The 72,089-nt window shown below is 36.1% G+C and overlaps 3 protein-coding genes and 1 pseudogene across 3 annotated transcripts; all 4 read right to left on the bottom strand.

The window, feature by feature from the left end:
- Positions 1-13,431: 13,431 nt before the first annotated feature.
- On the bottom strand, positions 13,432-14,448 carry LOC130845573 (olfactory receptor 4K15). Its single transcript, XM_057723019.1, has one exon. The coding sequence runs from the start codon at positions 14,446-14,448 to the stop codon at positions 13,432-13,434; it is 1,017 nt and encodes a 338-aa protein (XP_057579002.1).
- Positions 14,449-31,240: 16,792 nt separating this feature from the next.
- LOC130846207 (olfactory receptor 4K17-like) lies at positions 31,241-32,240 on the bottom strand (annotated as a pseudogene).
- A 10,764-nt stretch (positions 32,241-43,004) lies between these two features.
- Positions 43,005-43,946, bottom strand: LOC130845666 (olfactory receptor 4K13-like). Its single transcript, XM_057723219.1, has one exon. It carries the CDS (start codon positions 43,944-43,946, stop codon positions 43,005-43,007), a length of 942 nt encoding a protein of 313 aa, XP_057579202.1.
- A 14,845-nt stretch (positions 43,947-58,791) lies between these two features.
- Positions 58,792-66,123, bottom strand: LOC130844669 (olfactory receptor 4K1-like). The gene is made up of 2 exons (XM_057720785.1): positions 66,075-66,123; positions 58,792-59,756 (listed from the first exon to the last, which is right to left on the bottom strand). Exons 1-2 carry the CDS (start codon positions 66,121-66,123, stop codon positions 58,792-58,794), a joined length of 1,014 nt encoding a protein of 337 aa, XP_057576768.1.
- Between the last annotated feature and the right edge of the window lie 5,966 nt (positions 66,124-72,089).

The raw sequence follows: 72,089 nt of genomic DNA, 5'->3' as shown, positions 1-72,089 counted from the left end.
TTTTAGGGTGAATTAATGCAATCATACAAGATTTTGCTAGGTGGCTTGCAGGTTTCTCTTTTTCCTAAATCTTATGAAATCAGCCTCTCTCCAGTACTATTATCTCTCAAATAGCATGTATAGTGGGTAAAATAAAGTAGGTATGAGTATAATTTACAGATGTCATCAAACACTACCAGTTCAAAGTTAGAGTTAGAAAGAAAGCCAGAAGCTTTCTTAACTGGTCTTTCCATCCTCTCCTCCCCTCCTAGTCCCTCATAGTCCTAGTGCACTAGCAACCTGTGCTGTTGCATGGTCCTCAGAAAGATACCAACAAAATACTGTCACTTATCTAAGATAAAATGAAGAGTGTGGACACGTCCTTTAGTCTATGATTGTTAAGTCATGGAAAGGGTTTAATTGCCAGTACAAGGTACCAAGAAAAACTGACATGGCCCTGAGAAGATGAGCTGTAAAACAGCTTTACTTCTAAAGAAGGAAATAGGCACAGGGTGTCTGCACCTGGGATGGGCTGGTTTTCAAGGACATGTCGCTGGATGCTGTATCCTAATGGAAGCCCTTGGTAGCTGGGGGAGCACTTGGAGCTCTCAAGAATCTGAGAGTGGTAAAAGAGGTAGTAAAAAGAAAGAGGCAAAGAAGCACTGAAAATAAGTTTGCAAATGTTGCATAGAATTTAACCTAATTGTTGCTACACTGCTTCTCTTTATGATAAGCAGTAAACAAGGAAATATGCTAGCAATCACAGTAATTTGTGGATACATCTAGAAATTAAAGTCAATCATACCTCACTAAAGGTCACATAAAGAGGACTGATTCCTGACCTATATTCCAGCCACATATCCTAGTAATACGTGACCTTCCAACTTAGCCTCCAGAGGTATCAATGGAAATAACCAAATAGTTAAAGCATTGATCTCAAGGGACAACTCAAGACATTCCAGCTGCAATTTTTCATATAAGCCTTTTGTTTTCTGATCAGGGAAAGTTTTAGTCAGAAAGATTAACCAAAAGCACTCCAAAAAAAATTTTTATAAGCACAATCAATGATAGTCATTGCCATGTAATTTAGGTTCTGTAAAGTTCCTGAAGTATCACGAAATGTAGTCATTTTCTCAAAATAATACTTAGAAAAATTTTAGGCTTTTTCCTTCCTTTCTTACTTTCCCTTAATTTTAAAGTACAGATTAATTTTTCCCTCCTCCTCAGAGATATGTTATATATGATCTTCATATGAGTCAGACATTTTATCCTGTAACAATATAATGGATTTAAACATGTTAGTGATAATATTCTCAAACACAGGAATATAGGTGGTCCACTTTTTTCACAATTAAGAGCACAGCAGGCGATTCTTACTTTCATTAGTTATTTTATATCTAATAACCATATCTAATAGTTATAACTGTATTTTATATTTAATAACTAATATTGACTTGAATAAACAGACCATTCTAAATTATAAGCTTAAAAATATTCTGAAATGCAGATCAAGAAAAGATGTCCGAAGGTATCATACAATATAGAGAGAGCATTAGTCTAGTAGAAAATCTTTTCTACTTCTCTTTTCCACTAAATACCTTAGCAAACTTTAGGTAAATTACACACCCTCTCAGGTACCCAGTTTCTCTTTCGAAAAAAGGAGGCAGTTAAGAATTATCCTTCTTAAACTATAATATTCTATGATTGTCTGGCATTTGAAAATATCCCCAAAGAACACATCACTTAAATGTAAAAATAATGTAACTGGTTACACTGATGGAAACATATATATAATCAAAAAGGTAAAACCATGATGGTTTATCAAAGAAATTCAGGCATTAATCACTCTTCAGAGTCAGGTATTTAGACAATTTTTAATAGATAAAATGGGCACAGAACCTGAGAAGATCAAGGTTCTTGAAGAGGTAGAGAATAACTGGCTCTCTCTGCTCTTCTGACTGAATCAAGAGCCTGGGGAAGCACAGCTCCCTCCTATGCCTTGTGATATCTACACTTGCCAAGTGAAACAAAATTTTGCAGCAGCCTTTGCATGAAGGCCAAAAGTAGAGAACCCAAGTCTTTCAAGGTTTCAGCCTCACCCTCTACACTGTCTGAAGCATTATTGCCCTCAGCATACAGATAGAAGGAAAACCTTGACAATGATTAGAAGCTAATTGGGGATTTGACTTTAGGAGATAGTAGTGATGGGTGATGAGATATGTGTGTGCTGAACATAATAAACATGTGGAGGGAAGGTTTGGCGAGAGGGACAAGGACAGGGATGGGAAGAGGAAAAGAGAAGAAAATCTGAGGTTTCATAATTTTACACAAAGTGATGTTATCACTCATTATTCTATTGTGCAGATTGTCATCTCTAAAAACAGTTCTTGAAAATTTCCTAATTTCATATCCATCTTTCCAAATTCTAGTAAAAAAATTGCATTGTCAATTTTCATTTTTCAAAATAAAAGAAACAACTAAAATATACCCCCACAAGTACTTTACTTTTTATTAACACAAGCGTTTCATATTATTTTTAATAATTAAGATGGGCACATATTAGTATAGACAAATAATCTTCTTCCACTAATTAGCTTAGAAAATAAGACTAGGTAATCTCCAAGCCTATTTTTATTTTTAAAATTAGAAATGTAGAAGTTATATAGTGAGAACATATGGAGTTCAGAAAAGTAACTCAGAATTCCTTAGATGTTCCTTATAATGTTCAGAAGCTTCTTAGTTAATGAATTATATACTTTCTCATTACCAATATGCCTCGAGCATAAAAATATTTTCAGATCAAAAATCCATAATAAAAGAATTTCCCCCCCCAGTTTAAGATGAAGTTTGATAGCTGGGAAATTAATCTTACATTAATATCTATCCTAAAATATATCAGTAGGACTCTGAAACCATAAGCATGCATAATTTCTCTTGTCCATAATTTATCTTATAGATAAATTTTCTTTTAAGACTAAAAGCAAAAAGCAATAAAGGATAGCAGTTCCTGTCTTCATTCCAGCCAAATTTTGATAGGTAATAAATATAGACTTAACTAGTATCAAAATATCCTCTGAATGGAAAGCATAAAAGGGACAAAGAAGGGGCAGATGATGGTTGTAACACACTTCCCTCAGTTAGTCAGATTTTAATCCCATTCCTATCAGGACTGCCCCTAAAGCCAGTGCAGTGGGAGAGTCATATATAGAGTGAAGAGAACGGGAATTTACTTCTTCTAGATGGAGTATCCAGTTTGAGACAACAGTGACCTTTCTTTTGCTAAAGTCTAGTTGTCAATTTTGCATCTAGAAAACAGCTTACTACTTCTTTCTTTCTTCCAAGCAAATATATTCAAAATGCACTTACAATACTTACATGTTCTAATAATTCCCCCAGTCCTTGTTTCTCTGACTCTTCTGAACTTCCTTTCACCTGTGCATTTTCATATTGAATACATTTTCAATATACTCTTGATGTAATTTTAGTTTGGTCCCTGCACTGAAATGTGTTAAGCCTCTCAGGTTCTGTGCTAACGTAGTGAGGGCTCCACTCCTCTTTCTCTCAACCATACAATTGTGGTATCCTAAGATAAGACATTATAAAGCCTTCTACCTTGATGCCAAGAAACTAATCTCATTGGAGAAGTGAAATACCACCTTTTATAGATCTATGAAGTCACCCTGCAATGGGAGTAATTACGCTTTACCTAATTTTTACAGAGGTTGGAAAAGAAAACTAACTTTTACCAAGTAAATGGTGCATATGAAAGCAAAATATTATTTGACTACCACTGAGACTCCTAGTAAGTAATTTTTCGACCCCCAACTTTCTGTCATTAAAGCCATCATACAACCTTATAAATGATCCCCAACTTTTGAGAAGCTTTTGTCCAGTCACAAGGAGCCCACTATTTCACAAGACAGTTCAGTTTGTTGTTATAATTTTCTACAGGTTCTACCATATGTAGTTGAAGGAAAAAATCTACACCTTTTTATTTTTTTATAAATTTATTTATTTATTTATTGGCTACATTGGGTCTTCATTGCTGCGTGCGGTGTTTCTCTAGTTGCAGCAAATGAGGGATACTCTTTGTTGCCGTGCACTGGCTTTTCATTGCGGCGCCTTCTCTTGTTGTGGAGCATGGGCTTCTAGGTGCACAGGCTTCAGTAGTTGTGGCTCGCAGGCTTAGTTGCTCCACAGCATGTGGGATCCTCCTGGACCAGGGCTTGAACCTGTGTTCCCTGCTTTGGCAGGCAGATTCTTAACCATTGTGCCACTAGGGATGTCCCCTAGTCCTTCTTCAGCATGTCAGTTCTTCAAATATTTGAAGATGCCTTTATTTCTTCTCCATAACAAATCTTGTATTTCCTTGACTAATACACCTACAGTCTTTTAGACCATATTTTATACATTTTGTATGTGCTGCATACCTGACTGTCCTCAGTGGTTCTGGTATAATCTATAACTGGTCATTTTTAAAGAACTGAAGATGGGATTCTGTACCACTAAACAAACTCAATTTTCTGAATACTCATGTAAAAGTTTTATATATACAAGGATACATGCACAATGGCTTTTGTTGAAATATTTTTAAATAAGAAAAACAATGTAAGTGTTTATAAACTGGGAAATGAAGAAATAAATTATAACATTTTAACACAATTGCATTCTATCAACAATTAAAATTGAATTTTATATATGAACATTTAGAAGTTTAAAAATGTAGTATTGAGGGGAAAAGTAGATTGAAGAATGACACAATTAATATCATATTTTCCTAAGTTGAAATAATCATGGATACATATTTATTAAATAAAATTTCAGAAACATCCAGGGGAGTAATAAACACCAAATTCTGAGTAGTATTTGAATGGAAGATAAGAGAAGTAGTCAAGAAGTAAGAAGTAAGATGAAGATTATTTCAACTGGATCAGTGACATTATATATATTTTTAAAGGTCTGAAGCAGCTTTGGTATAATACCAATATTTGGTATCTATGGGAGGAAACGTAAATGTAATTAAAATTTTTTCCCTATATTTTTTCTTTATGCCTTGAATGTTTCACATTAAAAGTGGGCCTCATACTGTTCTGTATGGTACACAACTGATGGATAAATGACTTCATGTATTTTTCAAAACCCATAGACATATAAATCATAAATATTTAATTTTAGTGGCAAACATAAACAAATAAGCCAATAAGCAAAACATCAAACAGATTGTAAGAGCACTCCTTCTGGAATGCAGAATCTGACAAACAAATCTAACTGTATTAGAAATATATGACTTAACTGCACTGAATGAGGAGGAGGAAAAAGGAGCTGCCCTATATAACTGGAGCACTCCAATTTTAACCTGAAAATTTAAGGTTAAAGATAAAAATAATTGTACATTAGCACTGTACTATAGTTGGTAAAATTGTTTCTCAGGGGGAATATATTAATAATTCTAAAACTGATTTGCATGTATGCTGAGGTTGAATAAGTAAGTAAATATGGGATGGAGTGACATCAGCAAGATGGTCAGATAGAAGGTCCTCTGCTTGTGTTCTTTCACAAAAACACATAGTTGCCAGCCATTCATAGACAAAAATGCCTTTGTGGGAAATTTGGGATTCAGATAGGAGGTTGTAAAACTCCAGTGGAGCCCAAGACTGAGGAGGGCTGATTGAGAAGCCAAGCCCATATACCAGTGGCACATTCACTGGCTGTGGCCCTGGGTGTGGACTGGAAGCAGCCCCTTTCCACGTGCATTCAGCTCCAGCATCACTTGACCATAGTTCTGCCATCAGCCCCTTCCACCAAGGGATCTGAGAAGAGGCACATATGTTTATGTCCTTAGTAATGGGTCTGCCAACCTCAGACCCAATTGAGGTTCCTGAGGAGTCCAGGAAACAGCTTAAGCCCCTGTCTGCTGTGGGCTAAGGAAATCTTGCCCAACTAGGTAACCAACCAAGGGACCCAACTGAAGCCACACCTGTGCGTGCCCTTGGAAACAGGACCACTGACCTCAGACCCAACTTTAGTCCTTGAAGCAGTCTCATGACACAACTCCAGTCTTGTTCTATCACATACCAGAAGCACTCTTGTCTGCCCAGCAACCACCCCTGCAACCCCATGGGAGCATGCTGAGGGACCCAGTGGAAGCCACACTTGACTGCAGCCCTGATAACACACCTGCCAATTCCAGACTCAATTGTAGACCCAACAACAGCCATAATATTCAGTTCCTGCCCTGCTTGACTGCAATCATGGAGGAGTTCCATCAGTCTAGGAATATTATAATCAATTTGTCAAAAGTCAAAGACAAAGAGAGAATTTTGAGATTGGCAAGAGAAAAGATACTCATGACATACAAGGGTACACTCATAAGTCTATAAGCAGATTTCTCTGCAGAAACTTTGCAGACCTGGAAATAGTGAGATAATACATTCAAAATACTGAAAGAGAAAAACTTCCAATCAAGAATACTATACCCAGCAAAACTGTCTTTCAGAAATGGAGAGATACAGACTTTCCCAGCAAATAAAAGCTAAGGGAGTTCATCAACACTAGACCTATCTTACAAAAAATACCAAAGGGAGTTCTTCAAGTTGAAAAAAAAGACACTAATTAGCAACATGAAAACATAAGAAAGTTAAAAACTAAAGATAAGTGTATAGTCAAATTCAGAACACTCTAATTCAGTTATAGTGGTCATAATCACTTTTAACTCTAGCAGAAAAGTTAAGACAAAAGTGTTAAAATAGATATAGCTACAATGACTTGTTGATGCACAATGTAAAAACAGGTAAACTGAAATCAGTCACAAAAAATGGGGAGGAGAAGAAGTAAAAGTATAGAGTTTTTGCATGTTATCAAAGTTAAGTTGTTATCAGCTTAAAATAGATTGTTATAACTATATGATATTTTATGTAACTCTCATGGTAACAATTAAGAAAAAAGCCTACAGTGGACACACAAAAGAAAAAGAGAAAGAAATCAAAGTATTTCACTACCAAAAATAGCCATCAAATCAAAAAGGAAAGAACAAGAGAGGAAGAAAGGAACAAAATAACTGTAAAACAGTTAGAAAAATTAAGAAAATGTCAAGAAAGTCCTTAACTATAAATAATTATTTTTATGTAAATAGATTAAATTCTTCAATCAAAAGACAGTGAGTAGCTGAATGGATAAAGTAAAAAAAAGATCCATTGAAACATTCACTTTAGGTTTAAGGACACACATAGGTTAAATGTCAAGGAATGGAAAAAAGATATTCCATGCAAATGGTAACCAAAAGAGAGCAAGAGTAGCTATACTTACATCAGAAAAAAATAGACTAACTCCAAAACTGTCACAACATACAAACAAGGTCATTATATAATGATAAAGTGTCAGTTCATCAAGAGGATATACATGCACCCAATGTTGAAGCACCTAAATATATTAATAGGTTATTAATAGACATTAATGGATCTGAATGTGTCAACAGACAACAATGCAATAATGGGGGACTCAATACTCTACTTTCAACAATGAATAGATCAACCAAACATAAAATCAATAAGGAAATAATTGACTTGAGCTACACTTTATTTTTCTTATTTATTTATTTTGTCTGCATTGGGTCTTCATTGCTATGTGCGGGCTTTCTCTAGTTGTGGCAAGCAGGGGATACTCTTCATTGTGGTGCACAGGCTTCTCAGTGTGGTGGTTTCTCTTGTTGTGGAGCATGGGCTCTAAGCACCACAGGCTTCAGTAGTTGCAGTACATGGGCTCAGGAGTTGTGGCGCACAGGCTTAGGAGTTGTGGCTTGTGGGCTCTAAAGCACAGATTCAGTAGTTGTAGCACATGGGCTTAGTTGCTCTGTGGCTTGTGGGGTCTTCCTGGACCAGGGCTTGAACCCATGTCCCCTGCATTGGCAGGCAGATTCTTAACCACTGTGCCACCAGGGAAGTCCCTGAACTACACTTTAGACTAAGTGGACCTAAGAGACACATACTTACATTTGATTCAGCATCAGCAGAATACACATTCTTCTCAAATACCCTCAGAACATTTTCCTGGTTAGAGTATATATTAAGTCACAAAACAAATCAACAAATGTAAGAAGACTGAAATTATATCAAGTATCTTTTCTGACCACAATGTTATGAAACTAGATATGAATAACAGGAGAAAGTTGGAAAAGTCACAAATATGTGGAAAATAATTAAATAATACACTTGTGGGCAACCATAAGGCCAAAGAAGAAATCAAAAAGAAAACAAAATTATATCTTGAGAGATGTATTAACATGGAAACACAACATCCCCAAACTTATGAGATGCTACAAAAGTTCTAGAGGCAAGTTTATAGTGATAAATGCCTACATTAAGGAAAAAGAAACATCTCAAGTAAATAAAACCCCTTCAAACCAGAAAAAAAATAAGCCCAAAGTTAATGGAAAGAAGGAAATAATAAAGATCAAAGCAGAAATAAATGAAATAAAGATCAGAAAAACATTACAAAAAATCAACAAAACTAAGAACTGGTTTTCTGAAAAGATAAAATTGATAAACCTTTAGCTTTAAGAAAAAAAGGAAACATACACATGCACAAGAAACACAAAAACCAAACACAATAGAACATAAATCACTAGAACAACCTGACAGAAAAACCCCAGAACGCAATTGGACAAAGAGAAAACCAACAAAAATTCAAAACCAAAACAAAAAAAACCCCACAAAAACACAAAACCAGGGAAACTATGAAAACGAGGATCAAATATAACAAAGAGCAAGAGAATAACCAGACAGACTGAAGATCCCCAAAATGAGATCAAACAATTATAATTAGAACTAAGATAAAGACAAAACCTAACAACAAAAACCAAAGCAGTGTGTCATCTGAATAAAGCAAGGAAATAGAACAGACCAGTAATATTGATTAAACCAATCTACAGATGGATGGAAGACCTAAACAGACATTTCTTCAAAGAAGACATACAGATGGCTAACAAACACATGAAAAGATCCTCAACATCACTAATCATTAGAGAAATGCAACTCAAAGCCACAATGAGGTATTACCTCACACCAGCCAGAATGGCTATCATCAAAAAATCTAGAAACAATAAATGCTGGAGAGGGTGTGGAGAAAAGGGAACCCTCCTGCACTGTTGGTCAGAATGTAAATTGGTACAGCCAGTATAGAGGTTCCTTAAAAAACTAAAAATGGAACTACCATATGATCCAGCAATCCTCCTACTAGGCATAAACCCTGAGAAAACCATAATCCAAAAAGAAACATGTATCACAATGTTCATTGCAGTACTATTTACAATAGCCAGAACAAGGAAGCAACCTAAGTGCTCATCAACAGATGAATGGATAAAGAAGATGTGGCACATATATGCAATGGAATATTACTCAGCCATAAAAAAGGAATGAAACTGAGTTATTTGTAGTGAAGTGGATGGACCTAGAGTCTGTCATAGAGAATGAAGTAAGCCAGAAAGAGAAAAACAAATACCATATGCTAACTCATATATACGGAATCTAAAATATGGTACTGATGAACCCAGTGACAGAGCAAGAATAAAGATGCAGATGTAGAGAGCAGACTTGAGGACATGGGGTGGGGGAGGGCGAAGGGGAAGCTGGAATGAAGTGAGAGAGTAGCATTGACATATATATACTACCAAATGTAAAATAGATAGCTAGTGGGAAGTTGCTGCATAACATAGGGAGATCAACTCAATGATGGGTGATGACTGGGATGGGGGGGTGGGAGGGAGTCACAGGAGGGAGGGGATATGGGGATATATGTATAAATACAGCTGATTCACTTTGGTTTACAGCAAAAACTGGCACAACAGTGTAAAGCAATTATATTCCAATAAAGAGCTTAAAACAAACAAACAAAAAAAGAAAAAAAGCAGAAAATGCAAAGAAAAAAATCAGAAATAAAAGAAGAGACATTACAATGGATACCACAGAAATACAAAGGCTCATAAGAGACTATTGTGAACAATTCTATGCCAACAAAATGAATAACCTGGAAGTAATGAATAAATTCCTAAGAACATACAGCCTGCCATGACTAAATCTTGAAGAAATAGAAAATCTGAATAGACCTATAAAGAGTAAAAATTGAATCATTAATTATGAATCAAATAACTCCAAAGAAAGAAAACCCCAGGACCAGATGGCTTCACCAGTTAATTCTACCAAACTTTTAAAGAAGAATTAATATCAATATTTCTCAAACTCATCTAAAAAACTGAAGAGGAAGTAACACTTCAAAGTTTATTTGATGAGGCCAGCATTACCCTGATACCAAAATACAACAAGGACACCAGAAGAAAATAAAATTGTAGACCAAACTCTTAGATGGACATAAATGCAAATATCTTCAACAAAATACTAGCAAACATATTTCATAGCACATTACAAGTTCATACATATACCACAATCAAGTAGGACTTTATCCTGGATTTGAGGATGGTTTGACATACACAAATCAATAAATATGATATACTACCCTAACAGAATAAAGGATAAAAATTATATGATCATCTCAATAGATGCAGAAAAAGCATTTGACAAAATTCAACATGCTTTGTGATAAAACTTCCGAAAATTAGGTGTAGAAGGGATATACCTCAATGTAATAAAGGCTGTATATGACAAACCCACAGCTAACATCATACTCAATGGTGAAAACCTAAAAGCTTTTCCTTTAAGATCAGGAACAAGATAAGGATGTCCACTTTCACCACTTCTTCAACATTGTCCTGGAAGTCCTAGCCAGAGCAATTAGAAAAAAAAAAAAAAGAAAAGAAAAAAAAAGAAAGAAATAAAAGTCATTCAAATTGGAAAGGAAGAAGTGAAATTGTCTGTTTATAAATGCCATGATATTATATATAGAAAACCCTGAAAACTCTACCAAAATACTTTTAGAACTAATAAATTCAGTAAAATGTCAGAATGCAAAAACAATATACAAAAACCAGTTGTGTTTCTATAATCTAACAACAAATTATCTGAAAGAGAAATTAAAAAAGCAATCCTATTTACAGTAGCATCAAAACAATAAAATACTTAGGAATATATTTAACCAACGAGGTAAAAGATCTGTATACTGGATACCGTAAGACACTGATTTAAAAAAAACTGTAAGATACACAGTAAATCAATAAATGGAAAGATATCTCATATTCATGGATTAGAAGAATTACATTTTTAAAATGTTCATAATACCCAAAGTGATCCACAAATTCAATGTGGTTCCTATCAAAACTCCAATAGCATTTTTCACAGAAACAGAAAAAACAATTCTAAAACTCACATGGAATCACAAAAGACCTCAAACAGCCAAAGCAATCTTGGGCAAGAAGAGCACAGCTGAAAGCACCATACTTTCTGATTGCACACAATATTACAAAGCTATAGTAATCAAAACAGCATGGTACTGGCATATGTGGTTCACCAGAGGCTTCTAGGGACATCAAGGCTCAGTTCTGATACTGGTAACCTTCTCACTAATTAACTCTTTATAGGTTTTCTTCTTCCATGTTTTACTTTTATATGTTTTTGCAGTCTGCATTGTTAGCATTACTTTAGCTCCTCATTTTAACTATGTCATCTGTCTAGTCAAAGTAGTGACTCCTTTTTTTTTTTTGGCTACTTATCTATTAACATGAAAATTCCAATGTGGTCTGGTGGTTGGCAAAGATTTGGCTCAGTGGGAATCATAGTGTATTTCCTGATGAAAGTGTTGTTCTTTTGGCAATCAAAATCTTCAGTCCAGCAAAGCCTGGAACTGCAGTTACAAGAAGCAAAAACTTCACAGGTAGATCACTAAGAATGATGGAAAAAGGTACAATCTTAATTCTACTCCATATTTTCCAGAACTGTATATTAACAGTTGATAACACAGCATCTGTTAGCTCAGTGCATAGATCATATCTTGGGGTTCCTTGTTTCCAAGTAGGTATAATCATAATGCTAGCCTCTTTTCTAAGCCTTTAATTGGGCATTCAATTGTTCTTTGAGGCTGGAACATTCAGGAAAATTGATCTCGTGGTCTTGTGTCTACTGCCACAATATTTTCACAGTAAAAAGTGTTCCACACCACAGGTAATCTTTGTGGAATCCTAAATCTATAAATCAGACACTTTCTGAGTTCTAGCATAGTGATCATGGAAGAAGAACTGCAGGCAGAGAGGGAAAACTCATATGTACAAGAGAATTCCATTCCTGTAAAGACAAATCACTACACATGTGGAGGAAGTGATCTAATGTAATTGACTTGCCACTAAGTGACAAGTTCTCAATATCAATCTCTTCTGCTTACAGGTAAAGCTTTAAGATTGGTTGTGATGGTAGTCAGAAAAACCTTAATAAAAGGGACTCCAATGCTATAGGGCACATTCACAGCCTAAATACCAGCTTTCATAGCTATTTTATTCATGTGTCCACTATGTAAGCACTGAGGTGATACATAAAAGTTGGCTGATAGATTATCCTTTCCCCAGATCTTGATTGCCTTCTCTGTGGAGAATGGTGTACGGTGAACACTGATGTAAGAACTGTAAATGATAGGAATTGTGATTTGTTAAATGGTGGGAAATCATAGTCACATAGTCACCTGTTAACTCACGGTCAGGAACCCAATTCTGAATAAGGCCCCATAGGGTCTTAGGATCTGCTTTTCAAATAATGGGTGGTGCTCTGCTGCAGAGTACAGAACTTTTCTCCAGAACCTTAAGAATTAGCATTGCTACTTATCTATTTGGCCTTGCTAGCAAATCCCCATAATGAACTTATTTCTTGTGAATACCTCCACTTAATTGGATTTCACTTTTCATATGACTCAGGGAAGCTTGCAGAGAAGAATGGACTTGGTGGAGGAACCTCTTACAAACTAACGATCCAATGATAAGTCTCCAAATAAGTGAGTCAGAACACTGTTCATAATATTTTCCTGTGATAGCAGGAAAGTGAACCTAAAACTAAGCAAAACACCAAGCATATATCACTATTCTTTCAATTTAAAAATTGTTTTAGAATAATGCTTCATTTATACACAGTAAAAATCATTCTATTGGTTGTGTTAGAACAATACATTTTTCCACCCATAGAAGGCTCAGTGTGTTTACACTTTATAAAGTAAAAGACATGGTGCCATTGACTTCAGAGCCAATAATGCTTTATCTTAAAACAAGTTTAAATTTTAAAAACTAAGGAGGAAAGGAAGTCAAAAAGACAAGTAAACATAATAGAAAGAAGAAAAGATTAAAAGTGCTAAAATTCATTGCACTTTTTATTATTATCATTAACCTTTAATTCAAGTTAATCAACACTTCCCACTGGTTAAAATGATTGGCTTTAACATTACAGTGATTCCACTTGTAAATATCTAGAGACACAGATACAGTGGTAACAGTCCTCTAAATTTACTTTTTTTCCAGAAAAATAACATTTCTTATGATTGCAGAATCTGGCCAGACTTCGGATACCGACTTTTCAGTTTTGACATAGCTGCCTTCATTTCTTTGTTCCTTAGAGTATAGATAACAGGGTTTAAAATGGGAGTAAAGATGGTATAGAACACTGCAAGGACTTTGTCAATTGAATAACTGCTGAAGGGCCACACATAGATGAAGATGCATGGTCCAAAGAAGAGTGTGACCACAGTGATATGAGCTGTCAATGTGGAGCGGGCCTTTGCCATGCTAGCAGAGGAGCGACTCCTAACTGTGATGAGTATCACAGTGTAGGAGACAACCAGCAGGAGGAAGGAACCCAAAGAAAGAAAGCCACTGTCTGCAACTATTAGTAGGCTGACAACATAAGTGTCTGTGCAGGCCAGCTTAGTCACTAGAGGGAGGTCACAGAAAAAACTATCCACTTGATTAGGGCCACAAAAAGGCAAGTTAACAGTAAATGCCAGCTGGCTGGTAGTATGAATGAAGCCCACGCACCAGGAGATGAGTACAAGGATAATACACACATGGCTGCTCATGATTGTCATGTAGTGGAGAGGTTTGCATATAGCAACGTAACGGTCATAAGCCATGGATACAAGGAGAGCCATCTCACTGCCAGTGAAAAGGTGAACAAAGAAAATCTGGGCCAGGCAGGCTTCAAAAGAAATAGTCTTGTGCTCAACCAGAAAGTCTGCAATCATCTTGGGGGTAGCAAATGAGGCAACACACATATCTATAAAAGAGAGGTTTGCAAGCAGAAAGTACATAGGGGTATGAAGGCGGGAATCTGAGGTCACAGTGAGGATGATGAGAAAGTTGCCCAGCACTATTGCCAGGTAGAGTAGTGAAAATATGAGAAACAAGAAAGGTTGGAGCTCCTGGGAATTAGATAGTCCCAGCAACACAAATTCCGTCACCCGAGTATAATTTGTCTCATTCATTGACTTTGGAAAGGACTTCTCTTCAGTTACCTGAATGTGAGAGAAACAGATATAAATCTGTGAACTGAGCATGGGTTTGATTTCCCAATTCCACTTCATACCTTAGGGATTCTAATTTCTATTTATATTTGTATCTGAGTTTTCACACATCATCAAAAACCATATAGACAGCATAAAAACACTATTCAAGAAGGATAGAGGGGAAAGTTGTCAAGGAGATGTTCAATCAACGGGCATATCCAATTACATAAATGTAAGGAATGTAATCAACTAATTTAAAAATGAAACTGAATATATGAAAATTTTTGACATTACAGAAATCCAGTCTAAGAATCTACAGAGACAATATCTAAATCATTTTTCTACAGTAAACGACATCATAAATTCTTTTTGAACTGCCAACACAAAGGAAGATAATTTCACAGCCTTAATGTTGACCAAGATAGACACAAAGAGGTGTATACTGTACAAACCTATTTAAATAAAGTTCAAAAATAGGTGAAACTAATCTATAGGGTTGAAAAAGCTTCAATAGTGATTATCTTTGAAGGGGAATTGGGGACAGGAAGGGGCTTCTGAAGTGCTGGTGATGTTCTGTTTCTTGATGTGGTTGATAGTTACATAGGAGTGTTCACTTTGTGAAAACTTATCAAGATGTATGCTTCTGCTCTGTTTTACTTTTGTGTGTAAGCAATATATTTTAAAAATTTAAACAGGAGAGAGAGCATTACGTTGTGTGAGAGAGTTCATCGAAGGAATCATGATTGATTCCGTGATTGAATGATTAAACCTTATTCTTTTCTCTATTGAGTTACAAATTATCTCGAACAAAATACAAAACCATAGCAAAACAAAGATCCAGAGTTTATTGGAAGTTTTCCTTGAGCTGTGATTCATCTCTTCATGGAATTCTGTTAAATGAAAGAATCTAGTGCATTACTTCATTTCAGTTATTCCGAAGATATTAAGCTTCTTTAAACTCAGCCATTGGTGTTAATAATGTAGACATATTATTGAATTATGATTGATATTTTATTTGATTTGGTAGGGCTTTAAAAATTATAGTTATATTGTATATATTGTATAAGAATATTCATAGTAAGAAATTTGTACCATGGGAAAAATTAGTTTTTCTTTTCTACTCAGTTATTTTATATTCTATTTTATCAGAACTTTCTCCCTTTTATGCTATTTTTACTTTTTTAAGATATCTAGAACTTAGAAAAGTTGTGTGATGAAATGTAATGAAGCATCTCATCTTTAAGGATCTTTCTCCACATCTAAATTAGGTCTTGGTAAAGAATAGCTTTTATTTTACTGATTTCTACTCATCTGCAATTTTTAATTTTAATATCTTTTTGGATTATAATTAAAAATTGCCTAGCATCTCTTTGAGTTTCCCTGGAAGGTTTACACATAAAGACAGGGTATATGATGAACCATTTCAACTCCCAAGAACCAAGTTCAGGGACTCACCTCCGTATTTCAAATGTCTAATTCTCTAGAAAATCTACCAAAGAATTAATTCAAATTTTATCACAGATTATATCAAAATATATGACTCCAGGGTGTTCAGAAGAGCTAACAAGTAGAGGCTGAAGTAAGAGCACGCTGTGGATAAAATTATACACCAAAACAACTTTATATTTGAGGAGTCACCACATTCTCCTTAGTGCCATTCTCCCCTCCTCATTATTTCTCAAGAGTCTCTTGTTAGCAAGTTAACTCCAGGAGCCCACATTGACCTGTCCTCCCTGGGAAACACTCTGACTCTTAGAACCCTTGACATAAATAATGCATTGAATCCCTAGATACAGAGAAGGAATTAATATCTAACAAAACCAGCTAATAAGAATTCATATGTGCCCTATCAGAAAAAGCAAAGCCTGAAGCACAGGCGGTTTCCCAGGGAGACCTTTTGATGCTAGAACAGAAGGGTGCAGCAGGAGGCATTTGTGAGCAGAGAAGACTTTCTGGTATTTTTAGAATAAAATGTGTTATGTGAGACAACCATCATAAGAATCATCCTCTCAATGAGTCTTCTGTAAACTTATATTCTTCCACTGTCCTTGGCTTTTGGGCATGCCCAGAAAAAGAAAGGATACTGCTTTCCACAGAGAATGCTGGTCAAATTGATTCAATCAAGAGCTGACCTTAGTAGTATAAAAGATCAAAGTGGTAAGCAACAGACACTTGAAATTAATTACTGTAAGTATAAATCCTTTACTTCTAATATAAACACATTCTTTTTTAGTTTATTGATTCTACAAGTATGTAACTGCCTGTTTTTCCCAGGGCACTGTGCTGTGAACTGGTGGTATAGCACTTAGGTTTATAACTTGCCTCCCTGAAGATCATTTATTCATAATCCCTTGTTCATCTAGAGAAGTTGATGAATCCTCATTTCCCTTCACTCCCTAGCATATTCCTTTTTAGATGAAATGGGCTGTCTTTTTATATCAAGTAAAACTACTATACTGTAGTGAAACCATAAAGCTATTAGAATAAAAAAAATTGATGCTAAAATCACAAGTGTCATTGGGCAGCTGTATGACACTGAGCAAGTCATTTAGTCTTTCAGCATTCATAATCCTCAGTATCAAATATTGAGGATGATATTACTCTCAAAGAGACTGAAAATGTTTCTTAAACAATTGCATCAGTGGCACATCTTTAATCAATTGTAATGTCTAAATATAGGTAAATGTTCTCAATAATATATTGTTTCAGATAGGAATAAGTAATTATTTTCAGATTATTTTACTGCTCAAAGATGGTGTTATCTGGCTCATGCAAGAATGAGTTTCCAAGTAGTAGATGTGTTCATGTAAAGACCAATTTATCATTTCTTATAATATTTAAAGATAAATTAATGCATGTATATAGGATTGTGCTAGTGACCCTCAGTTATCTCCCACTTGAAATTCTATCAAATACTTATTTCCCAGTACTTCTATCTCAGAACTTATGACTGGTAGGTAAAGTGAAATAATTAAGTATAGTTTACAGAGGCCACCAAACTTTACCAGTTCAAAGATATATCTTTCACAAGCTTTCCAACATTCCCACTGCCTTTACCTTCTCCCTCTAAATCCAGATCAGAGATATAACAGTCTGCACGGAGACAGAGTATGTGTGTCATCTTCAGTCTTCAGAAGGATATTGACAAAATGCTCTCATTTACCTAAGATGAAGTGGAAAGCGGAGAGAAAACTTATAATCTATAGTCATTAATGCTTGGATAGAATTTAGTTGTTACTTCTACGTCTCCTAAGAAAACAGACCTGGCTCTGAAGAGATGAATTATAAAGAGGTTTACTGTTAAATAAGAAGGAAATAGATCCAAGGTGTCTGCAGCCAGGATGTGCTGTCTTCAAAGACGTGAGATAGAGCTGGATGCTGTGTCCTAATGTAAATCTTAAGTAGCTGGGCGAGTACTTGGAGTAGTCAGGAATCTAAAATAGGCAAAGGAGTAGATAAAAAGGAAGAAATGCTAAAACAAAATCTGCCATTTCAGAATTTTGCAAAGAACTTAACATAACTGTAGCTATCTTGCTTCTGTTTTCAATAGCAGCAAACTAGATGATCACAAATGATTCTCAAAGACCTCTAGAAATTAAAACCAATTAAATGTCACTAAGGATAACATGAAAGGAATTATTTCCTAGTCTCCACTGCAGCTTTAAGTATACCATATTTACCCACATATTCTAGGAGAATGCTTTTTTTCAGCTTAATCTCATCTGACAGATCCAGAGTATACATGTAATTTTTGAGGAGTTTAAACACTGTTTTCAAAGGGAGGATCTTGAAAAACTTAATCTACAACTTAATTTACAACTTCATATAAGTTTTTTTTTTCTCATTAGCAAAAATATTTTTAGGTAGTATCACCAATGATAGTGATTATGATAGGATTTGGGGTCTGTAAAGACATTGAGATATCAAGAGTATTGCTTCATTTATCAAAACCATGTTTAAGGAATATTTAGACTTTTCTTCCCTTTATCTTACTTTCCCTTGATTCAAAGTGTAGATAACTTTTTCTCTGCTTCTCAGAGATATATGATCATCAAATACTTGAATCAAACATTTTGTGCAATAATGAATTTACCATGTAGGAAATTTATCATAACAGTAGTAAGATTCTAAAAGTTAGTCATCTTACATGGCATATCTTCTTTTTTCACGAGTAGGGTATATATTCAGCAGGATATTTTGATCTTCATAAATTATTTATATTAGTATTTCCTTGTCATGAATTAACAAATACCATTCTAAGTTATAAGCTTTAAAATAACCTGAAGTTCAAAGTAGCAGATGATGTACAAATATATCATGGACTATAAGAGAAGCAGTAGCCTGAGTCACAGAAAATATATCTTCTAATTCTATCTGTCACTAAATAACTTTATAGTTTTAGGCAATTTACACACCTTTGAAGATGCACCATTTCTTTTCAAAAAAAGAGAACTCTCCCTCCTAATCTTTACTATTCTATAATTCTCTGCCTTTTGAAAGCATAATCACCAAAAAGTAGAAAAATAATTACAAAATGTTGTATTAAAATAAAAGTATATTCAGTCAAAACAGTAAATCCATCTTGGTTTTAGCAAGGAAATATGGCCATCAATTACTTCTCAGATTTAGATATTTGAACAACAGTAATAGGCAAAATGGACATAGAATAATCAAAGATTGAAAGAGTAGAGTATGAATGCCTCTCTCTGTTGTTTGTTCTGACTGAATTGGGAGGCTGAGGAAAAACAGCACTCTTCCAGTCCCTAGCCTTATATGATATTTATACCTACTGGAAAAAACAGCGTTTGTCAGGATCCATTGGATGGGGGCAAATGTAGTCTTTTCAGACTTCAGTCTTCACCATTTATACTTTATATCATTGTCCTCAACACATAGATATAAGAAAACCATCATGATTGTTAGGAGCTAATTACTGATTTGACGTCACTAGATTGTAGTGACCAAGAGACACAGAGGACACTTGTGATAGAAGAAATTACCTTTATTAGGGCTAATTGCACGGGAGAGTTTGTTTGCTCACAGAGTTATAGTCACCTTGAGGATTCACAAATGGATGAAGCAGCAGGACTCATGGAAATTCTTTGTCCTAGTGGAGAAAATGTAACATGGTGGAAAAGGAGCAATGAATAATTTTGTTAGCTAGTCCTTTCTGCTTCAGAAGAGCTTGCAGGGCCACTAGGAATGTCAGAAATTGATGAGGAGCCATTTTTTGCCTCTGCATACTATACAGCAGTGCAACATCTTGGTATTTTAATAGCTTTAGAAAAGCCACGTGCTTGGTTTCAAAGGCAAGACTTCTAGGGTAGGGCAGGGAGCGATCTTTTACAATAGAAACACTGCTTCCTACAGAATAGATTTTAGTGACGAGACTTTAAGTAATTTTGCAAAAATTAAACTTTTTAGTTGAAGTTTTTAGGGAAAAAAAAGCTGTTGAGTGACGCTCTGATTTTCTCCTCTTCTGAAGAGGAAGGACAGAATATAAAAGTATAAAGAGAAAGATTTCTTATTATAGCACAGAATTTTGAAATTGGTATGGATACTAGGAATCAACTAGTCCAACATCCTAAATTTATAGATTGCTTGAATGAACTCTTGAAAAATTAGCTGCTTGACTCAGATGATACTGTCCAGTCACATTTTCTAACCCCGTGTCTAATGCCCTTCCTACTCTACCATGATGCCTCTTCAGCAGGTTGGAACATTTTGAATTCATGATTAGAGCTAAGCTGATTCTTCATCTCTTCCCAGACACGTGCATTTAGAGCACTGCTAAATGTTTCTTTGACCAATAATTCCCAGTACCCTTGATGTTTGTTCTTTCTACTGCACTTTTCATGTAAATAATCTCCAAAACTCTATCATTTGCGATTTATTTTCTCTTTAGGGTCTCCCGCTGTAAGATTTAATACATTCATATAACTTTACACCTTTATAAGAAAGAGTCCTAAGTGTGTACTTCTAATGTTCCAAAATGTATCACAAGACACCACAGCACCACAAATTTAATCTCCAAAATTAACACATTTTATCTAAATTTACCTTTACTGTAAATACCAGCACTGCTAATGTTATTATCATATGTCTACAGGTTTGCCTTTTCCAGAATGTCTTATGTTGTGTATATAGTATGTAGTGTGTAGCCTTTTTTAAAAAATAAATTTATTTATTTATTTATTTTTGGCTGCATTGGGTCTTTGTTGCTGTGCTGTGCACAGGCTTTCTCTAGTTGTGGTGAGTGGGGGCTACTCTATGTTGCTGTGTGTGAGCTTCTCATTGTGATGGCTTCTCTTCTAGAGCACAGGTTCTAGGCGTGTGGGCTCAGTAGTTGTGGCACACGGGCTTAGTTGTTCCGCAGCATGTGGGATCTTCCCAACCAGGTCTGGAACTGGTGTCCCCTGCATTGACGGTGGGTTCTTACCCCTGCACCACCAGGGAAGCCCCGTAGCGTGTAGCCTTTTCAACTGTCTTCTTTTGCTAGTTATATATTTAAGATTCATTCATGATGTTGCATGTATTAATGGCTCATTCTTTTTTATCATGGTATAATATTCCATTGTATGTATGTATGCTTCCATTTATCTATTGAAGGACATTTTAGTTGCTTCAAATATTTTTGGTGATAATGAATAGTGTTTATAAACACTCGTGTGAAAGATTTTGTGTATATATAGCTTTTTAAATCAGTTGGGAAATCTAATTTGATAGGAAGAAATGTCTAGTTCCATGTATTTTAATGCTTATAAATCAGGTGCAAACAGATTAGAATTATTATGTCTTCTTGACGGATTAAGCTTTTTACTATCAACGTGATATTATTCCTTGATCTGAAGTCTTCAGAGTCAGAATGTGATATGATTTCTTTAGTTCCCTTATAATTACTGTTTACATTGTATGTCTTTTTTTCATCCTTTTATTTTAAGCAGGCTATGTCTTTATATTTAAAGTGGATTCCCTGTAGACAGCAAATACCTGGGTCTTTCTTGTTGTTCATTCTGGCAGAATCTGTCTTTTAGTGGAGTCCTTAGACCATTCACATGTAATGTAATTATTTAAGTGGTCCTATATCTACTATCTTGCTATTTTTTTCTATTTATTTTACCTATATTTGCTCTTTTTCCCACTTGTTCGGCCCTCTATTGGATTTTTTTTAGTTTTCTATTTTATCTCTACTATTGGTTTTATTTCATCTTTTAATTGCTCTGTAACTTCTATTTTCCACTTTATTAAACTATATTGTTTAAACATCTTACCTTATAAGTACACTTCTTCTTTATACCCAATGTTTTTATTCAAAATATTCACTAAATGCTATAATATTTTGAGATAATAATTACAATAAAATTTCCTAATCAAATGTACTTTGACATGCTTTAAATTTTTGTTAGATGTGGGCCTTTAATCTTTTAAAAAATATTTCATTGGGGTATGATTGACATATAAAAGCTGTACATATTTAATTTATACAATTTCCTGAGTCTGAAGATAATTATATGCTGTGAAATTGTCACCACAATCTATGTCATAAACACATCCATTACCTCCAAAAGTTTCTTCCCACCCTCTTCATTTTTGCTTCTTTTGTAATAAGAACATTCAACATAAGATGTACTCTCTAAACAAATTTTAAGTGTAAAATACAGTATCGTTAACTACAGTCACAATGATGTACATAAGAACTTTGTGATCTTATAACTGAAACTACTTTGCCTAGACCAGTATCTCCCTGTTTTCCTCACCCACCAGCACCTGGAAACCACCATTCTACTCTCTGCTTCTATGAGATTTTCTATGATTTTGGCTATTTTAGATTGCTGGCATAAGTGATATCACATAATATTTGTCCTTCTGTGTCTGGTTTATTGCAGTTAGTATTATGTCCTCCAGATTCATCCATGTTGTTGCAGATGGGAGGACTTCCTTCTTTTTTAGGGATGAAAATTATTACATGGTATATATGTACCAGAGTTTCTCCTTCCATTCATCCATTGATGGACATGTAGGTCCATGCCTTGGCTATTGTGAATAACGCTGCAATGAACATGGGAGTGCAGGTAGCTCTTTAAGATCCTAATTTCAATTCCTTTGGGTATATACTCAGAAGTAGGATTGCTAGATCATATGATAGTTCTATTTTTTTAATTTTTTAAGGAAACTCTATACTGTTTTCCATAGTGGTTGCACCAATATGTATTCCCACCAACAGTGTTTGTTTTTCTCCACATCCACTATTGGTTTTATTATACCACTTTAATTCATGCTTTTTTATTCATTTGACAACCTCTAAATTTTCATGTGTCTTTAGACAATTTGCATTTAGTATAATAATTGATGTGGTTAGATTTAAGCTCATCTTCTTGTTACTATTTTTCATTTGTCCCATCTTTTTGTGTTCTTTTCCCTCTTTTTCTATCTTTTGATTATTTGAGTATTTTTTTCCAATTAATGTCCTTAGTTGGCTTCTTATATATAACTATTTTACTTATTCATTGTAATAAGTTTATAACATAAATTCTACACTCAGCATAGTCTGCCTTTAAGGAACATTATACCACTTCGCACATAGTATGTGATCTTAAATTACTTCCTTTCCCCTCTCCAAGCATTTAAGCATTACTGATGTGTTTCGCTTCTTCATGTGTTTAAATGCCACTCTATAGTGTTACTACCTTGCTTTCAACAGTTGGTTATTGTTTAGAAAGATTTAAAAGATATAAAAATTTTCTGCGTACTCACACCTTTCCAGTTATCCTTCATTCTTTAATGTAAATCAGGGTTTCCATCTTGTTCTCTCAAACTCATAGAAATTTCTGGGCTTTACCTCTATTCTTCTTCCCTGATCCATGGCCCCAAAAGAATCTAGGCAGTGAGTTAGGGCAACATAGGGCCCCACTGCATTTGTTTTCCTTCTCATAAGAATCACTTTTCGTCTTTGCCTGGAGATGAATGGGAGCTGTTATTTTGTATATTTTATTTGTTCCAGGAAAATTAGATTGGATACTCATTATTTTCTTTTGTCTGGAAGTAATAGTCCAATGAGATTTTATAGTGATTTAGAAATTACAAAAATGACCATTTTAATTTTTCTACATATTTACTCTTTACATTATTCTTTATTCTTTATTTCAATATAACAGTTTTTATCTGGTATTTTTCCTTCAACATTAAAGACTTCCTTTAACTTTCTGTTTTTGAGCAGAAGTGTACAGCCATGAATTTCTCAGCTTTTGTTTGTCTTTATTACACCCTAATTTCTGAAGGATGTTTTTCCTGCATCAACAATTATATTGATAGTTTGTTGTTTCCATTTAGAATTTTAACATTTCTATTCTTCTGTTTAATGATAAGAATCATCAGTTATTTCTACCCTAGTCCCTCTGTTTGTAATCTTTCTTTTATCTATGGCTGCTATAAGACATTTTTCTTTATGACAAATTTCCATTTTTTTAAGTTCTTTAATGAAATTTAGTTGCTTTACACTCTTGTACCAGTTTTTGAGGTACACCAAAGTGAATCAGCTGTATTTATACATATATCCCCATATCCCCTCCCTCCTGCGACTCCCTCCCCCCTCTCTGTCCTGACCCTCTAAGACATCACCCATCATCAAGTTGATCTCCTTTTCTTATACAGCAACTTCCTACTAGCTATCTATTTTACAGTTGGTAGTGTAAATATGTCTATGCGACTCTCTCACTTCATCCCAACTTCCCCTTCACCCCCCACCCCAGCCCTGTGTACTCAAGTCCATTCTCTACTTCTGTATCTCCACTCTTGACTGTCATTGTGTTCATCAGTACCATTTCTTCAGATTCCATATATATGTGTTAGCATACAGTATTTGTTTTTCTCTTTCTGGCTTACTTCACTCTGTATGACAGACTCTAGGTTTATCGACCTCATGACATATAGTTCAATTTCATTCCTTTTTATGGCTGAGTAATATTCCATTGTATATATGTGCCACATCTTCTTTATTCATTCATTGGTTGATGGACATTTAGGTTGTTTCCATGTCCTGGCTATTGTAAATAGTGCTGCAATGAACATTATGGTACATGTTTCTTTTTGGATTATGGTTTTTCTCTGGGTATATGCCCAGTAGTGGGGTTGCTGGGTCATATGGTAGTTCTATTTTTAGTTTTTTAAGGAACCCCCAAACTGTTTTCCATAGTGGCTGTACCAGCTTACATTCCCACCAACAGTGCAGGAGAGTTCCCTTTTCTCCACACCCTCTCCAACATTTATTGTTTCTAGATGTTTTGATGATGGCCATTCTGACTGGTGTGAGGTGATACCTCATTGTGGCTTTGACTTGCATTTCTGTAAAAATTAGTGATGTTGAGCATCTTTTCATGTGTTTGTTGGTCATCTGTATATGTCTTCTTTAGAGAAATGTCTATTTAGGTCTTCTACCCATTTGTGGATTGGGTTATTTGCTTTTTTGGTATTAAGTTTCATGAGCTGCTTGTATATTTTGGAGATTAATCCTTTGTCCATTGCTTCATTGGCAAGTATATTCTCCCATTCTGAGGGTTGTCTTCTTGTCTTCCTTGTTTATGGTTTCTTTTTGCTGTGCAAAAGCTTTTAAGTTTCATTAGGTCCCATTTGTTTATTCTTAATTTTATTTCCATTATTCTAGGAGGTGGGTCTAAAAGGATCTTGCTTTGATGTATGTCATAGAGTGTTCTGCCTATATTTTCCTCTAGGAGTTTTATAGTGTCTGGCCTTCCATTTAGGTCTTTAATCCATTTTGAGTTTATTTTTGTGTATGGTGTTAGGAAGTGTTCTAATTTCATTCTTTTACATGTTGCTGTCCAATTTTCCCAGCACCACTTATTGAAGACGCTATCTTTTCTCCATTGTATTTTCTTACCTCCTTTGTCAAAGCTAAGCTGCCCACATGTGCTTGCTTTTATCTCTGAGTTCTCTTTTCTGTTCCATTGATCTACCTTTCTATTTTTGTGCCAGTACCATACTGTCTTGATCACTGTGGCCTTATAGTATAGTTTGAAGTCAGGGAGCCTAATTCCACCAACTCCGTCTTTTCTTCTCAAGATTGCTTTGGCTATTCAGGGTCTTCTGCATTTCCATAAAAATCATAAGATTTCTTGTTCTAGTTCTGTGAAAAATGCCATTGGTAATTTAATAGGGATTGTGTTGAATTTGTAATTGCTTTGGGTAGTATAGTCATTTTCACAATATTGATTCCTCCAATCCAAGAACATGGTATGTCCCTCCATCTGTTTGTATTGTCTTTGATTTCTTTCATCAGTGTCTTAAAGTTTTCTGCATACAGGTCTTTTACCTTCTTAGGCAGATTTATTCCTAGGTATTTTATTCTTTTGGTTGCAATGGTAAATGGAAGAGTTTCCTTAATTTCTCTTTCTTCTCTTTCATTGTTAGTGTATAGGAATGCAAGAGATTTCTGTGCATTAATTTTGTATCCTGCTACTTTACTAAATTCGTCGATTAGTGCTAGCAGTTTTCTGGTAGAGTCTTTAGGATTTTCTATGTATAATAGCATGTCATCTGCAAAGAGTGGCAGTTTTACTTCTTTTCCAATTTGGATTCCTTTTATTTCATTTTCTTCTCTGATTGCTGTGGCTAACACTTCCAAAACTATGTTGACTAATAATGATGAAAGTCGACACCCCTGTCTTGTTCCTGTCCTTAGTGGGAATGCTTTCAGTTTTTCACCATTTAGGATGATGTTGGCTGTTGGTTTGTCATATATGGCTTTTATTATGTTGAGGTAATTTCCTTCTATGCCAATTTTCTGGAGGGCTTTCATCATAAATGGGTGTTGAATTATGTCAAAAGATTTTTCTGCATCTATTGAGATTATCATATGGTTTTTATCTTTCAATTTGTTAATATGGTGTATCACATTGATTGATTTGCATATATTGAAGAATCCTTGCATTCCAGGGATAAGCCCCACTTGATCATGGTGTATGATCTTTTTAAAGTGCTGTTGGATTCTGTTAGCGAGTACGTTGTTGAGGATTTTTGTATCTATATTCATCAGTGATATTGGTCTGTAATTTTCTTTTATTGTGACATCTTTGCCTGGTTTTGGTATCAGGGTGATGGTGGCCTTGTAGAATGAGTTTGGGAGTGTTCCTCCTTCTGCTATAATTTGGAAGAGTTTGAGAAGGATAGGTGTTAGCTCTTCTCGAAATGTTTGATAGAATTCGCCTGTGAATCCCTCTGGCCCTGGGCTTTTGTGTGTTGGGAGATTTTTAATCACAGTCTCAATTTCTGTACTTGTGATTGGTCTGTTCATAGTTTCTATTTCTTCCTGGTTCAGTTTGAGAGATTGTACTTTTCTAAGAATTTATCCATTTCTTCCAGGTTATCCAATTTATTGGCATATAGTTGTTTGTAGTAGTCTCTCATGATCTTTTGTATTTCTGTGGTGCCCATTGTTACTTCTCCTTTTTCATTTCTAATTCTGTTGATTTGCATCTTCTCCCCTTTTTTCATGATAAGTTTCGCTAATGGTTTATCAATTTTGTTTATCTTCTCAAAGAACCAGCTTTTAGTTTTATTGATCTTTGCTATTGTTTCCTTCATTTCTTTTTCATTTATTTCTGCTCTAATCTTTATGATTTCTTTCCTTCTGCTCACTTTGGGGTTATTTTGTTCTTCCTTCTCTAATTGTTTTAGGTGTAAGGTTAGGTTGTTTATTCAATATATTTCTTGTTTCTTGAGGTAGGACTGTATTGCTATAAACGTTCCTCTTAGAATTGCTTTTGCTGTGTCCCATAGGTTTTGGGTTGTTGTATTTTCATTATCATGTGTTTCTGGATATTTTTTGATTTCCTCTTTGATTTCTTTAGTGATTTCTTGGTTGTTTAATAGCATATTGTTTAGTCTCCATGTGGTTGTATTTTTTACAGTTTTTTTCCTGTAATTGGTACCTAGTCTTATGGCATTGTGGTCAGAGAAAATGCTTGATATGATTTCAATTTTCTTGAATTTAGCAAGGCTTGATTTGTGACCCAAGATGTGATCTATTCGGAAGAATGTTCTGGGTGCACTTGAGAAGAAAGTGTAGTCTGTTGTTTTTGGATGGAATGTCCTATAAATATCAATGAAGTCGAGATGGTCTAATGTGTCATTTAAAGCTTGTGTGTCTTTATTTGTTTTCTGTTTGGATGATCTGTCCATTGATGTAAGTGGGGTGTTCAAGTCTCCCACTATTATTGTGTTACTGTCGATGTCCCCTTTTATAGCTGTTAGCATTTGCCTTATGTATTGAGGTGCTCCTGTATTGGGGGCATAGATATTTACCATTGTGATATGTTCTTCTTGAATGGATCCCTTGATCATTATGTAGTGTCCTTCCTTGTCTCTTTTAATAGTCTTTACTTTCAAGTCTAATTTGTCTGATATGAGTATTGCTACTCCTGCTTTCTTTTGACTTCCATTTGCATGGAATATCTTTTTCCATCCCCACACTTTCAGTGTATATGTGTCCCTTGTTCTGAGATGGGTTTCTTGTAGGCAGCATATAGAAGGGTCTTGTTTTTGTATCCATTCAACCAGTTTGTGTCTTTTGGTTGGAGCATTTAATCCATTTACATTGAAGGTGATTATTGACATGTGTGTTCCGATTACCATTTTCTTAATTGTTTTGGGTTTTTTTGGTTTTTTTTTTGTGGGTCTTTTCTTTCTTTTTTTTTCCTGCTTAGAAAATTTCCTTTAGCAATTGTTGTAAGGCTGTTTGGTGCTGCTGAATTCTCTTAACTTTTGCTTGTATGGAAAGCTTTTGATTTCTCCATCAAATCTGAATGAGATTCTTGCTGGATAAAGTATTCTTGGCTGTAGGTTTTTCTCTCTCAGGACTTTCGGTATATCCTGCCATTCCCTTCTGGCCTGCAGAGACTCTGTAGAAAGATCAGCTGTTATCCTTATGGGTTTTCCCTTTTATGTTATTTGTTGCTCTTCTCTTGCTGCTTTTAAAATTTTTTCTTTGTGTTTAATTTTCATTAGTTTAATTAATATGTACCTTGGTGTATTTCTCCTTGGGTTTATTCTCTATGGGACTGTCTGTGCTTCTTGGACTTGATTAATTATTTACTTTCCCATGTTGGGGAAGTTGGAAGTTTTCCACTATAACGTTTTAAATATTTCTCAGACCCTTTCTTTTTTCTTCTTCTTCTGGGATGCTTATGATTCGAATGTTGGTGAACTTAATGTTGTCACCAATGTTTCTAACACTGTCTTCCATTCTTTTTATTATTTTTTCTTTTCCCTTCTCTGGGCAGCTTTTTCCCCCATTGTAACTTCCAACTCACTTACTCGTTCTTCTACCTCAGTTATTCTGCTGTTTATACCATCTAGAGTATTTTTAATTTTGGTTATTTTGTTATCTATTACTGTTTGGTTGCTCTTATTTCGTCTGAGTCCTTATTAACAGTTTCTTGTATTTTCTCTATTTTGTTATCGAGATTTCGGATCATCTTTACTATCATTACTCTGAATTCTTTTTCAGGCAGTTTTCCTATTTCCCATTCCTTTATTTGGTCTTGTGTATTTTTACCTTGTTCCTTCATCTGTGACATATTTTTTTGTCATCTCATTTTCCCCCCACTTTGGATGGGAGGGATTGTGTTCCTGTCCAAGTGGATGTTTGGCCTGAGGTTTCAAACACTGGAGTCTGTAGGCTGTTGAGTATAACTGGGTCTTGGTGTTGAGTTGAGAACCTCTGGGAGACCTCATGGTAAAGAATGTTCCCTGGAAACTGGGTTTCCCTGTTAGTCCAATCTTTTGGACTCAGAGCTCCCACCTCAGGAGCTCAGGCCTGACACTGGGCTTGTGTATCAAGATCCCACAAGCCGTGTGGAGCAGGGGAAATGAAAAAAAATTAAAAAATAAATAAAAGTAGGAGAACAGCAGAACAATAGCAAGATAAAAAATACGATAATAGGAAACTAACAGATGTGTTAGAAAAAATTTAAAAAAAAAAAGATGGAGCAACAACAGGAAGGTAAAACAACGGCAATAGCCTAAGTGAGGAGGTAGGAAGAAAACAAAAGAAAAAGAAAAAGAGAAAAGAAAAAAAAATCCAGAAAAGGCCTTGGCTGTGGGGATGGGGCTTAGATAAGGGCTGGGGGGGGGGGGGGGGGGGCTGGTAAGTTAGGTATTAGGCAGGGCCTACGCTTAGAAAAAGCCCTGGGGATGGTGAGGAATGGGGCTTCGGCCCAATGAGGCAGAGGGGCCCAGGAATGCCTCTGGTCCTGGGAGCAAAGGACCATGTCAAGGTACCCAGTGGGCTCCCTGGGCCCGAGTTGGTGGGAGAGATGCTAGACACCTCCCCTAGTCCTCCAGTCTCAGAGGGTCCCTCTCTCTTGTGTTCTCTTTTTTCTCACTCCATTTCTCCTATTCCCATAGAATCCTTACAGCTGCAGGGGGCACTGAAAGGCAGGAGACCAGACTCTGATGCCCAACAGGCTTCCCAGGGCCAACTGGGCTAGGGTAATGCCTGCCTCACTTCCCCAGATCTCCCAGTCTGGTAGGGTCCCTGTCTGCCTCTCTTCCTCTCCCCCACCCCACACTCTCCTAGGTTCCAAGCAGCTGGAGGGGACCCAGAGAGTGAAGGACCAGGCCCGGGAGCCCAGTCGGCGTCCCTGGCCAAGAGGGCAGGCGAAACGCCCTCACACCTCCCTGTCCCCCAGTCTCAAAGCCCCCACCCCCTCCTGTCCACCTCTCTACCTCCTCGCCCCTCCTCCCTCCTTCCCACATCCCCAGGACCCAGGCAGCCCGGAGAGGGCCCTGGAGGGTGGAGGACCCCACTGGGGAGCCCAGCAGGCCCCCAAGCCAGGGAGCTCAGCAGGCCTCCTGGCCTCCTGGGCGGGAGAAACCCAGTTGCAGTTTCCCCTATCTCCCCCACCCCCAACGGTCCCTCCAGGTGGGAACCTCCCCCCTCACCCAGCCACCCCCCAGGGGCGCCGGTCCCGTCCAGCTTCCCCTTCCCTGCCCTCCTGACTTCCCCCAGGGCCTACCCAGTTGCTCCGGGGATCCTGCGGTCTACTTGGGCCTCAGGTCCCCCGCCAGCCTCCAGCAACTGTTCTATTTGTGGGAAGACACCATCCCTGCGTCTTCCCACGCCCTGTAATTTATTATTAAATATCATATTTTAAATTCAAATTACTGTCAAGGAAAAAGATCAGGTTTTTTTCTCAATTTTGTAAACTTATTTTTGGAGTCAGGAGCATAGTTTCTGATATTGAGAAACTTTGGGGTAGGAAGATGTGAGTAAGATTTAATAATATTAGCAGCCTTAAAGGCATCTGCAAAAACTCATTTTGGAGGCAAATAGAAAAATGAGTGTACTTTGATAGTGTGAGTAGATACTGAAATTCAGAGTTACTGTTTTCATAGGAGGCACCACATGTGAGTACAGACTCAGACTTTAAGACAGAGAACCAACCTTGTGCCCACAATAAGCATCAAACCATTCTGTGACAGGTTATACAGACTTTCTGTGACAAATCCTCTGAAGATTCATTTTATTTTCCCTTTCAATCAATACCACTGTAATGCCTTGTTAAAGCATGTATTTGCCAACTCCTCTTAAATGCAAGTGAGTTTTTAATTGAACATTTTTATAATTCAGTCAGCATCCTTTAAAATATCTAATGCTATTTCGTTATTTTTTTGTTGATACTACATTAAAAATATTCTTGAATGTGTGATATTTATAATTTTGCCGTATTTTACTTGACTTACTTTGTATGGATCTATAACAACTTTTGAAAGGAAACCTTTAAAAACTTTAAAAATATCCTGATTCTGTCTACACTGTATTTTTACTTTAGGTATCATCTCTAGAATTCACAAAAGCACTCCAGAGTTTCTTCATGGCTGTCTTCATTTGTTTGTTTCACAGAGTGTAGATAATTGGGTTCAAGATAGGGGTCATAATGGTGTAAAATACAGCAAGAAACTTATCCACAGAGTGGTTGCTGAAGGGCCAGATATAGATGAAGATGCATGGGCCAAAGAAAAGAATCACCACTGTGATGTGAGCAGTCAAAGTGGAATGGGCTTTGGACTGCCCAGTAGAAGAGTGGCTCCTAATGGTTATGAGAATCCGACTGTAGGAAATAAGCAAAATGATGAAACAGCTCAGAGAGATCATTCCACTGTTGGCAACAATGACTGTCTGTACAATATAGGTATCTATGCAGGCAAGCTTAGTGAGCAGAGGGAGATCACAGAAAATGCTGTCCACTGCATTGGAACCACAGAAAGGCAGGTTCACAACGAAGGGTATCTGAAACCCTGAATGAAGGAAACCTCAGAACCATGAGGCCACTACCAGCAAAACACACACCTTCTTGTTCATGATGGTCATGTAATGTAGTGGCTTACAAATAGCCACATATCTGTCATAGGCCATGGAGACCAAAAGAACCATTTCAACTCCAGCCAATAAGTGAAGGAGAAAGATCTATGTGAAGCATTCAGCAAAGGAAATGGTCTTATGCTTTTTCATCAAGTTCACAACTATCTTAGGGCTGACAAATGAAGCAAGGATCATATCTACAAAGGAGAGGTTCCCAAGGAGAAAGTACATGGGGGTGTTAAGCTTTGGGATGTAAAACACCATGACCACAATAAGAAGGTTACCCAAAAAAGTGGCCACATAGATAACTGAGAAAAGTACAAAGAGAAGAAATTGTAGATCCTGGGAACTGGTGAGTCCCAGCAAAATAAGTTCTGACACTTTCGACTGATTTAGTTGTTCCATGGTCTCCAATTGCATGGCTTGTTCTTGGACAACCTGTAGAGAGAAAGAAGGGAGCACTAATACCATGAGATTGCCAAGCTTTTTTATTCCTTTGGGTCAAATCTCATTTGATTTTGAAATTTAGTGTTATTCTCTGTTACATCTAAGAAGGAGGACATAGAGTCTAAACTGTCCACTTCTAACCCCAGCTTATAAGTAACAACCTGTTCATATTTCTTTGTTCCTCTAAGCGAATTCATGAGCTCAGAGGCGTATACTTTGTCTTCATAAGTAAAAGGAAATAGTATTATTTTCAGAACTTTATATTTTTAATAGGAGATGAGATCACTTAGTCTGAGTTCCTGGGAGGACAGATGGGCTTGGCTCAACCTCTTTAAAGTTCAGATTTTGAACTCATCTGGGAGATATTGTCTGCCCATAACTACATTAAGAAATTCTATTTTGGTTCTGAATCAGTCCCAGAGTTTTGAAGAGCCTGTGATCCAGCAGATATAAACCTACTCTGGATAAGTGAGTCAGTTGGGTTTGGAGTGAACCAGACTGCTGTTTTTCCCAACAATCCCTAAGTGAGCTTCTGATCTCTTCACAATTCTAGAAAGACTTTTGGGCGGAAACTATTTTTCCTAATGTAATTGTCACCATGCATGGCCTGCTGTGGCTGAAATCCCCTTTCCTAGAGAGGTTTCACAGGGTCTGTAAGTTGCAAAGGCAGGTGTGGCTAAGCAGCAGGGATGAATATTCTGAGTCTCTGAGTAGCCTCATCACGTTCTAAGAAGGGCCGCATATTATAGAGGGAGTAAGAAAGATGCTGTGTGTTCTAAATGTTTATAGGAGGCTGCCGTTTGAGCATTGCATAAGTGAGACTGGCTCCTTGGATCCCAAGCCAATCTGAAAAGTGGCTCAGCAGGTGAATGTGAAGAAACTACCTGTACCATTAAAGCCCAGGCATGAGTCACCACTTTGAAACCAATAGAGATTTGAGTTAGCAAGACTACAACTTGTCCTTCTTTATTTGTGTAAGATAAGTTTTAACTATTAGGGCAGAGTGGCAATAGCAAAAGCCACTGGGCTGGTGGCCATTGCATTGCTTTATTTGTCTTATGCTTGGAAACAGGCTGATCATATTTATTAAGTCCCCTTAGTTCTTGGATAAGTCAAGAGTAAGGGAGGCTTCAATACTGAGATTTAGACTATTGGCTAATATAGGCACTAATTCCTATTATAACTAATTGAATACAACAAAAATGATGTGTTCATATTTGACTCCTAAGCTGATGCAACAAGTCATTCTCTTTACAAAGAAGAGATGTTAAGGAGTGGAAGAGGAGGATCAAGTAGTCCTGTAGGTGTGGAGACAGCAGGAACGAAGGAGCAGAGGTCAATCTTGCCGGCTTTAGGGGCGGGTGCTATAACAGAGAGAGATTGTATAGAGTAGAAGAGGGGGAGGGGGAGCAGGGCAAATTCTTAATGAACGCAAGTACCAGGGTAAGTCAAAAATTATCCGCACTCTGGCTGTAGAATTTACTTGAGTTAACTTTTACAAAAGGCAAATACATCATTTTTCGACATTATCTCCTTGCTTTTCAATACACTTTGTCCATCTGTCAACAAGCCTTCATATTCCCTCATTCAAAAATGTTTTAGGCTGAGCGGTGAGCCACAAATGCACTGCTGTCTTCACTTCATCAGAAGTGAATCTTCATCCTCATAAGGCTACTTTCAGGGGACCAAACAGGTGAAAGTCTGATGGAGCCAGATCAAGACTGTAGGGAGGATGCTTTAACACCTCAAAATGAAGTTGTGCAGAGTGCCGACAGTGTGGGCAGAAGCGCAGGGACATGCACACCCTCAGGCCGCGAAACCAAATCAGTGCATGCTGCTCTTCTTTCATGCAAATCACAAGTGGGGCATCCATTTTTGCTCACACCACATTTGCAAATGAACTGAAATGTAACATGTTCACACCTGCATAGGGGTGACGGGGGAGACGATAGCCTTGAACAGAAAGTGCTGATAAGACAGTGTGGCCAACAGAAGTTTTAATATAACCAGAGTGCGGATAATTTTTGACTCACCCTCGTATTTCAGGTGGAATAAGTGGCAGCTGGAAAGATTATAGAAACTTATTGGAGAGGGGGGAGGGAAGAGCAGCTAAGTCTCGAGTTTTTCTGTGCCATCTCGGAACTTACTTGTCCATTACTTTTTATACTAGACACTGAGTAATTATATCTCAAAACTTCATAAGTAAGAAATTTAAGATGTAGAGAGGTTGGCTATTTTAGTTGAAATAATGTGTAAAAAGCACTTGGCCCAGATTCTAGCATATAGTTCTCACAAAAATGTTAATTATTGCCACTATTTCTATTACAAACTTCCTCAAGTTTACACAGATAAATATAAGGACTGAAATTCAAACTCAGGACTTCATGACACCAAAGTTGTGTCCTTAACCACAGAGTTAAGACTTAACTTTAGCATACTCGTGCATACCATTAGAATTTTTTTTTTTTATAAATTTATTTATTTATTTATTTATTTTATTGGCTGTGTTGGGTCTTTGTTGCTGCACACGGGCTTTCTCTAGTTGCGGCGAGCAGGGGCTACTCTTCATTGTGTTGCATGGGCTCTTCATTGTGGTGGCCTCTCTTGTTGTACAGCATGGGCTCTAGGCATGTGGGCTTCAGTAGTTGCAGCAGATGGGCTCAATTGTTGTGGCACACGGCCTTTGTTGCTTTGCGGCATGTGGTATCTTCCTGGGGCAGGGATCGAACCCGTGTCCCCTGCATTGGCAGGTGGATTCTTAACCACTGCGCCACCTAGGAAGTCCCATTAGAATTTTTTAAATCCAGTAATTTTTGATAATATGATTAGTAGAATTCATAGGTAAAATACCTATTTAAAAAAGAAAGTGTTGGATAATTGGAAAACTTACACTGTTATCACACTAGTACAGGCAGGCATTTTTCGTACTGTAGTTGCTGTTTGAGTAGAACTGTCTACTTCCCTCAGGCAAAATTCTTGCGTGACCTGGTTTATATGTGATCTTCCTTTGGCATGGGATTGATACGATGGCATGCTTATTTTCTCCTTATTCACAAGTTATAATCTACTCTAAGCATAGTGTATGACAGTGTATCATTAGCTGTATCAGAAAAAAAAAAAGACTTTTGACATTTATCTGAATTCAGTGGTTTATCAGAGTACCATTGGACAACAGTTGAAAACCCCTGCGTACCTAGAGCAATTTTGCATAATAGAAGCTTCAGAATTTTTCATCATTATATCATAGGATTTATATTTTCAGCCATGAACTTGGAGGTTTTCATACCTTTTTAGTGTATCTGAAATACTTTGAAATTCAGGGAAAAAGCTGACACAGTTAGGATGTTGCCTCTCACTTTCCGCATACTTCTCACGCCAGAACACAAAACTCACCTACTTTGGCCCACTGTATCTTGCTGCAGCAGAAATATTTTGTAAACTTTCTCTAGGGATAAAATTATTTCTCTGAGCTGTTGCTTCGATCTTCTCTGAATTTAGGTTGCTGATCTCCATGTTTATTTTAGTTGCTGGTCTAGGTGCTAAGGCTTCGCTTAACTAGTTTGTTTTACCTTAAGCTACTCGTGCATTTCTGATTTCTGATTCTGTGGCCCTTGCCATGACTCTGAACACACTGCTTTGTGCTATCAGTAACATCCATGGCGCTCTGAATCCATTCTGCTCACCTGCCTTTGGAAGGTGTTTCAGTCCTCTGTAAACTCTGGGACAGAAACTAAAGATTTCTGGGCAAAGAAGCTAATGATTTGTGCTATACTTATAAATGCTGGAGAGGGTGCAGAGAAAAGGGAACCCTCCTACACTGTTGGTCGGAGTGTAAATTGGTACAGCCACTATGGAAAACGGTATGGAGATTCCTTAAAAAACTAAAAACAGAACTACCATATGACCCAGAAATCCCACTACTGGTCATATACCCAGAGAAAACCATAATCCAAAAAGAAACATGTACCATAATGTTCATTGCAGCACTATTTACAATAGCCAGGACATGGAAGCAATCTAAATGCCCATCAACAGATGAATGGAAAAAGAAGATATATACAATGGAATATTACTCAGCCATAAAAAGGAATGGAATTGAGTTATTTGTAGTGAGGTGGATGGACCAAGAATCTGTCATACAGAGTGAAGTAAGCCAGAAAGAGAAAAACAAATACCGTATGCTAACTCATATATATGGAATCTAAAAAAATGGTACTGATGAACCCAGTGACAGGGCAAGAATAAAGATTCAGATGTAGAGAACGGACTTGATGACATGGGGTGGAGGGTGAAGGAGAATCTGGGATGAAGTGAGAGAGTGACATAGACATACATACACTACCAAATATAAAATAGATAGCTAGTGGGCAGTTTCTGCGTAACACAGGGAGATGAACTCGATGATGGGTGATGACTTATAGGGGTGGAATAGGAAGGGTGGGAGGGAGTCACAGGAGGGAGGGGATATGGGGATATATGTATAAATATAGCTGATTCACTTTGGTGTACAGCAAAAACTGGCACAATAGTGTAAAGCAATTATATTCCAATAAAGAGCTTAAAAAAAACAAAAACAAACAAACAAAAAATGAGTCTACTTTCCTCATCAAATGTCCTTTCTGGATAGCGTTGTGAAGTAAGGGTTCGGACTCTGCCCTCTGATTCCGGTCAGTTTAGATGAAACTGTTCAGCCCCCCAAGAATATATGTTTTTTAATGTAATTTTTTTAAAGGGAGGGGCTAACACTTCATTTCTGCAATTCACTGTCAGCTTTCAGGGTTCTTCAATTCCTTTGCTCACTAGGGCTTCTCCATCTCCCCACCCCACCCATGCACAAAACTACAAACATTATGACCCTTTTATCAAATCCTTACCTCCCGTTGCCTTCCTCACTACTTGAATAAATAGTAAGGTCCGAATTGGTTTCCTTCCTTCCAGCCCTTCCAGAGCTCCATTTCTTTCCCTTGTTTACCAGTCTGATTTACAATGAAGAGGAAGCTAGTATTGCGTTTTTGCCCTTCCCATTGGAGAGAAGAATTGCACAAGGTTGTTGAGTATATCACACAATAAAAGGGAGCCCCAGGCAGAGAGAAAAGAGGTAACTGTAGGTGGGGCTACTGGAGTAAAAGCTGAACCCAAGTGATTCCATCATTACTGGGGTTTATGTAGCTTCTAAGGATTGTACAGGACAGGTCTGTACTTTTTGTCTAACACATATTTATATTTTCTAAGCTCTTCTTTATTCTTCCCAGCCTCTCTGCAAGAGCCCAAAGATCAGCAACTGTAGCTCTCATGGTTCCTTTCCTAGAACTGTTTGGAGCCTAAGCAACAACACCAAAATAAAACGTCAAATACAGCTCCCTCTTTGGGCATAAAAATGCTCGATGCTCTTAAATTAGCATGGGTTGCTAAGAGTTGTCTGTTTGTTTTAATGGTTTTAGTTTAGCAGCAGCCTAACTCTCTTCCCAAAAGCTTCTAGAATGGAAGGTTTCAAGAGATTTAACTCCCTAGTAAGAAGAAATGCATACATCTACATAAACGAACCCTCTTGACTTTCTAATTCCTTCTGTTCACTCTCAATGCCTAAAATCAAATAACACATCAGTGGATCTTTATCTAACAAGTTGAGTCAGAATTAAAGTTTCTCTTCTCTGTGTCCCCATAGCACTGCTCTTATAACTTATAGTATAGTTATTTTTTTATATATTTCTGTCCTCCTTCCAAGATTATGAATTTTTATTTATTTATCATTGTCCCCTTAGCTCCTAACAAAGTGCCTGTACAACAGAGATTCAAAATTCTTCCCTCGATGTCAATAACACACAATCAGTTTTTGAGGTTCTGCTATTTGCCCGACTCTGTATTAGGAACTTCAAATAAATCATCTCACTTATATTCCTTAACTCTGAGTTTAATTCTTTCTGGCCCATTTTCCAAAATCTCTGACACATTTCCCAAACCTGAGACTGTCTTTTCATGCCAGATTAGTAAAATTCAGTTAACAATGGCTATTTTGTGTGAGCTGTAACAGGCAAATGCATTGACTTTATTATGTCTGCAATGTCTCTTCTGCTAACCAGTTCAGAAGCAGTTACAGACAGTGAGTTCAGACAGGAAAATATCTAGATGGCCAGGGTCAGGAGGCTTCTGAATTCATAGTCCCATAAGAAGGAGCAGGTCACCAATGTATATAAACTCCAACCTAGAGACTTCCTAATATAGTTTTCATTAGCACTAGGTTGTGTCCAATAAATGCTAGAAAGTCTTGGGAATCCTCAGTGGGTGATTCTAATGGGAACTCTGTCTGTTGTGGGTATAGTGCTTCAGAAAAGTGCTTTATCATGGTTGATCTTTTAGCACAATGATAGTTTGGCGTGAAAGATGAAGTTAGATCCACTAGGGAGATTGGAAACGTTTTTAGAGCCGGTGTCTTGCTTTCTTCTCTTGTCTTCAGGTGGCTGTGAGATCACTAATGAAATTATGTTTTCATTGTGAAATAATCAGATTAAACAACCTTTGTTCTACTGGTGCCAGCAAAATGAATTACTATTTCCAGCTTCGTTAGTTATATGACTCATTTTCAAATAAAAATACCCAACAGAGAAATATATCAAATGGGAGAAAGTTAAGTCATATACCTGTACCTTGGCAGTGAAGTTGGTTGGGAAATGTAGCCTTTTCAAAAAAAATTCTTTATTGGCAAGGCACAGTTACTCTACTAGGATTATCATCCAAATGTGAATATGTTCAAAAATCTATTTTTAAATTGTATAAGTAACATGTAATGTTACGTCAGTTCCAGATGTATAACATAGTGATTTGACATTTATATTCATTAAAAATTGATCACCACGATAAGTCCAGTAACCATCTGGCATCATACAAAGTTAATACAATATTAATAACTATATTTCCATTGCTATACATTGCATCCTGTGATTTATTTCATAACTGGAAGTTGGTAGCTTTTAACTCCTTCACTTATTTCGCCCAACACCATACATCTCCCCTATAGCAACCACCAGTTTATTCTCTGTATCTATGAGTCTGTTTCTGTTTTGTTTTATTTGTTCCTTTGTCTTGTTTTTAGATTCCACATTTAAGTGAAATCACATGGTTCTTGTCTTTCTCTATCTGACTTATTTCACTTAGCATAATACTCTCTAAGTCCATCTATGTTGTTTCAAATGGCAAGATTTTATTCTTTTTTATGTCTGAGTAATATTCCATCTAAATGGAAAAAAAAACCCACAACAATTTACAGAATCCTATATTGATAAGTCATGGAGAAATTAGGACCCTTCATAGAGTATAAACATCCACAACTTTGGAAGAAATTTTGCAATTTCTAGTAAAGTTAGAATGTTTATACCTTACAGCTCAGCACTTCCAGTTCTAGGTAAATATCCTAGAAAAATTATCACATGTGCACAAAGAAGTACACATGTGATCTATATATACATATGCATATATGTATGTATATATATATATATATATATGTATTCAATTGAGACATTTATTTATAACAGTAAATAATTGGATAAGTCTAAAGTTTCCCCAAGAGGAGAGGTAAATAAATGTTAGAATACCCATAAAATAGAAGGCTCTGTAGCCATTAAAATGAATAAACTAAATCCAACAAGTGGTGTGAGAAAGCTAGATATCCACAGAAGATGATGTTGGATTTTTACCTTTCACCATATACAGAAGTTAAATCAAAATGAGTTAAATAATAAATGTAGGCTCTGACATTACAAAACTTGAAGAAGAAAACATGTGAGAAAATTTTCAAGATGTTGAATTTGACAATTATTTGTTGGATATGACACCAAAAACACAGGCAGCAAAAGCAAAAATCAGACAAAGGGTGTTACGTCAAAGTTAAAAACTTCTGTATAGCAAAGGAAATAATAACAGAGTGAAAAGCAAACCACAGAATGGAAGAAAATATTTGCAAATCATATATCTTATAAGGAGTTATTATATAGAATATATAAAGAACACTACAAATTAACAATATAAAACCAAATATCCTAATGGAAAATGGGCAAAGGACTTGAATAAATATTTGTTCAAAGAAAATATACAATAGTCAGCAAGCATGTGAAAAAAATGTTCAACATCGCTAGTCATCAGGAAAATACAAATCAAAATAATGGTAAGATATTAATTCACATCTGTTAGGATGGCCACTATCAAAACAAAACCAAAAACCAATAAATAACAAGTGCTGGTAAGGATGTAGAGATGCAGAGAAATGGGAAGCCTTTGCATTGTTAGTGGGAATATTAAATGTTACAACCTTTCTGGAAAATAGTATGGAGTTTCCTCAAAAATTAAAAAAAGGATTACCATATGATACAACAATTTAAGGCAGGATATTGAGGAGATATTTGCACACCTGTGTTCATTGCAGAACTATTCACAACAGCCAAGGGGTGGAAGCAACCTAAACATCCATTGCTGAATGACTGGATAAAGAAAATGTGTTCTATACATACAATGGAATGGTATTGAGCATTAAAACAGAAGGAAATCCCATCATATGCTGCAACATGGCTCAACTTTGAGGACAGTATGCTAAGTGAAATAAGGCAGTCCCAAAAAGACAAATACTGCATGATTCACTTATATGTGGTGTCTAAAGTACTCAAACCCTTAGAAACAGAAAGGAGACTGGTGGTTGCCTGGGACTGCGGGAGGTGAAAAGGGCACTTTTACAATGAGCGTAGGGTTTCAGTTTTGCAATGTGAAAATGTTCTTGAGATCTCTTTCACAAGGTGAATATATTTAACATTATTATATACAAAAATTATTAAAATGTTATTATATTTTATTTTTTGGCTGTGTTAGGTCTTTGTTGCTGCATGTGGGCTTTCTCTAGTTGTGATGATTGGGGGTACTCTTTGTTGCAGTGCATGGGCTTCTCATTGTGGCACCTTCTCTTGTTGCAGAGCACAGGCTCTAGGCACATGGGCATCAGTAGTTGCAGCACTTGGGCTCAGTAGTTGCAGCATGTGGGCCCTAGAGCACTGCTTCAGTAGTTGCAGCACATGAGCTCAGTAGTTGTGTGCATGGGCTCTAGAGCATACAGGCTTCAGTATTTGTGGCGCACAGCCTCAGTAGTTGTGGTGCACAGGCTTAACTATTCCACGGCATGTAGGATCTTCCTGGACAAGGGATTGAACCTGTCTTTCCTGCATCAGCAGGCGGATTCTTAATGACTGTGCCACCATGGAAGTTGTGAGATGTTATATTTTTTAACCACGTTAAAAAAGATGAACTAGGGAAGCATATATTTAAACATATATATCTTTAAAATATTAAACTGAGTGAAAAAATAAATTTTAGAATAACGGCATTTATGTAGGTACCATTTATATGAAGTTAAAACTATACAGAATGTATTTTTGCACAAAGTATGAAAAATGAGAAAATAATTTTTAAAATATACAAAGGAATGACACTTATGGAGTTAATGATATTTATTATCATTGCTATGATAAAATAATTGGATGTGGAGGGTTACTTAGGGGTCTTTATTATTTCTAATAATCCACTTTAGTAGTAAAAGAGAATCTGAAATACATGAGGCAAAATGTTAAAAATTTGACAAAACCACGTTATTTTATATCAGTGTTCACACTAAAGTCTACGATTGAAATAGTTCATAAGAAAGATAGAAATATGTCTAGTGACCCCCAGGGACCCAGTTCCTACCCTCCTAAAAGCATTTTTTAAATTAAAAATTTTGTCTAAAATATGTCATGCACATGGTTAGAGATACACTTTTAAAGCACCCTTCAGCCTATAATTAGTATATACACATACTGTTTACAGGCAATGAAGAAAAAAATGTTTGATAGAAGCCTTTAGATGGATCACTGAATGGGGAAAAGCAGAGCATTTGAATTCGATACCAAAGAGGTCATAGAATGTCTTTTTATTCTAATGCCTATGAGCCATATATCAAACTTTGTAACTTAGCACACTTTATGCAATATAAGTAGCTTAAACACTTTCTGTTTTGTTGTGAAGTGAATAATTGAATATAGAGAGGCTTCTTTATTTATTCCTTGTCTATGTGGGCTGACATAGAGATGCTCTTACTTGATTCTTAATATATGAGAACAATTGTAAATACAACCATTAAAGATGGAATCAGGTAAAATGAACTGTGTATAACTTAGGTGTTAGGTGGAATTTCTATTTTCTTCAGAAATGAATAAGTGCTTCTTGCCAGCAGATGACAGTTATTATTTGGATCTATCTACTCACAGAAACTAGCCTGCTTGCCTTGTCAAAAAAGTAATAATTCTTACACATATGAGTATCCACAAAAATGTAAGTTTACGTGTGTGTGTGCGTGTGATTCTGGTTAATGCTTTTTCATGCACATTTAGTCAACTGGAGAAATTAGCTGAATGATCTCTCATTCTGAATCTAAAAATAGACAAATTCATATTTGATTTCTCTTTATTTAATAAAGTTTAGTCTTAAACATTTCTGGGTTTCCAACTATAGTTAGTGAGCCAGTTTTTTCTATTTAATTCTTTATTACATTTAAAAAATTAACCCCAACTGAGTTGAATTTCAATTAATAAGTATTCTTTCAATAAAACCAAATATGTCATAGAGATGTAATGATGGCACATTTGGTAGTTTTAATATACATTATGAATATTTAAAAACATCTACCAGCAAAGCAAACTAATACCAACTTATTCTGAGATGTACTACATATGAGTTTTGCTGTAGAAACCTTCCTCATTATGGTTGTTGCCTAGAAGATCTGCCTGGGACTCACATGTTGGACCCTCAGTCTACTTATGGCTGTTTTCATCTCCTGATTCCTCAGAGTGTAAATAATGGGGTTCAGCAAGGATGTGATAACTGAATAAAACACAGAAAGAAACTTATCCACTGAAAAGCTACTAAATGGCCAAGCATAAGTGAAGATACATGGCCCAAAGAACAGAGTGACCACAGTAATATGAGCAGACAGTGTGGATAGAGCCTTGGAGAGAGCATCAGAGGACCGATGTCGGACAGTTACCAGAATGACAGTGTAGGAAATGAGCAAGAGTGTGAAGCAGATGAAGGACAACAGTCCACTGTCAGCAATCACTAGCAACTCCAGAACATAGGTCTCAGTGCAGGCAAGCTTTAGAACTAGGGGAAGGTCACAGAAAATATTGTCCACTACATTGGGGCCACAGAAGGGCAAGGTGATAGTAAAAACCATCTGGCTCATTGTATGCACAAGACCAACAGCCCATGACAGCAGCACGGAGCCTGTGAGTACCCGGCGGTTCATGATGGTTGTGTAGTGAAGAGGTTTGCATATTGCAATGTACCGATCAACAGCCATAACTATGAGAAGAGTCATCTCACTACCCCCTAAAAAGTGAAGGAAGAACATCTGAGCCATACAGCCCCACAGAGAAATAGTTTTATTCTCCCTGAGAAAATCTGCGACCATCTTAGGGGTTGTGATTGTAGAAAGAGACATATCAAGAAATGAAAGATTTCCAAGGAGGAAGTACATTGGTGTGCAGTGCAGATGAGAGTCAAAGGTTACAGTGACCACAATGAGAAGGTTTCCTGCCATAACTGCTGCATAGGCCAACAAAAATATGATAAAAAAGAAAATTTCAAGTTCCCAAGAGTCGGCGAGTCCTAACAAAACAAACTCAGATATCATTGAGCTATTCATCATTTTCATCTAGTCTATGTAGGAGTTTTCAGAAAGTCTTTAAAATGAAGATAATCTGGAAAAAGTGATAATTTAATCTGTGATCATTTTGAAGGTATGGACATACAGAAAGTAGTATTTGATTCCTATAGGAAAAAAGAATGGACATTTCTGAAATATTCATTTTAATTGATTAATGCAAGCACGTTACTTGTATACACATTCACATTACTGCATTTATTATCAGACAGAAAGGCATAGAAGATGGGACATTTATTGTAAAATTTTGTAATTATAGCTTGCAGGCATAGATTTTTGTCTCCACATTCATGTGTTGTTTCTATTATGAGTTTGTGAATTCATGAACCATGAGTTCAATGGGTCAACGAGTAAAAGAGTCAAATGGCTTTTGGTCATAAGTTATTTCAAGTGGATTGGAATATAGTCATTGTAACATTTTGGCACTAGTATTCAATCTTTTACCGTTTCACCTCCCTAATTTGAAATATTCAGGTATGTTCATATGAGTTGAATTATATACCCACTCAGCAAATTACGGTACTTTCTTCTATCAGCTATACTATATTCTCACCCTTCCCTTTTATCCCAAAAATATATACCAGTGATTTCACTTATTCCTGAAGCTTTAAACTGATTACAGTCTGTCATATGTTCTTACCTCCCCCAAATTACAATAAAGTAAGCTTTCTAAGCTTCCTAGGAAGTTTCTGCACAAGAACATAAATATTTCTCAGTGTCCAGGTTTCTTTCCTCCTTCCTCGTTTTCTTCTCTCTTTCTCTTTCCCTCTTTCCCTCCCTTCCTCTCTTCTTTCCTTCCTTCTTTCTTTTTTCTTTTTTCTATTTTTTCAATAGTGTTCTGTATCTCATACTTTGTTTCCTGAATAAAATTCTTGATCTCTACTTTTTGCCTATTTCCCTGAATCTATTGTTGCTGGGTTCCAGGCTGGAATTTTCTTTCTTGTCCCTTTGCGTTCTGTGTGTAGATGATCTCTAAACAACCACTAAATCTTTTACAAGTAGTATTTGTGTTTCCTTGGCTCCTAAATGCTTACCTTTTTGTAACTATTGCTTTCCTCTGAGTTTTCACACTTGTGTCCAGACTGACTCTTCATAATTCCTGGCTCATACATCTTTGATAGTTGTACTCTGTTTGTTTTCCCACAATGAGCTGACACTCACTTTTGTCTACTTTTCCACTTTGATTTAGATCTATGGCTCCCAGCTTTCTGTTTTTGTTTTTTCTTTTCTTCTTTTAAAAAACTATTAATGATGCATTCCAACCACATGGACACAGATACAGAATCACACAAAAGCACACAAAACACAAAAACACAGAAACACTTATACCAAGTTCTTGTTCTGGAGTACCAGGACAGAATGTGGAAAATCTACTCTGAGTTTTCTTTTTTTTTTTCTTTATTGTTCATGAAATATTCAAAAGTTATTGTTTAGCCCAACCATCAGAATTAAAAAAAAAAAAACAAAAACTGAACCAAGAGTTAAGAATCAAATTCTAGTCCTGGCCTCAACATTTACTAGGGAAATATCCTCTTAAGTCTTTTGAACACTGATTTATTTTTCTATAAAAATAAAACAATACCTACTCTTCAACCTCCCAAATTGTTATAAGACTCTAAAGGGTAACATATATGGAATATATTTGTATATTTTATTGTACACATAGGTGCTATTATGTATGTGCATTCATAAAATTTTATCTTTAGCATTATTTCATTTTCTGGTGATAGTAAGGATACTCAAACCAGTAAGGACCACAGAAGGATTTTACTAGGGAAGACTTGGTAGAGAAGACTTAGTGTTAATGAAAATATTTTTCATTATTAAATATAAATAAAATTGCCTAGTTGTCTTCTTTATAAAGAATTGTTGTCATCAATTAGTATTATATTTCATTAGTATTATATTTCATGTAGAAATTGAGTCTACATATTAGTTATGAAATTGTCCTCAGTCTCAAAATACTAACAGAAGAAAATCCTGAGGAGACTCATAAAAGTAATTTTTTATAGTTTAATATGTAAAATTGAAAATTAAAAGCAAAAATTATATATATTAATTTAGGCTTTTTTGAAAATTTACAAGCATATTTATAAAATATATCCAGCTAAATGTACATAAACATGGACTCAAAGCTGTTATAATAGATGCAACATTCATTATGACAATTTGTACATATGCTCAAACATCAAATATCTTTTAAATACTTACTTTTCTACTCAGACACAGGTAAAAGTAAGTTGGAATCAGAAAAAGAAAACAAGTCTTCCTAACTTGAGTTACAGTTAAAACTCACATGAAAAATTTACATTTTTGAGTGGTATATATATTATACAAATAATATTGAACTGAAAAGGAACAAAAAATAATTGACTAAAACTGAATGAGGCATGGTTTGGTTTCTCTCTAGCAGGAAATTCTTCTGAGAATGGGATGGGTGCCTGTGATTGGGGAGCCTAGCTCTTTCTGTGCCATTCACTTGACTAAATGGAGAAAAGTTACTCCATTTTATTCAACAGTGGTGTTTCTTTGAAGAAAGAAGATTGTAGGATGTTTAATATTATGTGTCTATATTCAGTAATAAAGTCTTTTCTATACATTTTCACAAAAGCACATAACTGGGGTATGTGGAAATATGTAACTGGCAGTTCTTTTGATAAGAGAAAAAAAGCTGCGATGTTTCTATTGTTCTTGAGGGTTTTTGCCTTAATGACTCCTTGGCACCAGAGTGTTAAGCCATGTATGGATTAGATAACCCAGGGGTAATATTCACTTACCACAATAAAATGTTTCACATGTGAAAAATCAGATTTGCTGCCAAAATAGCCATTATAAATATTTTCCTAATTAAAAAAGATAAGCTTGTACATTTGATAGAAAAAGCTCCAACATTATAAGTTCCCAAAGGACTTTGTTCTCATATATTGATCAAGTTTAAAATAAAGTATTTGTTATAAATGTAGGTAGAAAAGGGTGGTGGGTTTAGAAAAATAGGAAGTAGGCCTTGGGTTACAAAATCACCAAAACAAATATATTAGCAGTGTAATTAGACAATTGTATTGAATAAAAGGCTATATTACTTCAATCAAGAAAATAAATGTAGGTTTGAAGGGAAAAATTATTGCTAAATATTTATTTAAATTAATCACTTATATCACTTAGCATTCCATAAGTGTTTTCTAAGTTGAAATAAATATTCAATGTAGGAAAGTAAAAACGTAAAGAAGTAAATTAATATAAGATAAAATAAGTCAATGTTTTCCATTTTCTTGATATGAGATTTTTATTATATACATTTTAGACTTCTCACAGATGCTAAATGCAGCCAAAGATGAAACTAATTTTCCATTATTTTACCATATTCTAAATTATTTTGTCTTTTTATCCTATAGAGATTAAACAAACTCGTTTATATTCCAAAAACACAAACTCAAATTATAAAACTGACCCCTCAGATCAGGAATGTCAGTGGTACTTATTTATCAGTCACAGATTGGCTCTACTTCTTACTAAAACTAGATACATTTGTAGAGACGTCGTCTGACCTAAATTGTCTTTTACCATTGCCCTCATGATCAGAATAATATGATTTTCATTCATTCCTAAGTTTCTTGTACAAAGTCTCCTCCTTTATTAAAGTATACAATTTCTATATGTTATTAGCACTGCTATTTAAACCTACCAGTTCTAGCTGAGGAGTGGCCTCTTCAAAGATATGTAGACACAGTGAGATTCTTTTTAATCTCCGTGAATATACATGACAATAATTCCCAGGTCAGAAAAAAAAAAAAAAAAAGGACAAGAAATATATACATAAGATACAGACTGGAGATTAATCCCCAGAGGGAATTATTAGAATAAACATGCTAGTTAGTTGTCCCTAAAGTTCAGAGCAAGGACTTATTCTCTCATTATTTCAGTAGGTTGTGAATTCACCAAGTGTACCGATAGCCATGTGGCTTTTCTCTAATAAGTGCTTTCCAGAAAAAGCACTAACTCAAGTGTTTTGGTTGGCAGAGGTGAGCAAATTTATAGAAAATGGATTTATCATAGATTATGGACATGAGAAAACTATATTTCTATTCATTTAACTTTATCAATATGAATATTTATAATTTGATAATTGAATGCATTAATTCAATTAAAATTAAACGGTTTCCACTCAGAGAAAGACATAGAAGGAAATTCATAGACTATAGACTCAGTTCTTAACATAGAGAGAGAGAGAGAGAGAGAGAGAACACACACTTATGAGCTGGAACAAGCAGAGGAGGCTTTCACCAGAGTAATCAATAAGTGATTAATTGTAATCAACAAATGATTAGGTAGTGGAATTTAGCAGATTTAGAATTTCATGTAGTCCTTCACAATCATATTTAACTTCACGATGGCTCAGCAGTATTAAAGGAAGATCATGGAGGGAACTGTAGTAAAACTTTCATGGTAAAGCAATATAATTAAGCAAGTAAAATTCTAAAGGCTAGCTGAGTAGCAATACATGCCTGCAGATGAGTTCACCTGTTTGAGGAATTTTTCTGTATTTATTCTTATATATAACTCTGCCAAGTTTCCTCAATTATAATCCTTTTGAAAAGATTACAAGGAAGTGAAGGTTGTAAATATATGGTAAATATGACAGACATTGCTAATAAATTTCTCACTGTTTCTGAGTCTCAGAATTTTTTTCAGTGTTTTTAGTTCCCCAGACAGTCACTAGCAATTAGAATTGCAATTAAACAAAACAAAACAAAACAAAAACAAACAAAAAAACTTTAAAAAATATTTCTGCTAAGGAGATATATGCCACAACTTAGTGCGCCTTTGAGGAGATGTTTGCACGATAGGAGAGTATTCGTAAAAATAGAAATTAAAAGGATAATATGAGCACAATATTGATATCCAGATGAGATTACTCACACTAGTTGTTAAGGAGGTACACATATAATATTTCAGAGTAAACTGAAATGTTAGGAGCACATTGTCTAAGGCCAAATTAAAGTAGGGCAAATACAAACTAACGTAGGGAAACAAATAAATAAGCAAATAAATAAATAGGGGATAAGGAGGGAATATATGTAGGTTTGATACTCCAGGTACATTATTTTATACAATAAAAGGCCTCAAAAGAGATGATCCCCAAGATGTTTGCATAATTTAGGTTTCCTATCAGTCTTTGGAAGGTTTCTTTGCAATGTTTCCATTAACTCACTGTTTGGATCATTTAGTAAATTCAGGTTACAACCTGAAACAGCACACTAACTATTGTATCTGCATTCAATCCTATTACAATTTATTCTCCACTTGAGAAGACAGAATTGTGTCAGACTTTGAAAGTATATTGAATGTATTCCCTCCCATTCTCAAAACCTTTTAATGGCTTTATACTGCCAAAAATAGGATTCACAAGGCCTGAATACTGTCTCTTCCTTTCTATATAATCTCAGCACAGGTCTTTCTTCCTTTTATCCACCAGCCTCCTTCATAAAGGACTGCCTTCAGTGCCTACAAAGCTCTTTCTGAGTTCACAATATCTACATATACTGGCCCTTCTGCCTGGAATGCTCCTTTCCCCACTCAAATGTGTATTCTTCTTAAGCTTTCTTAATGTGTTTCTATGAAATCCTCCTCCTTTAAGTGGTCTTCTGACACCACCACACCCAAACATATTTAGATGCCTCCTTGTTATTCTCTCCAGGGCAGAGAACAGGGCTGTGTGATTAACCGTGTATCTGTGTTGCTTTGGACAGTATTTTGTACCTAGTAAATGTTTTTAAAGGTTTCATAAATGACAGAATTCAGTTAAAAGAACATTGAGTATTCATGCTGCCTGCTATAGCAAGAGATAATAACCAGTTTACGGTTTTAATTTTCACTATTTCAGCTTTATTGATTCTTATAAAATTATTTGGGTACTCAAATATATGTTTGAAATGTTTATTTCTAGGCATATTTTAAAATTCTACTAAGAATAATTATCCTATTGATACCATAAAGTGCAAAAAATATTCTTCAAATCCTCATTCAAATCACAACTCCTCTGTGAAGTCTCTGTATGGTTGCCATACATTGGTAGATATTTTAACACAATTATTAAGTTATTACTTGTAATTTTAGAAATAAAAATTTACACTAAGCACCACATAGTATGCCATCTTACTAAAGTTTCTTATTTTTACAGATAGATTCACTAATATATTATAAAAATTTTTATAAGATATTATGCTGGGGGCGGAGTCAAGATGGCGGTGTGAGAAGACGCGGAGATCGTGTCTCCCCACAAATAGAACAGTTACAGGAGGCCAGCGGGGAACCTGAGGCCCAAGCAGAGCACAGGAACCCCACAGCAACTGGGTAGGACCTGGGGGACGTTGGGGTGCGGGGAAGGGGAAGCCTGAGGGACCAGAGCCCCTGGGGGGTGGCTGGGGGAGGGGGGAGTTTCCTGCCTGGAGGGACCTCTGGGGGCTGGGGAGATCAGGGAAACTGCAACTGGGTTTCTCTTGCCCAGAAGGCCAGGGGGCCTGCTGGTCTCCCCAGTGGGGTCCTCCACCCTCCAAGGCCCGCTCTGGGCTGCCTAGGTCCTGGGGGTGTGGAAGGAGGGAGGAGGGCGAGGAGGTGGAGAGGCAGACAGGAGGGAGTGGGGGCTTTGAGATTGGGGGATGGGGGAGGCTGGCGGGTGTTTTGCCTGCTCTCTTGGCCAGGGAGGCCGACTGGGCTCCCAGACCTGGTCCTTCATTCTCCGGGCCCCCTCCAAGCTGCTTAGAACCTAGGAGAGTGGGGGGCAGGGTAGAGGAAGAGAGGCAGACAGGGACCCTACCAGACTGGGAGATCTGGGGAAGTAAGGCAGGCATTACCCTAGCCCAGTTGGCCCTGGGAAACCTGTTGGACGTCAGAGTCTGGTCTCCTGCCTTTCAGTGCCCCCTACAGCTGTAAGGGTTCTAGGGGAATAGGAGAGAGGGGGTGGGAAAGAAGAGAACACAAGAGGAAGGGACCCTCCAAGACTGGAGGACTAGGGGAGGTGTCTAGCATCTCTCCCACCAACTCAGGCCCAGGGAGCCCACTGGGTACCTTGACATGGTCCTTTTCTCCCAGGACCAGAGGCATTTCTGGGCCCCTCTACCTCATTGGGCCTAAGCCCCATTTCCCACCACCCCCAGGGCCTTCTCTAAGGGTAGGCTCTGCCTATTGCCTAACCTCCACCCCCCCCTCCCCCCCCGCCACCCCACCCTTATCTAAGCCCCATCCCCACAGCCAAGGCCTTTTCTGGCTCTTTTCTTTTTTTTCTTTTTTCTTTCCTTTTTTTTTTTTTTTTATGTTTTCTTCCCACCTCCTCACTTAGGATATTGCCGTTGTTTTACCTTCCTGTTGTTGCTCCATCATTTTTTTTTATTTTTTCTAACACATCTGTTTAGTTTCCTACTATTGTATTTTTTAGCTTGCTATTGTTCTGCTGTTCTCCTACCTTTTTTTTTTTTTTTAATTTTTTTTTTTTAATTTTCCCTGCTCCACACAGCTTGTGGGATCTTGATACACACATCCAGTGTCTGGCCTGTGCTCCTGAGGTGGGAGCTCTGAGTCCAAAACATTGGACTAACAGGGAAACCCAGTTTCCAGAGAATATCCTTTACCATGAGGTCTCCCAGAGGTTCTCAACTTAACACCAAGACCTAGCAAGAACACAGTCCAGCCCATCCAAACTGGGGAAAAATGAGATGACAAAAAAATATGTCACAGATGAAGGAACAAGGTAAAAATACACAAGACCAAATAAATAAAGAGGAAATAGGAAAATTGCCCGAAAAAGAATTCAGAGTTATGATAGTAAAGGTGATCCAAAATCTTGATAACAAAATAGAGAAAATACAAGAAACAGTTAATAAGGACTCAGAAGAAATAAGAGCAACCAAACAGTAATAGATAACAAAATAACCAAAATTAAAAATACTCTAGATGGTATAAACAGCAGAATAACTGAGGCAGAAGAACAAATAAGTGAGTTGGAAGATAGAATGGGAGAAATAACTACCACAGACCATGAAAAAGAAAAAAGTATAAAAAGAATGGGAGACAGTCTCAGAGGCCTTGGTGACAACATTAAGTGTACCAACATAAGAACTATAGGCATCCCAGAAGAAGAAGAAAACAAGAAAGGGTCTGAAAAAATATTTGAAGAGGTTATAATGGAAAACTTCCCCAGCATGAGAAAGGATATAATTAATCAAGTCAAAGAAGCACAGAGAGTCCCATACAGATTAAACCCAAGGAGAAATACACCAAGGCACATATTAATCAAACTAATGACAGTTAAACACAAAGAAAAAATATTAAAAGCAGCAAGAGAAAAGCAACAAATAACATATAAGGGAAAACCCATAAGGATAACAGCTGATCTTTCTGCAGAAACTCTGCAGGCCAGAAGGGAGTGGCAGGATATATTGAAAGTCCTGAGAGAGAAAAACCTGCAGCCAAGAATACTCTACCCAGCAAGAATCTCATTCAGATTTGATGGAGAAATCAAAAGCTTTACAAATAAGCAGAGCCTCCAAACAGTTTTCCATAGTGGCTGTACCAGCTTACATTCCCACCAACAGTGCAGGAGAGTTCCCTTTTCTCCACACCCTCTCCAACATTTATTGTTTCTAGATGTTTGGATGATGGCCATTCTGACTGGTGTGAGGTGATAACTCATTGTGGCTAGAGGAAAACACTCTATGACATACATAAAAGCAAGATCCTTTTTGACCCACCTCCAGGAATAAAGGAAATAAAATCAAGAATAAACAAATGGGACCTCATGAAACTTAAAAGCTTTTGCACAGTGAAAGAAACCATAAGCAAGACAAAAAGACAACCCTCAGAATGGGAGAAAATACTTGCCAATGAAGCAACAGACAAAGGATTAATCTCCAAAATATACAAGCAGCTCATGAAGCTTAATACCAAAAAAACAAATAACCCAGTCCACAAATGGGCAGAAGACCTAAATAGACATTTCTCCAAAGAAGACATACAGATGGCCAACAAAACCATGAAAAGATGCTCAGCATCACTAATCATTAGACAAATTTCCATTTTTGAATGTGATATGTCTTCTTGTGATCTCCTTTGCTTGAGGTTTGTAGGAATTCTTGACGATTTATGTGAAAATTTTTCATCAAATTTGTTAAATTTAGACCACTATTTCTTAAAATATATTTTTTGATACCTGCCTCTACTCCTTTCCTTCTCAGACTCCAATTACTTGTTAGACCATTCGATTTCATCCTACAAATCATTGTGACTCTGCTCAGTTTTTCGTTTTGTATTTTTGTTTCAGTACATCTGTTAGATTTTCTCTTGCTATGCCTCCCAATTTACCGATCATTTCTTTTGTAGTATATAATTTGCACTATTTCATTAATAACCTCTATTAATTTTCTGTGTATAATTATGTCTTTCATTTCTAGAAATTCCATTTTGTTTTTTTAAATATATTTCATTTCTCACTTTATTATGTTCAGATTTTTCTTTATATCCTTTGCATATTTATACTAGCTCTTTTAAAGTTATTTTCTCCTAGTTTTAGTCTCTAGGTAATTTCTAAGCTTATTTCTTATGATTCACATTTTTGTGCTTCTTCACATATCTAGCAGTCTTTGATTGAATGGGAGATGCTATAAATATTGTATTTCTGATGCTGGATTTTTTTCTTTCTTTCATTCTACAAAAGTAGTAGTCTTTGTACAATCAGTCACTGAGGTTACCTGTGGCTCAGGTAAATTATTTCAAGGTCTGTTTTTATTTGTTTTTAACTTTTTATTTTATATTGGAGTATTGTTGATTAACAATGTTGTGTTAGTTTCAGGTGTATAGCAAAGTGATTCACTTATACATATACATGTATCTATTCTTTTTCAAATTCTATTCCCATTTAGGTTGTTACATGATATTGAGCAGAGTTCCCTGTGGTATACAGTGGGTCCTTGATGGTTACCCATTTAAAATACAACAGTGTGTATATGTCAATCCCAAACTCCCTAACTATCACTCCACCATCCTTCCCCACTGGTAACCGTAACTTCATTCTCTAAGTCTGGGAGTCTGTTTTTATTTTGTAAATAAGTTCATTTGTATCATTTTTTTTTTTTTTTTTACATTCTACATATAAGTGATATCATATAATATTTCTCTTTCTCTTTGTGACTTACTTCACTTTGTATGACAATCTCTAGGTCCATCAGTGTTGCTGTGAATAGCATTATTGTTAGCATCCAAGCTCGCTCTGTTCGCCACACAACAGGCCAATGAATTGGAGATGAGGTGTTGAGGCAAGGAATACGACTTTATTCAGAAAGCTGGCAGACTGAGAAGATGGCAGACTAGTGTCTACAAAAAACCATCTCATCAGGGACTGGATGCCACTTTCTTTTATAAAATCAGAGAGCGAGAGGCTGTGAGGAAGTAAAGTGAAAGGGTAGAATAGAGAGGGAGAGGTGGCGGGGAGATAAAAGTAAAAGGGCTATCAGTCTTGCAAAACATCTCCTGGAATGACTAGCCTCAAGGAGGGGATGTGTTAATTTCTTCTTTTCTGCAGCCATTCACAGGTGGGCTGGGTTCTCTGAAGCAAGCCATTATGTATGATTATAATAACAAAAGCAAAAAAGAAAAGCAAGGGTTAGAGTGAAAGAAACAGATCTAACATGGAGTCCAATTTAGGTCTCCCCTGTTACATTATTTCATTCTTTTTAATGGCTGAGTAATATTCCATTGTATATATGTACCACACCTTCTTTATCCATTCCTCTGTCGATGGACATTTAGGTTGCTTCCATGTCCTGGCTATTATAAATAGTGCTGCAATGAACATTGGGGTGCATGTATCCTTTCACACAATGTTTTTCTCCAGATATATGCCCAGCAGTGGGATTCCAGTTTTTAAATATGTTAGGGTGAATTTTTTGCTAACCACTCACTTAGTTGACCTCTGAAGTTTATCTGAACTCAATTTTATGTGAATCCCACCTCCCTCTACTCCATGTTTATATTTTTTAAAATTTTGTTGGCATTGTTTTGTCTTCTAAACTAGCCTTTCAGTTTAGTGGCATGGGTAACAATGTTTTTTATAGGTACTATTATGTGCTTTGTGCCTGATATTGAAGTTCTTGATCATAGAAATTCTTTCTGTTCCTAGTTTATGTAAGTTTTTTTCAACAATGATTAACTGCTATTAAAAACTTTTTTCCATATACTTAGATAATCATATGTTTATTTTCTTGTATCTTGTTAGTACAGGGAATTATATTGAAGGAGAGTCAAATTTAAACCAATATTGTGTTTCTGGGTAATCTTAACTAGATCATCATTTTTCTTTCCTGCTTTTATATATTCTTTGGTTTGTATTGTATTGTTATATATGTGTTTCTAGGTGAAATTGGCTTAAAATTTTCCCTTATTATATGATGCTTGTCAAATTTTGGAATGAAGTTTATTCTGCCTCCATTGGGTGGAGGAATATTCATCCAGAAAAGGGAAGAAATATCAGTCTCTGTCTTCAATGTCATTTTTACATGGAAGGAATCAGAATTTTTGTGTGTGTGTGTGTGTGACTGGCTTTATCCAATCCTTCATGGGGACTATATTTTCTGGAGTCCATGATATTTAATTTTGTGCTTTAGAATTTGGAGATTAATTACTCAAGATAGACGTGTAACAGGGAAGAGCTAAATTGCACTCCAAGTTCAATCTGTTCCTTTGACTCTAACCTTTGCTTTTCTCTGCTTTTGTTATTGTAATCATCCATGGTGGCCTGCCTCAGGGAACCCTGCCCCTCTGCCTGAATGTTAAACTAAATTACCTCTGCTCAGTTCACAGGCAGACAATCTGCCCTGCCCACCTGTGAATGGCTGCAAGAAAGAAGTTAACACATCCCCTCCCTGAGGCTAGTCATTCCAGGAACTGTTTTGCAAGACAGATGGCCCTTTTACTTTATTTCCCTACTGCCTCTACCTCTCTATTCTACCTTTTTACTTTACTTCCTCACAGCCTCTCCCTCTCTGATTCTATGAAAGAAACTGGCATCCAGACCCTGATAAGATGCTTTTTCAGAGACACTAGTCTGCCTTCGGAATAAATTTGCATTCCTTGCCTCAACACCTCACCTCCAATTCATTGACCTGTTGTGCAGGGAGCCAAGCGAGCTTGGACTCGGTAACAGAAGACTCCTGGAAATTAATTTATTGGGTCATGAACACAGACATATTTTGATAAATAGACCAGATTGCTTTCTAAAAAATTATCAGTAATTTTTTACTAAATAGAACGTCCACATTTCCAAATTTTTAGTTGTATTTAGTATTTTTTGTTGTTTTATTCCTTACCAGCATTATAGAGAACATAACACCTCTCTCTTGTTTTAAATTATATTTTTACTACCTGATAGATTGATTTTTTCTATTTTTGTTTACCATTGGCATAGCTTTTCGTTGTTTGCTGCTTATGCTATATGACCCATAGTCTTTAGAAATAATAAAATAAGGTTGTCATTTGAGAATTAGGTTTTATGAGCATACATAATGGATAGGACAACATATGCCAGTTCTCAATGACAATGATTCCTAGGCAAGTGAATTTTGGTTTTAACCTGGTAACAGGTATTAATGCACCTTGAGAAAGGTTGTATGCAGCCCTGAATGTATGGATAAATAAGAGAGGGAGTCATTGGGACAAATCATAACAATGCCCATCCCAACATTGTTCAAAAGATATGATGATCTTTCATATGTTAATCAATTAACCAAAACTTTAAATTCTAACATAGATTCACCAAAACCCACTAACTAATATTTTGGCTTCTATTCCAATCACAATACTGTGACTATTTGATTCATTTGACAATTAAAATTTCAATGTAATTTGACAAATTCCCCCAAGTTTCTTGCAGTTATTAACAAGTTGGGGTTTTTGGGTGTGTAAGTCTGTGAGCCAAAATCTGAACTAGGGAAATTCATTAAATTAATGTCAATTATGAGGCTTTCTGGTGGTTGGCTACCTAAATGTCCTCTGCTGGTTGTACAATTCTGCAACTCTAATATAGAGTAAGCCCTTTTTCTTGTAAAATTTCTATGAGTCTCTGTTTCCTTAATATTCAGTCATTTATATAAGGCCAGAGATCTTTCTTAATCTCTCTGTGTGTCAACAATATCTGCATAAATTAAAGAATTGCTGAAATGCATTGGTTTGCATTGAATTGAACCAAGCTAAATATTACCACACTGAGATTATTAACACCACATATGTTTGTAACACATCCATTACACACACTTTTATAATATCTGTTACATCCTTTACTTACCTTTATTACCTAATTAGTAATGAACTTTTTAATAGCTACCTTGAATGATTTGAACACTTTTACTGAACATGGAACTATGGCTTTTGCCTCTTTTGTAACACCTGTCCTTTCTCATTTTAATCATATACATATAGCCTGTTCTTAATCAATGTCAGTTTATTAAAATGATTATCAGTGAAGTAAACTCACACCCTCACACATGGACAACTAAATGTGATACATAGATCAGATTGCTACAGAGTACAATGTCTCATAAAAATCTGAGACTCAGATATGGACAATCTGGTTTTCCACTAGCTTCCTACTTCATCACTCCAAATACCTCATTGGTATCAAACAATAGTAGAACTTACCTGGAAATCAGGTCTTTGAATATTATATCCTCCTTATGGCACTTATTGCATGTGCTCGCATGTTAAACTTTTGGTACATTAACAAATATGGTAAGAGACAGAACCGTAATTGTCTTAGGGACGTACAATCTATTCTAAGTAATAAAAACAAAAACACAATTACATCTTCAGTTCAAAAAGGACAAGTTTGGATTGAAAGCTAACACAAATAGAATAAACTGCTCGTGGCATGTGATCAGTGATGACAGTGATTGATCGGTGACTGATAAGGGATTGAATCAATTGCATTCACCTTCTTCATCTTATTCATGCCCTCAGGTGGTGGGATGGTTCTAAACGTTCCCTTAAAGTTTAAAAAAAAAAAGTATGCGATATATTTCCTAATTACTAATATATGTGCTTTCTATGGCTACTTTGAAATTTAAACTCTCAAATGAAATTAACTAAACAAAATTACTGACTGGATATACTGAAGTCATTTTCAACTGAAGGTACATTTCTCCCAGAAAGTGTAAGAGTACTCTTGTAATTTTAACTATGGGCTTGGTATTATTGATATGTTATTGGTTTCAAAATCAGAGTAGCAGAAGTCAGTCTTATTAATCCTTCAATATTTGAGGTGTTACAATTTAACATAATAATAAATAAAATTTAAAGCTTTATGAACACTAATGCCTTATTTGTGAATGTGGAATATTTGCAACTACTTATAGGAACCAAGTTATTAGCAGAAATAGTTATGAACTTATGAAAGTAGTCTTCATTCAGCCTGTCATGTCAAAGCAGATTCTGTTTTTGGTGCTAAATTGCTTTCTATGCTACCCCACTCAAGCTATATGTGTTAGCTAATCTGCTTTAATATGGAGATGACTTTAAAGGCCACAAGAATTCGGTTTTTTTTTTAACCATGCCTATATAAGGGAAAAATACTTAGGAATTTTAATATGTGGAGTTGCTGTTTCAGGGAAGATGAGTGGCCACAGAATATCAGGGATGGTAACATGATATGAGATTCTGCACTGCACGTACCAACTTTAGAGGATCAGATTCAGGTTCTGTAACAGCGAAAGGCTAATTTTGAGAGAAACACAATAGTAACAATCATACACATATAAAGAACAAGAAGAAAGGACTTGTGTTGCTTCCTCACAGTTGCCTAAAGAACTTGCTTGGAACCTACATGTCGGTTCCTCAGCTTCTTCATGGCTTCCTTCACATCTTTATTCTTCAACGTGTAAATCATAGGGTTAAGCAGAGGAGTGAAGACAGTAAAAAACACAGAGAGAAATTTATCAATTGGGAAGCTCTCAAAGGGCCAAATATAGATAAAGATTAATGGGCCGAAGAACAGAACCACAACAGTGATGTGGGCAGACAGAGTGGAAAGTGCCTTGGAGGCCCCACCAGAGGCTCGGCGATGGACAGTAGCGAGGATGATAGTATAAGAAATGAGCAAAAGGAGAAAACAGATAAGTGAGAGCAGGCCACTATTTGTGAGCACCAGGATCTCTAAAATATAGGTGTCTAAGCAGGCAAGCTTGATCACGAGGGGGAGGTCACAAAAGAAATTGTCTACCTGGTTGGGTCCACAGAAAGGAAGATCAACAGTGAATGCCAGGTGGCTGGCTGAGTGCAGGATGCCAGTGGCCCAGGAGACCCCCACCAGGATGGTGCACACTCTTCGGCTCATGATGGTCATGTAATGCAGAGGTTTGCATATAGCAATGTATCTGTCATAGGCCATGGCAACAAGAAGCACCATCTCGCTGCCCCCAAAAACATGCAAGAAAAAGATTTGTGACATGCATCCCTGGAAGGTGATGGTCTTGTGTTCATTGAGGAAGTCTGCAATCATCTTGGGAGTGGCAAATGTAGCCTGACACACATCGATGAAGGAGAGATTGCTAAGAAGAAAGTACATTGGAGAATGCAGTCGAGAGTCTGTAATCACCGTAAGGATGATAAGGATGTTTCCCAACACCGCAGCACCATAAAAAGCAGAGAAGATAAAGAAAAGGAACAGCTGGAGTTCCCGAGAGCTAGACAGGCCCAACAGAATGAATTCAGTAACCACTGACTTATTGCTCCATCCATTAACTGAATCTGAGTTGCTGAAGTTATCTAGAGGGAAGATACATAATTAAAATGAATAAGGATAAGCCCTTCACCATTCTGCAAATCAAATAGATACTTCAATTCTAATAACTATAAAAGTATTATGGTGAGGTTATAAGACAATGATTACTCACATTATTATTAGGTATTGGTATTTTCCTTATGTTGCATAATTATATGAATTGCCCTTTACTTTTGCATTTATGGATTGGCTAGATAGAAAGAGATAATACAATAGATTTGTATTGTATTTACTGCTGGTATTATTAACCAACAGATAAGTCAATATGGAAGGAAGGGAAAATTTGATTTGATATTGTATTATAACATTCTTTTGTAGAAATGTGCAAGATCTCAATAGCATTTTGAAAGTCCAATATACCATACTTACACATTCAGATGACAAACTCAGAAAATGAATCTGATGCCTTTGACAGAATCTTGGAGGCAGAGGACATTTAGGCCAAGTGCAAAGAGATGGAAATCAGCCCAGTTACTTTGGTAATGACATTAGAAAAATAAGTGAGATGTAGCCATGCATTTGAGAAAACCTGCAGTAATAATAAGAGAGAGAAATTAATTTGTAGCAAGGTAAACTACTCTGAGTGACCAATTGCATTCACTTTTTTAGATTAAAACAATTTGAGTTTTACAACAGTGAGTTACATGATTTAGTGATCAAAATATCTTCCTGGAAGCTCAGAAGCATACATTCTTTTCAATCACTGTTTACTTTTCTCCATATTATTTTCCTTTGTAGCAGCTGAATTTTGACCTTCTCCTGTTCTTCAAAGATGGAGGTGAATATAATTTAATTATCACAATACATTTGCTAATTAAATTTATATTTGTACTACTTATCTTTGCTGATAATTTTTAACCTCCTCCTTCTCTAATGAGGTTAATATCACAATAACAAAAGTGTTTTATATAATATAGATTACTAAGTAATACAGATTACCTGCTCTGCATCATGCAGTCTTATAGTCTCTGGCGACAAAGCAATGAAAAAGAGAAGAAAAGGAAAATATGTCCCATCTTCCTCTGGTTATATCGTAAGGGAGTGGTGGGACTGGCAGAGGCAATGCAAATGAAATATATATTATGTCAGTTACTGGTAAGTGCTACAGAGAAAATAAAGCAGAGCAAAGGAATATGGGCTAACCAAGTGGTCAGAAAAAGCCTCACTAGGCAGGTTACAATTCAGCAACAACTAAGGAAAATGAGGAGCAAGCCTTGAGGAAATCTACCTCAGACTTAAGGCATACCAAACATGTGCAGTAATTTATTAATGTGAAATAAGCATTCTCTTGAAAAACATTGGAGTAATTTTGGCAGGTTTATTAGAAATTAAATGAATGGAAATTTAGCTTTTAACTTTATGGAATTGGCACACATATAATTGACTTTTATGACCAATATTCTGCTTCATAAACTGAAATAAGTCTACAATTTAGGAAGCTATACGTTCAGTCTTAAAATAGAGACACACACTAAAAATCTTAGCCTTTTCATTTTCTAGAAAGAAATATAGATATACAATTGCCTTCCAAATTCTATATTTCCATATATATCCATCTATATATAGAATTTGAAAAGCAATTTATATTTTATATGAATGCATGGTGCTAATTTTGTTGTGCAAAATAAAATGAAATGATCTGTGATTTCCAGTAAGAACCCTTTAAATGAAGCCCATGGCCAGATCTCAGAATATGGAAAGAACTTTCTGTGTGTCTGTAGTCACACACAATGACAGCTAGTTGAGATATTTATTCAAGGCAAGACTTTCACATATTGAGAGGTTTTAAAAATATAAAAATTACTAATTAGTTGTTTGTATTACTTCATATACTCTTATGCCTTTTAAAACGTCTTCCTATACTGTATCACTGTGTACATAAGGCCTGACAAGAGTTTGTAAAGTGATAAATGAATTAAACCAAAGTTTTCTGATCTTAAACTATTGCATTCTGTCTACAATTAGGTTTATTGAATCAGCTTAGTTTAGTTCTACAAGTACTGGCAGAATTTCTCTAAAGCCATTTTAAAAGTATTTTTTCCATATTAAAAGATAACCAAATTCCTATTCGCAGTTGTATGATCAGCTAAATCTTCATAGGAAGCAAAGAGTGAAAATTAGCACAGGGCGCCATAATATAAAGATCCTACAATTTGAGCTCAGAAGATCTGGGTTTAATTCCTGGCTGCACTACTTACTCTCTGTGAGAATGTTTGTTCATTCATTTCAGCTTATTGCGCACCTGCTATGATTATGTGCCAAGCATTCTGTAGGCCATGGGGATAATGGTCATTAAAACAGATAGGATTCGTATTCTCATGCAATTCATCACAATTCTCTGAACTTTTGATTCCTTGTTTGTGATAGCATACATTCGAAAGAGCTGTGTAAACTATCAAGTGATGAATAAATATTAGCTGCTAGCCTACTATTATAATTAAAATTTGCCTCATAAAGTTTTACCTCCATGCAGGTGAAGCCAGTCTGAATGGAAAAATATCTGCTTCCAAGCAGATCAACAATCCATGAGATTTTAAAAGACAAAAAATAAGATGGAACTAAAATATTAGACTGAAATATTTTTTCTATAATAAACCTATAATTTATTGAAACAATGAAATGGAAATCTGACAAAAGGGAAAGTAGATACTGAAAAGAAGCCAGGTGGTAATCTTTACCATTCTTTCTATATTCATATATAGTCACTTACAGTCTTTAGAGTTCTTTAACTCTCACCTGTAAAAGAAAGAAAATAGGGTAAACCAGAGCTAGAATTATGTTCGCAGCAGATATCACTGTGAAAGAGAGGAGGGCGTTCTTTAACATTTGATTATGAAATCTACTCCAGATTTAAAATACAGAGTTAAATAGTGCCCTGTATTGGACATCAGGGTATCCTAGGGACAATCTATCCTTGGTCACCGACTTTGGAAAGCAAGCAATTGCAGGTCTCTACGTAAGATACAGATAAAGTCCATGTGAAACCAGCCTTCCATTTAAAATGAAATGTGAAATTCGTATGAGGTAACTTCTGGACTCAGAAACTGATTTTCCTGAGCCAGGAGGTTCAATGAAAGCATTCAGATCAAATCAAAGGAGAAGTCAAGTGTACAAGGCAAGAGGTCAAGTCATAGAAACTTCTCCTTTGGGTCAGACTCTAGGAATGCTCAGCTCAGATTCACAAATATAGTAATTGAAGGGTTTTTGTGATGGTGATGGAGATGTGAGACATGAAAAGAGTCAAAGACATGGGGAGAAGGAAGACAATTTGGCCATGAAGATAACCATATTTATATAAGGAATCTGGCTTCTTGATAATTAACCAAAGTGGATAAAGGCTTTTGAATATAAAGGACTTGACTTAGTTGCCTACATTGATATGTGACTGGCAATTACATAAATATATACATAACTCTGATTCAACAGAGTGTGAAAGAATAGAAGCTAGAAAATTTCTTCAGCAAGAAAAAAGATCAAATTACAGCATTCTCTATTTGTAAAATGCTGGGAGAAAAGAGCTTCTGCTAATGGTAACTATAACAGCCAGTATTTTCTTAGTCAACTTCATGCAAAGTGGAGTGCAGACACTTCATCCATTATCTCATTTATCCTTACAACAATGCTACAAAGGAAGTATCATTATTATCCTAACTTTACAGTAGAAGAAACTAAATCTTAGCAGTAAAGTTAGTATCAATAGGGTACACTGCTAATCAACTTTTTTTTTTTTAAGATATTTTTTGATGTGGACCATTTTTAAAGTCTATTGAATTTGTTACAATATTGTTTCTGTTTTATGTTTTGGTTTTTTGGCTGTGAGGCATGTGGGATCTTAGCTCCCCAACCAGGGATTGAACCCACAACCCCTGCATTCAAAGGTAAAGTCTTAACCACAGGACCGCCAGGGAAGTCCTGTGAACTAGGTTTTGCATCCTCAAAAAACACATTTAACTACTATTTGCTGCTGATCCTCAGAACCCATATCTGAGGAAGTCTACCTGGTCATTAAAAGGACAATTTCATATCCCATTCTATTCTCTATCACCACATCTGTTCTTTCAAAATGATATAGAAATATGCTCAGCTTCACTTGGGTGCTTCAGCGCATCAAATGTTAGCAGTGACAATAATCAGACATAGTCTAATGTTTTATTCACATTTTAGAACCTCATGTACACACTCCATGTTCTCATGCTCAAAAACCTATCATTTTTTAAAATTTAATTTTCATTTTATATTGTAATATGGTTGATTTACAATAAAGTGTTCGATTGAGGTGTCCAGCAAAGCGATTCAGTTATACATATACATATATCCACTCCTTTTCAGGTTCTTTTCCCATACAGGTTATTACAGAATATTGAGTCATCCGAATTCTATAATAACTTTACCGCAGAATCCCCTTAACTCTGTATAGTAACTTCTATAATTCTTCGCTTGACATGATTAAATTCCACATACCAGTTTTGAGAGGAGCCTCAGGGAAGCATAACAGGTTGAAGAAAAGAAACCGCCAAAAACCAATGGCTATTTTTTTTTTTAACAATGACTTTTTTTAAAAAGACTGAATCACAGGAGCCCATAAAACAAATATTTAAATACCATTTAAATACCATACCTCATGCCCCTAAATCTCAGATGACCAATCCCATGGATTACAATAGCCAATTAAAACACTTCCTTTATTAAGTGAAGTCATCTTGCTGTGGGGGTTATTAACACACTTTGGGGTGTTTTCCTCAAAAGCAAGATGGTAAACATGTTTAAGGTATTTGCCCATATTTGAAAGTGAAGTATACATCACAAGAGAGAAATGTAGTGACCTAGGAGCTTGCAACAGCATTTACTCTTGTTTAATAAGCTGTTTCCCTCCCTGTACCTTTTTTTCCCATGTTTATAGTGACTATGCCCATAAGCACTAACGCGTATGCTCAGAGCCTGGAGGAAACCATATCATAAGAAACATAAACCTGGCAGTGGGCCCAAGAGAATTAGAATCTTTTCTTTAATCCTTTGCCTCTTCCTTTTGATGAAAATATTTATGATAAAGTTTTTCAAACTCCCTACCAAATAATATGCTACCCCCCAAATCCACTGTTTTAATTATCACTGCTCAGTACTTAACCATACATTAGAATCAGAAAGAATGTTTAGTTGGGCATAAGTGGGCAAAACTGATTAGATATGCACATAGCTTGCTCTTGGTTGTTGTGGAAAATGTCTCAGGGCAGTGGAAGGACTGAGAAGGTCTACAGAGAAGAGCGAGAAAATGTTAATGTTGAGACACAGTGTGTGCCCAGGAGACTTGATGAGCTTGATAAAGAAGCCCAGGCTTCTCTGAATTCTCTAGCAATAGACCAAGTTCCTTTTTGACATCTTTCTCTTTAACATTTCACAGACATTTGAATTCTTCTGTTTCCAAACCTATTCGTCCTTCACTCTACCCTACCCCAGCTAATGCCATTTCTTTTGCCCCTGGATTTTCAGCCAGAAACTTAGCTCCTTCCTTTTCCTCACTTCTTTTCCAAATCCTGCTTTGCCTTCCTCCAAAATATTCCCAATTTATCAATTTATTATCAAATTGTTTATCAAATTATTTCCATTTTAACTGCCTCGTCTAAACCTTCGTCATCTTTCTCCTTAAGTGTTTCAAGGCCTTCTAATGGTCTCAACCTTGTACCATTGACTTTTTCCAATCAAGTCTTACAAAATAAGAAGTTTAAGAAAGCTTTGTCTTTTTGAGAATGTCCTATAAATGGAATCATTCAATATTTTTCCTCTTTATACTGGCTTTTTTTATCCAACATATAATGCCTTTGAGATTCATCCAAGTCTTTGAATGAATCAATAGTTGGTGCCTGTTTATTGCTGAGTAGTATTCTGCACCCACTCTGGACTTGGCTGTGTGTCTTGTCTTTTCCCAATAGGCTAATAGCACAAAAGTGTTTTGCATTGGAGCTGCCCTTTCTGGCCACTACTGAAATCTTGATGTCACCATGCAAATAAACCGAAGCTAGTCTGCAGGGGGATGAGAAGCAGTAGTGTGTAGGTAAGTATTTAAGAACTGGTTCTGGGTGGAGATAGAGGGGCATAGGGAAGGCCATGACCTGTAGTGTTTCCCAGTGTTTGTGGGGCAAATATTCCTACCATGGTTGACTTCATGCCAACAATAGTTTAGCAACAACCTTACAAAATCCCTGATAATTTAACAAAGAACGTTCAAGGTCAGGGATAAGCCAGCTCCAGCCAACACAGAGGAGAGGCCATGTGGAGAGAGCTGAGATACCTTAGCTAACACTCACTAGCTCCTGCTGCCAACCTATCAACCACCAGGTATGTGAGTGAGGTCATCATTGATCTTCTCATTTCCAGACTCACTAGTCAAGCAGAGATCAGACATGCTGACCAAGATCAGAGGAAGAACCCATCTCCTTCATGAGTAAATATAAAATGGTTATTGTTTAAATTGATAAATTTGGGGGTGGCTTGATATGTAGCAATTGCCTATTACTTTATTCCAGATCACCATAGTGGTGTCTTAAATAGTTTACACAGTTAAAACCATTTTCTAAAAAATTGTCTACAAGACATCAAGGAAATCAGTGAAGTTGTCTTTTCACTAATGCACTGCTAGGTCCATGTGGAAGTTGAATGTATTTAAAACAGTGGAAAACATGGACTGCAATTCCAAAAATATAAATTAGCTGTTGTCACTAGCGTCCCATCCCAGTTTACATTCCCTTGTTTCATTTCTCCATCATACTTTATTGTGACATTTTTGAAGCACATAGGTACAAAAAATTTTGTACAAGTTTCCTGAAATAAAATATGTTGACTTTAATGATTAGAGTTGAGCCAAAAACCCCGAAGTGAAACCAATATTATAAGTACAAAGATTTAGAGAAAATCCTACACCTCCTACCTTCTTTTAAGTCACGAGAGAATTTTAATCAGCCCATAAATCTAGAATCTGGTGGCAAAACAGGAGCTAAATTACTTTAATTGAATTTTTTATGCTAGATAATTTGCATGGAAATGAACAAAAATAGGTCTCACCAAATGAGATTCCTTGTACAGTGGGCAATGAAGATATTTAACCACTGTAGGCATATGTAAAGATATGTGGAGAAAGTGCACAAAATGGCCTTGATCATCATCCTCACTTTCTAAAGCAGGACATTTGGATTTTCTTCTTTATATGGGCTTTTAAGATATGATATGTACTGGATACACTCATATTCTCCTATCTAAAATCAATCCTATTACCCTCAGTCTATAGTCCTTCCATTTTCTTTGTCTTAAGTAACTTTTTTTTTTTAAACTGAGGTAAAGTTGTAGAATATTATATAAGTTTCAGGTGTACAACATAGGGATTCACAATTTTTAAAGGTTATGTTCCATTTGTAGTTATTATAAAATATTGGCTTATGTTCCCTGTGTTGTACTATATATATATATATATATATATATATATCCTTGTATCTTATTTATTTTATACATAGTAGTTTGTACCTCTTAATCACCTGATGCTATCTTGCCTCTCCCCGCTTTCTTCTCCCCACTGGTGACTACTAGTTTGTTCTCTATATCTGTGAATCTGTTCTTTTTTTATTATATTCACTAGTTTTAATTTTTATATTCCATATATAAGTGATATACATATTTTTCTCTGTCTTTTTTCACTTAGCTTAATACCCTCCAATCCATTCATGCTGTTGCAAATGGCAAAATTTTATTCTTTTCTATGACTGAGCAGTATTTCATTGCACATCTTCTTTATCCATTCATCTGTGGATGAACTCTTATGTTGCTTCCATGTTTGGCAATTGTAAATAATGCTGCTATGAACACTGAGGTGCATGCATCTTTTCAAATTAGTGTTTTCATATTTTTCAAATAAATATCAAGGAGTGGACTTGCTAGGTCATGTGGTAGTTCTATTTTTAGTTTTTTGAGGAACCCCCATATTGTTTTCCGCAGGGGCTATACCTATTTACATTCCCACCAACAACCAAGTGTATGAAGTTTCCTTTTTCTCCACATACTCACTAACATGTGTTGTTTGCGTTCTTTTTGATTATAGCCATTCTGACAGTTTTGAAGTGATATCTCATTGGGATTTTAATTTGCATGTCTCTGATGATTAATGATGTTGAGCATCTTTTCATGTGCCGGTTGGCCATCTGTATGTCTTCTTTGGAAAAATGTTTATTCAGGTGTCTGCCCATCTTCTAATCAGGCTCTTTCTTTATTTGATGTTGAGTTGTATGAGTACCTTATATATTTTGGATATTAACTTCTTATTGGTCATGTCGTTTACAAATATTTTCTCCCATTCAGTAGGTTTTCTTTTCATTGTGTCCATAGTTTCCTTTGCTGTGCAAATGCTTTTAAAATTAATTAGGCCCCATTTCTTTCTTCCTGCTTTTATTTCCTTTGCTTTAGGAAACAGATCTCTCTATATAGCAATATATATATTGCTATGATTTATGTCAAGGTGTGTTCTCCATATGTTTTCTTCTAGGAGTTTTATTGTTTCAGGTCTTACATTTAGGTCTTTAATCCATTTTGAGTTTAAAGAGAATGCTCTAATTTCATTCTTTGATGGGTAGCTGTCCAGTTTTCCCAGTACCTTGCTTTCTTAATATACTCTTTCCCAACTATAAACTTCTCTCTTCCCGTTTGTACCCTAAATTCTCGAGAAAGATACTTGCATCACTGTCCCCACTTTGTTATGCCCCATTCACTTCTCTTGCTATTTTGCTTTCTCGCCATTTGCTCCATTTTATACCCTTTTCTGTCCTGTGTTCCCATGGGCTGACCCTCCTTCCCCCACATGGTCTACATTATCTGGGGTTTTTTTTTGTCTCTGATCTTTATTGAAATTGGGTAGTGAATGGAACTGGCAGGAGATTAGAGAGAAGGAGAAAAAGGTCTGGATATTTCTTCCACTTCTCCTCCTTGCTACATCACTAAAATTCTGGCAGTAACTACATCCTTGACTATTGACTTATCTTGTGGCCCCTTTCATGGCTCCAACCTTCACCAGTTTTCATTCCCTTCTCTTGTTCCTTCAGGATGAGGGTGGTAAAGTTTCCTAGTGCTGATCCCTCATTTAATCTGAGAAGAGTGTTATAAATAGTTGCTTCTTATATTTTTATACTCTTGTTTCAGCTGCCTGCTCATAACTTTTAAAATCTTGCAAAAAAAGTAGCCTGCCAAGACATTTTACTAAATGAAAGGCCTCTAGTCTCAGTAGAATTATAGCATTCCCTTATAAGAAGAAGGTGCTAAAGGTGGTAATAATTTTAAATAGCATGTTTTCTTTCTACTGCATACCTAAATTACCTAATGAGTATCCCCACTTCAAATCCTTTATGTACAGTACTTAACTACTCGTCTTCCCCTTATTTGACACATAATGTATGCTTTAAGAAATAATGAATGGGTGGGATGAATTGGGAGATTGGGATTGCCATATATACATTACGACTAAAAAAAATATCAAATTGTACACTTTAAATATATGCAGTTTATTGTATGTCAATTATATCTTAATAAAATTCTTAAAAAAACAAAACAAAAAAACTATCCATAGTTCCCAACCAGGCAAAAAAAAATTATGAATGAATACCTTTTGGAGTCTGTGTCTTCTTGGTGGTTCCACAAGCAAGAAATCTGAGAGCCAATTCTGATTATTCCTTACCTTTGAAATGCAGCCAGCCACCAGGACTTATCTTTAAATATATCTGAATTTGTCCAGTTCTTTCTGTCTAACTCTTCTCTCTCATTGCAGACATCCAGTTTCTCTCCTAAAAGGCAACATCATTCACCAGATTCTTTAGTACTTCCAGAGATAATTTAAGTACATAAGTAAAGATATATATGTAATATATCCTATACTTTATATCATTAAACATAAATGGTAGCATGCTTTGCACAAGATTGTGCATGCTGATTTTGTCATATGTGGATACTTTGTGGAGATGCTTCTTATCAGCATAAAGAACTCCCTAAATCTTTTTTCCATTTTTTTTTTTTTTTTGGCTATAACAAAGGGAGATCAATTCAATGATGGGTGATGCCTTAGAGGACAAGGACAGAGAGGGTGGGAGGGAGGCGCAGCAGGGAGGGGATATGGGGGTATATGTATAAATACAGCTGATTCATTTTGGTGTACCTCAAAAGCTGGTATAAGAGTGGAAAGCAATTATATTCTGATAAAGAGCTTAAAAAAATAATATTTTTTTAAAAATTAAAAAAAAAAAGCATGGCATACCAAGTTTGAAAAAACAGACTTCTAAGTTTTAGTGACAAGTTGTACAGTGCCACAGTTTCTTTGAAAAGCTTTTGCAAAACATCTCAATTAAACCTCATCATTATGGTAAAAAAAAATCATTTATTATCTCTCATGGTTTCTGTGCATTAGGAATTCAGTAGTGGTTTGGCTGAGCAGTTCCAAATCCAGGTCTTCTTCTCATGAAGCTACAGTCATTGAAGGCTTGACTGGGGCTTGACAATGCAATTCTATGGCTGGCAGCTGGTGCTAGAAGTTGGGGGGAGGCCTCAGTTCCTCTCTATAAACTTGCTTGAGTGTCCTCAAGGCATGGCAGTTGGCTTCCTCCAGAGGGAGCCATCCAAGAGAGGAAAGTATTTTATGACCAAGTCTCAGAAATACCAGATGGTCACTTTCACCATATTCTGCTGGACACAAAAGCCAGCTCTAATTCAGTGTGGAAGGGACAACACAAAGTCATGAAAGCCAGGAGGTTAGGACCATTGAAAGCTGGCTCCACAATTGCAATTTTTAGTTTTGGCAAGAATGGGAGAAAATGGGTGCCTCTTATGCTATTGCTGGGTGTATAAGTTGGTGTATCTCATTTAGAGGGTGGTTTATAGCAATAAGATGTAAAATGCCCATATCTTTGAATGTGTTCTATGTGAAAAAATATATGTATAATGATGTTCACTGCAACAGTGTTTGCTATAACAAAAAAGGAGGGAAAACCTAAATATCTATAAATTAGGGAATGGATAAATAAATTATAGAATACTGAGGGGCAGTTAAAAAAGATGTGGCAGATCTATGACTTACCATGAAAAGATTTCTAGCACATGTTGTCAAGAAAACAAGCAGAAAGAAAATACACTTTTGTATACATTAAAAAAAAAAACCCAAACACATGAAAACTGATTTCACATGTGCATATCCACAGGAAACCTCTTAAAGAATACATTTTAAGATTTTGGCAGTTACTTCTGAACCCAGTGTAGAGAGTGGGGTGTGAAGGAAGCACTTTTGCTTTGTCATATTGTATCTTGTTTGAATTTTTAACAAAAGAGCTTTAATAATTTAAATATTTTAAATTGGGTAGCTAACAGACTTTGAGTGACAACCCAGGATGTCCTCTTATAGTAAAGAATGTGAGTGTTAGTGCTTAGACTTTATGATATTTATTTTAGTTTTCAGAGGTGCATTCTGGCTTATGGATTTCTGATTGCTGCTACAATTTCACTGATCTCAGAGCAAATCTTTAGAAAATTGAGAGAACAAACTCTCAGCATAGGAGTTTGTTTTCACTTGTGGTGTCATAAGGAATAGAAAATGGATGTTAGGTACATAAACATTAAAATATGCTCTCCCATTTAGCCTCTCAGTTTCATCATCTATAAAATAGGAATAAGATACAATACCTACCATACAATGTCACTATGATCATATGTGACACTGAAAGTCATTGACACTTCTTAGACATTCAAAAAGTGGCCATTATTAGTTTAGGTCCATTCAAAGTCCTTTATCAGAAATAAAGCAATGTTTTGGTCAGTATAGAGGATGTGACTGAGTACATGCAAAGTCGAATAAAAGCAATCACGAATGGTATTGGTTTACTCTTATTCTTCCCCCAAAGATATGTAAGGAAGGAACATCATCTAAACCTGGGCTATTAGCTTATGAGGCTGTGTTTCCTTGGACTATAAATCAAAACACAATTTATTGTGTTGCAAAGGAAAAAAGCTTTAAAAATTATTACACAAATATTAAAGCATCAATATCTAGAGTGATCTGTCATTGAATTAGAATATATTTATTCTCCTGAAAATCTTAGATATATAGTTAGAAAAACCATTGGTTCTAATATCAATTGTAATACCTCTTCAATTTACATATTTCTATTAAAATACCTATATTCGTGAAACACCTACTAAAACAGCAATTCATACAGAGGTCTATAATTCTATAACCCTACAACTTGGAAGAAGGAAAGATTGAGATGTATAAATATATCTTGCCTATGTCACTAACTCATTAAATT

The sequence above is a fragment of the Hippopotamus amphibius genome, chromosome 2 (genome assembly GCF_030028045.1).
Source record: "Hippopotamus amphibius kiboko isolate mHipAmp2 chromosome 2, mHipAmp2.hap2, whole genome shotgun sequence".
NCBI classification, from domain to species: domain Eukaryota; kingdom Metazoa; phylum Chordata; class Mammalia; order Artiodactyla; family Hippopotamidae; genus Hippopotamus; species Hippopotamus amphibius.
This window is presented reverse-complemented; position numbering and strand designations above follow the sequence as displayed.

What these genes read in the sequence shown, in the direction of transcription:
- LOC130844669 (XM_057720785.1), bottom strand. Translation starts at nt 66,123, where the DNA reads ATGACCTCACTCACATACCTGGTGGTTGATAGGTTGGCAGCAGGAGCT. An exon ending in TAGGTTGGCAGCAGGAGCTA is followed by an intron (nt 59,757 to 66,074) that starts GTGAGTGTTAGC and finishes TCTTCCCTCTAG; the next exon opens with ATAACTTCAGCAACTCAGAT.
- LOC130845573 (XM_057723019.1), bottom strand. Translation starts at nt 14,448, where the DNA reads ATGCTCAGTTCACAGATTTATATCTGTTTCTCTCACATTCAGGTAACT.
- LOC130845666 (XM_057723219.1), bottom strand. Translation starts at nt 43,946, where the DNA reads ATGAAAATGATGAATAGCTCAATGATATCTGAGTTTGTTTTGTTAGGA.